Raw genomic sequence first — 72089 nt, 5'->3', positions numbered from 1 at the left:
GTTAACCCCTGGGGAGGAGGGAAGGGGGGCAAACATTAGGCTCAATGGTAACTGAGTGTGTAATTAATGCTGCAATGTGTCCAGTCCCCAGGACCTTCTCAACCTAAGGACCCTTTCTCAGACATTGGAAGAGCAGGAGAGGTCAGCAGGAGGAGAGGGGGGCATCCGGGGCCCCCTTATGCCACTGCATCTGTCCAGAGAGGGGATATCGTCTCCAACTGGGCCTCAGGCGAATGACCCTTGTCAGGCATGAAGTGATGGTAGACGAGAGATTGGTCTCGGATGACGGACGTGTGGAAGGAGCGGACATTTCAAAGTCTCATGATTCTCATTTAATTTAACTAATGACTGGTAGAAAATTATTGTCTGGCTTGACCATAGAAATTAATGGCTTCATTTAACTGTAAATATAACATGGAGGATGTCTTCATAAATGTGTACACATGAAGAATTTTTCTTCTCAGAATATTTTGAAATTTAAAAATGCCAAAACAGCTGAACCGCCACAAAAAAGAAAGATTTCCAACCATCTGTCATCTATAGTTACTTCTTCCTATTCAGAGTCATAGGTAAAAGAAAGATTTATTTTAGTAAAACTTAAACCAATTAACCCAAATGAACCAATGGGTGGTGGTCCTGTTGCATTACAAGGCTCGGGTTTTTCCTCAGAGCATCGGAGATAGAAAATATGAAAAACAGGGCAACTTTAGAGGGTATATAAGAATAGACACAGATCTTCAAGTACTCATTTTTAAATGTTTATGTTATCAGAGTAATAAAACAAAGAAAATACCAAAAAAAAGCTCAGCGAGTAAAGTCTACGAAGGTTGGTCCAAATTGTGGCGATCCAGTAAAACGTATAAAAAAAGTTCACCGGGATCAGTTTGGAGTGGTGGTTTCAATATGTATAGTTGGAAACAGACTTGATCAATTTGAGCTGCATGAACAAAGGTCAAGGAGTTCACCAATTCTGAAAGAAAAAGTACAAAATGCAGCCACGGACTATATAAACTATACAGCATCTCTTCAAAACGTTTCAATAATTACAGCATACGTCATGCTATGGGACTGTAGCTGCCTCTGGACTGGACACTTTAAATAAAACAATATTAGCAAAGTCTGTCACTAACGTAACAAGTGACACAAGGTAATTGTAAAAAATGAAAGGATGTATTGTTTTAAACTGGCAAGCTTGAATCCCAGATCTCACTAAAAACCTGGAGAGAGAAGCGTTGTCACAGCTAAAAGGATGCCGACAAATCCTGAAGAGCTTAAACGCACCAGTGCAACAGGTCAGACGTGACCAGAGCTGCAAGCAGCGGCTCTATGTGACTTGAGGAAAGTTGTGAGGTAGTCATCGTGGCAACAGGTTCACCAGCCAGACTTAATAGAAGGGTGCCAATAAATGTGTGTAAGTACAGTTTAGGTATTATTTGGTTTTGTGTGCCAGTAAGGGCGTCCGATGTTAAAATAAAACTAGTATGTGGAACACGGTGATCCAATTTGAAGACTCCCAAACGGGAAAAAAGACAAAAAAGAAAATGAGGAAGACTCTTTCACACACAGTCTAAAAATGAGAATGTTGGTCGGTTATTGATTGTAAAATGCCCGTAGGACAGACCAGAGCATGTTTGCTTGTCTCCGTGTGGCCCTGTGATGGAATGGTGACCTATCTAGGCGTTACCCTGTCTCTCGCTTGACGACTGCCGGGATTGGCTCCAGCTCACTGTGACCTTGTACTGGAAAAAGTGGATGAAGCAGCCATCCATCTTCTTTTCCATCTTAGAAAATGGAAGGATCAGTGTTTCTCTCTTTTGCAAATTTGAGCCAATATTTCTGGCCAGAAGGTTAATTTATAATTTATGGGTTTAATGAATGTGTACTCTTTTCAGATTCAAACTGCCGTTTCATTATTTTAACCAGTGTTCACTGTAGTCTGCCGAAAATATTTTCTCAAATATTTCAGGAACAAGTATCATAAGTATAATCCATTCACAAAGCCAGTTCATTCAAACTCTGTAATGCCTTCACTCTGCCCCACTGCACAATATAAATGCATGGAGGCAGAGTGGCATAACTTTTGGATCCACTGCTGTTCCAGCGCTGCTCTGCTTGGGAGGTAGGAACAGCAGCACAACAGAGAGTAAACGAGTGCTGTGTGAAATGGCAGCCCAGACAGATGAGAGAGATGGCCCAAAGTCAGAATGCTGAACTGAAGCACCTAGCCAAGTGACAGGACTACGAAAGACACTGCAATAAATGAAGGGGAAAAAAATACCACCAGGTTTGCAACCACAATGGTTGGACTCTCACTACACAAAGGATAAAAAAATAACAGCAACGTCATTTATCATCTCTTATTAGATGAGAGGGTTGCTTAAATTGTGTCTGCATGACTTGAACTTTCAAGATATAGATACAAGTTCTGTTAAAGCGGGGACAGTTTGAGAAGGTAGGTGAGCTTAGGCATGCTAAAGTCAGCGTTTAGTGTGGGAGAAGCAGGTCACATTTTTCCAGTTGCATAAATGGACCAGTAGACAGAGAGCTACATATGGAAGCGTACGGATTGCTGGATTTTATATTCTATGTTGGTCAGTGGTAAATCCAGCTCACTCTGAGCTCAAATGTCATTGTGACTGATCTTAGACTGATGTTATTATTGCTAATATTTTATTTGGCATCATACAACAGATTCCTGAAAAACAGTGCATTTTTTGGCCAAATCCAAAAACATTCCCAGCCAGGCAGAAAAGTTTCAGAACGTCAAATGTGAGACATTTCCCAGCTGTATAAATAAACATGGAACATCATTTATAGAATTCCATTTGATCTGGGAAATGTTGTTGCTGGCTATGTCATTCCATGTTTGTTTCAGATGCTGGTAACTGGTGATTAAGTGCATTTTTGGCCCCCGACAAAGACCTGTCAGCCAGTAAACAATGGCATGATGGGTTGCATCGCAAGAGTATGGAATAAACAAATAACACGCTTTAGTAAGAGACTTGAGCTCCGGAGGAAGCTGGCATCGGCCTCAAGACCTAAAGTCAAACGGCCTCCTATGCTGTTCTCCCCAGCAGGAATCTTGATGACCAAAAGCCATCTAACCCTCTTGTCAATGGTGGTGAGAGTGGCTCCACCACATGTAAGCATTCCTGGGGCACCACGGCCTCACCACAAGCTCATATTTATCGTGTGTGGTTCAAACACCACAGAAGAGCCCACAGCAAACACATAGCTCAAGGAACACACACACTGTACACTGTCTGACCTTGCTCCGCTACGTCTGTCAAGCTCTCGTCCCGTGTAACATGGGGCGTGGCGTTATGCGCAATATTACCAACGTCAGCAGTCCAGCTCCCGTAAAACAACGTTACAGGAACATCTGGCAGCTGTGAAGTCACGATATGAGCGGCCTCCCATCAAGATCAACAAATTGTACCTTGCTTCAAGGGTGACCCGCGAGGCTGGCACATGGTAATTACTACTCTTCTAAGTCTTTTGTATTTTAATTAACCCAGAGTTAATGGAGTTTAATCACTAACACAGAAAAAGCCTTTTCTCTTTAAAATGCATGGAGTGTGTGTTATATGAGATATAACGACCGTCAGACAGGTTGTGTCTGACACACACAGACCATTAGCAGCCAGTAAGAAGTGCAGGGAGTCCTTCCCCTTGGCCCTTTGATTGTGGATGGTCTTAGTAGTTTTAGTGGTGCTCAGTTATTATCATCCTCCAAGCTAACATGCAGCAGTGCTTTTATGTCTTCCCTGAACTTTGGACCCAGCTGGATGTGTTTAGAACTGTTATAATGTAACAGAGGTTCAAAAGATTTCACTACCTTCCATTTGGCTCTCCTGCTGGCACTGTTGGGCCACTTTAATATGCTTCCACACAGGGTCTGGATCTCATCAAGGCCATATGAGGCAAAGGGAAAAGGTGGGTGGGTTGACAGAGAGACTGGCTTTACAGGGAGAATCAACATGATAAAGGACCGATCCATTAGCCGCAGTGGTGTTGAAGCATGACAGATACAAGTGGCTTGTGGGCTGATTAGCACAAGTCGATAGGGTTACTTTACATGAGAAATATTACGTTGCGATAATGGGAAGTAAATATCTGGCAACCCCTTGGTTTTGACTGATTCTAGTTGCTTACATCTGTTTTTAAGGTGTGAAATTTGACCACAGGAATATTGGGAATAGTTTGAGAGAAAAGCAATATCAAAAACCACACTTTCACAGTTTTAAGATACCTCAAAGCCCCCGGTTCAATTGCACCCAAGTGCCAGCCCAGGCATGACTACAGAGTATTTTCCTAGGCGATGGCGTCAATTTCCCCTTGCCTCTCTGGAGAGTGTGGTGGGACGCTATAAAACTTTACTGAGGGGAGTAGTGCGACATGGGAGTGTCTCACCTCCATTAAAGTCCTTGCCAGGGTCCTGTGGCATTTAAACTCTCATAAATAAATAATAGTGAGCTCCACAAACCCCTAACTTAGAGTTCCCCACTCTAAGGGGGAACAACAGAGGGGGCCATGAGGGGTAAAACAGAGATGGAGGGGTCAGCCCGAGACGTCCTGGTCAGACAACAAACGAGAATCATTAAAAAAATAACCAACTAAAATAAAGTCCGTGTAACCACTAATACCCACTGGGCCTTCGTTGCACAGGCCCAAAGCCACATCTCTGCTCCAGAGGAGAACAAGGCCACCAAAATAGCCATCACAACCAGGGTGTTTTTCTTATTCTTGTTAAGTCACCAGCATCTGGAAGACCTATGCTGCAAATGAAAGACGATCAGCGAAGGACCGGTCTTTTTAAATACTGTTTAAAACGTTTCTCAACAAAACAGGGATATTGAAATCGGTGTGAGCAGCTAATAAAATTAAATTTCCATGAGGTGGGACATTAACACACTATTTCTTGGTCTTGACAGCTTATGCATGCTGTTGAGAAAGTGATGAGTGTTTTGTGGAACACCTTGAATTAATCTCTCAGCTACGCTGGCATATTAAGTGGCATGAAGCTGCAGAACAGCCTGACATCACTGTAGCTAATACAATCAAAGCGCTGGCTATGAGCGAGCCCTTCAGCCGGCAGCGGAGGGGTTGGGCTATGTCAGCCTCCTGAGGTAATTCACACTGTGGGTCCTGCTTGCTCTGCATGAGGAGGATTTGCAGGGATTTTGGGTGGGCCTTTTGTCGCTATGTCCCTCTTGTGACTACATGGACAGTGCTGGTGAAGTGAGATTGATCTGCGGTCGGAGCCAAGCCCTGTGAGCACATTTCAAACTGAAGACAAACGGCGGCCGCCACAGCAGCAATTGGTCTGCACTGGTTACAAAGAAAGACAGAAAGTGAACTCCACCAGAGCTAGACCGTAGCGTGTTTACCCAGGTGTGTTTTGTGGCTCACCAGCTGCTGTGGAACAATATTGAGAGCTGACTGAAAGCTTCAATGTATGTACAAACCTTAGCAAAAACAGAGGGTCTTTTACAAAAAACAACTTGGTTTATAAAGACAGAGGTGCATCCTCAGAGGAACGCTATACTCTGCTGTGTGTTTACCTGTGTGTGTGTGTGTGTGTGTGTGTGTGTGTGTGTGTGTGTGTGTGTGTGTGTTCAGCCTAAAACAAATTCAATCTCATCACTTCACTGAGATATTTCAATGAACCCTATGACTAGTAAGTACAACGACTTGCAGTCATTGTCTGTTTTCTCAATCTTTCATTAACTTCAGCTTCATACAGTTTTGGTTGGCATTCATTCACATGTGGTCCTGGTTTGTCAATCTACTGTAGCTTCAGTATTTTAAAATCAACAGAAAGGTATGTTAGAAATGCCTCATAGAGCGATCCCACGCCAACCCTATGAACAAATTAGACCGATTCCCAAACAAGTATTGCACGCATACTTGCACAATCACACTTTAGAATGACGAAATAAAACAAAACGAGCTAAAAACTGAAGAAGATAGGAACTGAAAATGAGCACAGGTATAGCTTAAACAGTGAAGCGCCCTCATGTTACACAAAACAATGTACAAAACTGAAAGGGTTTTTGAATCAGCACACATCTGATGAGGTCATGGCATGTGCATGCAAAAGAAGCCGTTAACTAAAAACAAACTGGAGCGCAGACAGCTTATTCTGTTAAATATAATCTTTTCTGCATATATACTTTAATGTTAATAATCAGATGTTAAAATTCATTTTTTACCACCAGGAGAGCATCTGTTTGGTCACAGTTTCGTGTTTTAGCATGAAAAAGACTCCAAACATGTAATTAGAGCCATAGAAACCTTCAGTGACAAGAGGCACAAGTCCTGCAGCAGGTGCCACACACGGGGCTCAGACCTGCACATCACTCAGTCTAGGATTACGCGAAGAAACTGAACATGTTGCAGCTTAAATCTGCAGAAGAATGGAAGAATGTTCTTCAAAACAGGAATAACAGTTTTTACTGAAGCTGATGTCGTGCCACACACTGCATATGTGACAAACTGGCTTTTGTAATTCGTTTGGTCTTCTGAGGTGATGATCTTACTTGACATTTGAGAGGGTATTTCTCCTCTGGCGGGGGCTGTGGCGGTAATGACTGCCACATTACATCAACATGATGCCATGGCAACCGCTCAACTGATGACACATCCCAAAGAACAAGACTACGATGAGCTTCCCGTCAGTGGTTGTCATACGGCTCTCAGTGCTTGTAATTTCTCAGGCTTTGTTGCAAAAGACAACTACACAATAATTCAGTTTTAAAGTGGGCTGTGGGATCGCCAAATGGATCACAGACAATACATTATAGTTAATGCCTATTTTATTTGTCTCTTCCAAACGCGTATGTTAACATTTATATGTCAGCCTTATAGATTTCCTCTGACACCGTCTTCATATCATGTTCATCTATGTGTGGTGCAAAATAACAGAAAACAGGCACAAAAAGAGACCCAGAAGATCTCAAATGTATTTGGCAAAGCAAAGTTTCGACACATCACTTCATCAGAGAGGGAGAAGCATCCACGCCAGGAGTCAGTATGCATGATTCAGAGGCGAGCGTGTGGAGAAGCAGAATATTTCTGTCTTTCAAAGCTCTACATCGTGATTTAGATTTTTTTTTTTTTTACAAAAGGATTGACATTGAATTTAAAAGTTTGACTTTGTTTTCCCAAATGGCAGTCCGTCTCCTTATCAGTTGCTCAGACCTTGGGTAAAATTTGAAACAATACATCAGAGGGCAAGTTAAAAAAAAAACAACAAACGCCTGACACTAGTTAGCCAGACTCAAGCAGGATGATTACTCCCTGTATGGTGCATTTTAAATTACCTGCATCTACCACACAGTCTGTGAAGGATTAAAATTAAGCATACAAAATCCTGTGCTTCAGTTTTCTTTGTTTACAGATCTGCAGCGCTGTAGTTGTGGTAAACAGAATCAGCCTGAAAGAGAGTTTATTCAAGGTTTTGTTCCATTCCCAGAAGAATCATGCAAAAAGAAGATTATTCTATTTACTTGACCGCATTAATCATCCCTGAGCCCCTGTTGGACCTGTTCTTATGGAAACTATCTGTTCATCAGCGTTTTGCTTCCCTCTTGAGCTAGACCACCGTACAGTGTTTACTATTGTCAGAGCAAAACTGTCCCTCAGTCTGCCGAGTTGTTGAATGGTTACCCTAACTTTTTCAGAAGTGTGTAAAAATCCAAAAAAGCAAACCCATACTTTCCTCCTGTTGCCGTTTCTTTTTTATTGGATATTATCCTGGATTATCAGGTGTGGGTGGGCTTGGCTTTTTTTCAGCCTATTAGCCTCAAGCCACGGGCTGCAATCTTGCCAGTTGAAAAAGCCAAAGCCAGCCAAGACAAGGTGGTGGTCTAGATTTCCAGAAATCAAAGCAGATTGTTGTAAATCATGATCATCACTTCCTTTCTGCATCCAAAAAAAGCAATTTGGAGGTGGCAGAAGATCATTCTAGCAGATGCCGGTGAAATGGAGTGTGTTTGGCTTTACCTATCCATCTGGAACACATTATACAACACATTGTACAGTACACACTGTCATGGCAACAACATGGCCACACAACCACAGCTACATCAAAGTCTTAAAGTTTGGACATCAGGTACATTCTGGATTATTTTTATTCATAAATGTAGGAAGGTACAGTGCAGAACTAAGACTGCTGAGTCTTTTTCTCAATGGTTGTAGTCCTCAGACTCCCTGCTGGATGCTGTTAGGAAGAAGGAGCTCTACAGTTAATTAAGGGGCAGTGACTTGGCCCCATGAGGGCAAGGTTGGCCCACCAGTGAGCTCACTTCCCCTCGTCTTCACACTCACATGCACGGCCGCTCTCCAGCTATGAGTCAGCTCGTGGAGAGCAAGAGCACAAGAGGGAGAGCAAGAAACAGGAAGTCATTTTACCCGCATCGGGCCCATCTCCAATCTTGTCGCTTGCCAACTCCGAGTTGTGTGATCACAGGCAAAACTGATTAAAACAAAACAACTTAGCCCAGTGGCCCCATACCCCTCACCCTCAACGCAGAAACAGTACACAAGCAGCCCCCTGAACACACACACAACTCCGGAGAAACAGGATGCTTGCAGGCTTCCCAACGTGATCTTTTTAGACTCTAATGGCACACTGATGAAACACAGGTGCCTCCTGAGAGTTGCGGCACTTACGCTGAATAGACATAAGATGACTCAGTACCCGCTTTCCTGGTTTAATGATTTAATGATTATTATGTCTTTAGGTATTTCCTCATGCTCATGCTTTGTTACTGCTTGGGAGCTTCAGACTGGATTTTTTAGAGACAAAGTTGAAAGACTTGATAATAAATTGATGAGAAAGCAGGCCTCTGTGGCAGCCATGTAAACATGCCTCTGACATTTAAGGGATTTTCCCTGAGACATCGGATGCAGGTGCTCGGCTTAGATCAAAGCGGCCAAGTAAAACCTACTGGGTTTGAGAACTTCATGAAAGCTGATTTATTTAGCCATCCCACAGTAAAAAATGCCCTGTATTTTGGCTGAGAACCTTCAGCTAATGATGCTGTATTCCTACGGAGCCTTTTAACAGGGTGATGCATTTTCTTTTACTGTAATGGGAGAAAAAAAAACCCTTTGGAAATCCACTTTTTAACCGTGTTTTCCTATTTTTATTGGCTAACAGAATGCAAACCCAGTTTCACACTATTTGGAACAAACACATTGCTGCATTTTCATTCACTGCACATCGTGACACACACATCTGTATTAGAGAATACCGTTGTAATAAGAGTGCATCAGTGTAACGCAGGACCCCTCCGTGCCATGTGCTCAAAGCTGGGGAATGTTTCACTTAGTTAAGTAAAAGGAATGTACTCAACGAACACATAAATACCACACACTTCTTTTTTAATAAGTCTCCAGTGGCCGAGCCACACCAGTGACAGTTGTTTTTATTATGGTATTACAGCTAACACCGGAGACCAAAGGAACTGGGTCAGAAATGGACCGGTTCCAAAGCCCAGTGAACATTTGCTGTTCACTCATCAAAACCACCAAACATGCGAGACCAACCCAGGGCACCGGACCAGTAAGGGTGAGGAAACCGTTTCGGCAAACAAATAAGGCTTTCACTGTAGGGCCTCGTAATCGCCATGGCAACTGTGTGTTTTACTGTGCAAATCAAACATAATAAAATACACTTATGTGGGCTAATACAGAACACAAGTGTTCTGCAGCAGACCAGAGTGCAACAGGGCCGGACAAAGAAAGGGCAAGAGAAGTGACAAGTACAGTTGGTGTTTTCTTAGAAAGTCAGCGTGACATCACAAGCGATGAAAATTCTTAATATAACCCACACCGTCACATAAATGAAACAGATAAACTGTAAAAGCAAAATTTAGAAAAGAAATCATCCCCGTGTGTGGATGTCAAATTTGATTAAACATGAGCACATTGTGCTTTCGGTGAGTTTCGGTTGAGTCATTGCTGAAAGTTTGTGTTGTGAAAACATAAAACTTATTTGAAAGCATTCGACCAAAGTTGCATGAGTAACTGCAAATGCATTTCATAGGAAATGTGACTAGATATTGACATGATGAAATCACATTCAATCCTCTCCCAGGGATGATATGCCAGACATGACTCTTTTAGGCAGAACGTGACATGCAATCATTTTCAGACCTGTGAATACATGCTCGATTTCCCACTGAATCACTGGATTTACCGTCTTAATGCTTTATACACATCGTCATGGCAGAACGAGCTGGAGTAGGTTCAAGGCTTCACTGTAGGCACTGTGCGGCTCAGTTGATTAATTTAAGGATAATGGGATGTAATGAACATCCCATAACTCTTAAAAGTTAAAGAGTTGCTCATTATCCCCCATAGTTCTATTCGGTTTCCGTCCATTTTTTTTCTTCATTGTGTTATCTATAGCCCCCCCCCCCCATATTAAAAAAAAAATTAAGAGTAATGTGATTTATCCACTTGGATTGTTTTTGCCAACTATTTGAAGTTGACTTTTTTTTGTGCAAAGTTCTTGTATGAACATCTGTCAAAGGGGCCATAAATTATATTTACTCGGTGCTGGAGCAGCTCTTCCTCCTCAAGGCTGCCAGGAAGAGATAAATGCCTTATAAACTGGGATCCCTGAAAAATGGCATGTGCAAGCAAAATTATGAACAAACACATTTGGCATGCACCAAAAAAAACACCTTTCTCAACTGTGTGATACATGGCTGACACCATTTAAGCACTTTTCTTTTCTTTTAATATTGATAATGTGTTGTAATACTGTATTTAAGCTGGACAGAGACTACACTCTTCTTCAACAAGGCTTGCTTGTATCCTCGGCGACGATAGAGTGAGGTCAAGAACACACGAATTACAGACCTCAACACTGCAAACATAAATGAAATCTGTCCGTGTGGATGACATGTACCGAGTCATTACAGAGTTCAGGGATCAGAGCTCTGGCTTTGTTACCTTGTCATGATGTTTTAAGGTTGAAATCCTCGGGACTGTGAGTGGTGTCTTTTGATGAAGCCTCCTCAGCTCAAACACCATCCAGCCCCATATCATGTCAGCATACCACATCTAATGGTCACCCCAGGGATGAGCGGATTTTCTGCATGGTTTGTCTCCAATGCAGGCTCCTGTAACCGCTGTATCGCTGTTGAGTGAATGTTTCACAGATATCATCATCGGGAGTTGACAGAGGTTGAAGCAGAGCTTGTACAACAACACAAACTGCTTTACATGAAAGGCTTACCAGAGTTGAAATGAAGTCAGGAGTAATAAGGAGACACCAAACAACAAGCAGCATTGCAGATACTACTAAGTACAAGGAATGTACTTCTTGTATTAACATGCACAATTCAAACACTAAAAAGAAATATTGGAGATACTGTATGAAGGCAGGGGAGCGGGCTGCAGTGACAGAGAACCTTCAGCCACATGGATCACATGTAAAATCATGCAGCCTGAAGATAATGTTGATATACAAGATTAACAGAGCAAACAGACTGGTGGATGGTACATTTATACAAAATGCTATAAACCCCTGGAACAGATTACTGAAGATGTTCTACATGATAGCAATAGAGGGAGGATTTGAACGTTTTTAGATCATGTCCCCTGCATAGTCCGGAAGACATTTCACAAATAGAAAGACCTTATTTAGGTGGTGGTGTCCAGAGTTGCACAGCCCCTGAAATGCAGGATTGATTGCTGCCTGGCAATCTAAGTATGTGTAAGAAGATCTGTGTAATTAGAGCAAACCGCTCATTTTTTATCTGCTCTTTTGTCTATTTTTTCTCAGCACATTCCAGTCGAACTTGAAAGTTGGATTTTTCTAAGTCGCCAGATGGGAAGTTTTTCTTTTTTTAAACAATTCCTGAAGTCAAATATCCACAACAGAAAGTCAAAAGAACTTCTCGATTCCTGACCTCAGATTTCAACATTGCTGTCCAGAGTTTATTCTGGTGAATATATCTGCATGGCATAACAAAATAACGTATTGTTATCAATGTGTTTTGCTCATAATAGCTAACCTGATCTAAGAGCAAACTTGTACCTTCTTGCATTCCTGTCATGGTCTTCGGGTTTGAATTTTAAGCTTATTTGTGTATAATTATTCTGTTATTCTTATGTGCTCCCATTTTGTCTTTAACTTCAGTTCCTGTCTTATTTTGAAAATGTCTTCCCCTGGTGTGTGATTTCCTTTGTCGGTCTGCTCTTACCTAATTGTTAACCTCTATTTCTGGTTAGTGCTTGACATTACTCAGTTATTCTTTAACCCTCCTTGCTCATCCTTCTGTTGGCCGGCTTTCCGTCCCAGTTTTCCTTCCCTTGTTTCTCAGTCAGCTATCTGAGCTCATTTATGGTCACCTCGTCTGTGTCCTTCAGTTTTACATATTTCCTGGAATTTAATGGATTCTTTTTTGTTGGTTTTTTTCATTGTTTACTTGTTGTGTTTTGAATGACTCACTTTTGGTTGGTTTGAATTTTCCTGTGTTTGCTTTATGGCCTCTATTTTGTGTTTTGTTTTGTTCATCTTCTTGTTTTTCATTAGATCAATCTTGATTTATTTTATTTTATACTCTTTTATGTTATTCTGTTCCTCATTCACTTTTATCCCTGGTTTATTTGATCTCTTGTGGGCAAATTTTTTTTGTAATTCTTTTTTTTATTGATTTTCTTATTACAAACAGTATCATAAAGCATATTAGACATTGTGGGCGATGTTTGATTACTCCTACCTCAACAAGCAAGGTGTTTTTCTCTTTTAAGATGTCATCTACATGAGCTATGTGGTACAAAAATGGCTCACCACTGTGCTGAGGTGAGCACAGTGCAAGGATATATGCATTGCACCTGCGCCCCGGTCTGAAGGAAAAAAGTTCAACTTTGGTGCAACACCTTGATGTTGGCTGGACAGCTTGTGCTTTTTATTATTTTACTTCTTTTCTTATCATCTTATTCATAATTGTATTCAATCGTATTTGTTATTTACTGTCTAATTATGTCTTGCTGCTTTTAATGTCAATGTAAAGCACTTTGAATTACCTTGTGTTGAATTGTGCTATATAAATAAACTTGCCTTGCCTTGCCTTGCCTTGCCTTTATGTGTTTGGGCCAAAGGTGATGTCCAATTTTCCTGAGCTGTGCAATACAAAAATCATAGACAAAAGAGTTAAGATGTATTTAAAACCGGGTAGAAACATTTTTATTTGATTCTAACTTTTATTGTAAAATGTTGGTTTCAAATTATGCACAGTTTTGGGAGACGGACTGCTCTCGACTCCTGAGCCTGAGGAACACCTGAAGAGGATCGGTGTACAGCTGCAACTCCTGGACAAGCCTGAGCTCTGCCACCTCCTGTCTGTGTTTAAGAATATCATGGACCCACATCCTGCAGCTTAGCAAATGGTGTCCTACATGGATGTAAACTGTGTTTCAGCGGCCTTGTTTCCTCCGTCGTACTCAAATCACTGCAGTCGGCTAAGAACATATGGTCCTATCTGAAAGGCCCCCTACTCACCTGCCTTCTGTCTTTGGCTCAAACTGGTTTCTTCAACATGACAATGAAGATTTTCACCTGGTTTCCTCCCACAGACCAAAGACTTGCTTGTAAAACTGATTGCTGATTTTTAAATTGGCCATCGGAGTGTGTTAGTGTGTACGGTCATGCAGCCCTGTAATGGACTGGTGACCTATCCAGGGTGTACTCTGCCGTTTGTCAGGCTCCAGCAGACCAGCAGTGACCCTGAACAGGATTGAAACATCCATAGAAAATTAACCAGTGAATGAATGTTTCTGCCCAACATACACACATGGAAACCTGTATTTAATCCACGTGTGTGTTATGTGTGCCTTCATAGCAATATCACCATGTCGTATTGTGTGTAAACACCACCCAAATCCCCCCAAAGTTTAGATCGTGTGGCGGAGGAAAAAAAACATTTTTTTTTTTTTTTTTTACAATTTCTTTCTGATTTAAGAACATATCCAGTCAGTTAAAAATGATTCGGTTTCTAATGGATTGCAAAAATTATGTTTTGTAAACAGATTACTGTAATTGAATTACGTTAGTTACCCAACCTTGACAATGACAATAAAGGGGATTTTATTGCTTGAATGACCAGGGGCCTCAGATGGGATATGATAATATAAACGACCGCTCAGAGTTGGTTCTAAGTCGTGAAACACAGACTTGTGGATACAAAGTCCAAGTCTAACAGCCTAAGAGACTAAGCCGGGCCAATTTGTAGTATAGCTGTCGCCGCTGAGAGACAGCAGCCAGCTGTGGTGTTCTATTGCTTATCTGGAGGTAATGAGAGGTAACATGGGCGTAATGTGCAGATATTTATGTCCACATCCAAAAAGTCTCTTGACTCTGTAAAATAAATGTTTTGAAAACTCGTCCATCTTTTTTTCTTTTAAACAGAAACTCCCCCCTCTTCTTCTTTTATTTCTCATTAAACTCGTGAAGAAGAAAACATGTTTGGTGTGAGCGCAGGGGCCCCCCTGACTCAGTTGTGGGAAGGGAGCTGTAATGGTTAATGGAGGGAGGTCTCACACGGGGAGAGAAGACACCCACGTACAACACACACATAGATCAGAGAGAGGCACCGTTTTCGGGTGATGTTCGGTGTGGTGGATGAACAGAACACGTCTACAGACAGCTCCTGATGGGACGGGTGAGAGACAGAGAGAGACAGAGTGAGAGAGGAATAGCCCAAGGAGACACGGTGCTCGTCTGGCCCGTTTCCCGGCCTCCCGTGTTGGGTCATGAAAAGGATCTGGTCGTTTACACCCTGGTGAAAAAAGCCACCATAGCCACAGCCGCACCTGGATGTTATTTGGGCTAATGGACTTGGGGCTTACTCAATAATAATGAACTCGGGGGGGGCTTGTCGCTTTGTTTCATGCGCCACCTTACTCCAAAAATGCGCTTCCTTTGTCTTGTAAAACATTTCCCTTATTTTTTACTTTCCTACCTGCTCTCCCTCCCTGTCCTTATCTCTCCCCACCTTCTCCTCGTGTGTTTATTTTATTTTACAGAGAGCTATGTTATGACAAAGCCTTCACTCCCCGGATGTATGCAGTTAGTCCTTGTGTCATGCCCTTATGAGGTATGAGGGCCTTCACAGACCTGCCGGCCCCACCCAGCCTGCCCTTCCCAAGAAGTGGGGGCCGGGAGGAGGGGCCGCCGGTTGGAAAAGCGTGACTCCTGCCTGTACCCTGTCCTGTCCTGCCTCGTGTTGATGGACGCTTAACACACTCACACTACACCATAAACAGATAGAGGAGAGCTTCATTCACCAGACAAGATCCAGTTTTTATTCTATTTAGGTCTTCTGGACATTTGAAAATGCTGAGAAAAGACTTCCTGTCTCTGTCTATTTTCCTGTCTTGCCTGCATCTACCTCATTCATATGAGCTTTAGAGAGTTTTGGGATTGTTTACCATTCATCACAAAAGCCCACAGGCCTAAAACCTGTGGCTGAAGTCATGTAAAGCTGGACAGAGCCACAAAATACTTCATCATATACAAGAGTCATTTATTGTGTGCTGGCTCTGTAGTGCTTTCTATTACAGAGTTTCTCTCTCACTGTCTATTTTATTCTCCTTGACAAACACTCCTCTTTGTTTGCCATAAAATTCCCTCATTTGTCATGTCATATAATAATCCCAGGCCAACACACAAAGATAAGAAACAAAGGGGGGGACCAGACGGGAGAGTTAAGGAGAAATAATGATGTAATAAATCCTTAAACATTGTGCGGAACACATGTGATTCCTGAGTCTTCTTCACTTTACGCCACACAACTGATCAAAAACAAAAGAAACCAAAAACATAACACATGAAATGGGGGTTTACATGAAAAATAATCTCAGTATGATAAAACTTGTCAAATATGTTTCCATTTCTCTCCTCTTTTCTCTTTTCAAGCAGCTTCAATGTGAAGAAAGTATTAAGCAAAATGTTACATTTCACCATTTTTCCATTCTTTAATTTTCACCACAAAGCCTGACATGTTTTAAGAGGTGCAACTTAATATTGCCTGAACTCCAGGACCTACCACAAAGATCTCTGGGTAAATGGGCGGGAAGGAAGTGCACAGACAGGAGGACGGGCGTGGATGGAAAACTGCGCAGCAACTTGGCTGCAGCACACACTTAAGTAACAACACATGGCAGTGGAGGAATTCCACATTCAGGAACAATCTACATGAGTGAGGATGGGAAAGACTGTCCAGGCACCAGTAGCTGGCCGGTTCCGAATGGGAAGCTGATAAGACTCTGCCATACCTAATTCCTTTCCATGTCCTCATCCTGGGTAGGCATCACAATGGGCACGATTCATGGGGGTAATTCCGCCAGCTACTGACTTGGCTCCTGTCTGCATTTGGGAAGAATGTGACCTCACAATATGTCTCTTTCAGGCCCATCCCTGTCTGACTTCGACCAGCCTCTTCTTGAAGCCCTCTTCTGTTAAAGATTGGAGAGTGAGGACAAGGGAAAGGCAGAAACGCAAGGAAGAGAGGCTTATTTGAGGGGAAAAATCTTGCAAACAAACTCCACCTTCCTTATCCTCTCTACTCCTTCATCACTCTCTCCCTGCCAGTCTAGCAATTAAATAACGTGGAGTGGGGAGGGGAATTGAAAGCAGTAAATGTCGAAAATTGATCACCGTGAAAACCACAGAGATATGCCGTGATTACATAAAGGAAACTGTAGGTGTGATGCCATTTGGTAACCACAGGAACTAATGAGAGTCTAGCCAAAATGATGATCAGAGCAAGAGCATGTGATGTAACAGTATTATGTAACGTGAGACGTCTAGCATTCTCTATCTATCACCTGAACCAAATGCAATCATTGTGAGTAATTATTGAGTTGTATTAGGTCATTTGAATCCTGGTTATTCCTGGTTACATTCCATCTGTCAAAGGAACAAAATGATTTGTCTTAATCTGCAGTCACTGCTGAAATGTAAATGATCTTGTGGAGCCGCTCATGCAAAATTAAGCTCACTATGGATGGAACATAGAAGTGGATAATCGAAATCATTGCCAAGAGTTTGGGAAGAGACGTGCTCTACATGCCTAGAAACCATAAGGATATAGTACAGATCAGAACATTTAGGGTTAACCAAGTTTATGTTAAATGAATCACAAAGTAGCCTATGAGCTTGCCTTTAATTTTCTATCAAGGCTTTGAAAGGGAGAGTCTGATTCCAGCAGAAATAAATACAGATGTGCTCAGAGTCTGTCACATCACAGAAAAAACGTGTTGTTAATTATTCACCAAAGATACATGACTGAAACGATCTACTAATATAAAGAAAATAAGTAGCGCTCTTTGCTTTGAGATGGCACTCTGCATAACACGCTCTTAACAAATCCTGGACAAAATCATTAAACCTTTCAAACCTAAACCTTAAGTTGGACCTTCAGTCCAAGAAACAATCTGATATTTTGAGTTTGTGTGCAGCCCTCAAACACCAGCAGAGCCATGCTGCACATTCTCTCTTAAAAACATTTATACATTCCCTCCTCCCAATGTGATTCCTATGCAAATTAACCAAACAAAACCAAGTACTGGAAATGTTGGCATCCACGCAGGATGAAATTATGTGATTAAGACCGATGATAGCAAGGAACTGTAAGTTAATAACACATTAGATGGCATGGTTGGCTAGTTTGAGGCTAATGCATCAAAGCAGGCCTATTCGCAACATTGCAATGTTATAGTTGTCTTAAATTTCTATTCCACTGCATCATTAAGAACCCCAAACATGTATAAAAAATTGTTTTAAAAAACTGTTTAATAGTTCCAACTCCATAAATCAGAACAATAAGCTTCCCACTCTTTTCAGGAAACTAATATCCAACAACTGGATTTCCATGAAAACCTTTTTAATTTGTTTTGCTTTGACTTTAGAGAGGTCATATTGTGTTTTTCAGTGAGTCACTCTCTCCCGGTCAGTTATTAGCTTTTTTTCACATCATATAAACAGCCACAGTTCTCCTTTGGTCCTTCCAAACAGAGGCAGCCCAGTGCTGGGATAGTGCATGCTTAAGCACAGCGGGACAGCGTCACGGAAACAGCTCAGTGTCAACAGCGTTGGTGTGAAGAGTAGTACGTTCCGCCCTGTCGGTTAGCCGTTACACCGGCTCTGTGATGATCTGAGAAGAATATAACCTGAACATCACCTTTAACCCACTCTGTGGTCAAAGAATGCTGATGTGCAATGAAGATGCGTTAATCCCACCTTGAACTGGATGAAATTATCTATAGTGCGTTGGCAGCGTATCACCAAAAATCTGACAATCACCAACGATCACCTGCCGTTGCCTATAACTGTGCTGCCAGTTCAAGTTCCTCTAAGCAGAGGTCGCAGTTTCAGCATCAACATTACTTTAATGCCAAAAACATCGGGGACACTGCCAGAAGTCTCCTAGCTTTGACCGTGGACGTGTACGGAGCCTGTGAAGGATCATGCAATATATTTTTTTAATGTTGACAGAATCGAGCGCACGTTTTATTAACTCGTTCGTGCGATTTAATAAAACGTGGGCACATTTAATTAACTCGTGTGCATGTTTTATCAACTCGTGTGCACGTTCTGTTAACTCGTGTGCACGTTCTATTAACTCGTGTGCACGTTTAATTAAATTGTGCGCACGAGTTAATATAACATGAACACGATTTAATCAATTTAATGTGTGGTTAGAGAGCAGGTAGGGGCGGGGTAAGCACGGGAGTTGTGAGTGTGCGCATGCGTGTGGCGGTTGGTCGGAGCTCGTTGGGAGGAGCGTCAGTTGAGCGGCTTCCTTGAGCCTTGAAGTTGGCCCAAAATAAAATCAATGATGAGACCTAGATCATCATAATTCCGACGAGATTACTTGCTCTAAGCATTCTTTTTAAAGTGGCTAGACTGATCACTATACCATGTTGGGTGGCTAGAGTTGCCAGCATTTCTTTTTGCGCCATGCCTAACCCATGGTAAATTCTTAGGAGATCCATGTTTAAAGGATCTTAATGCCCTTATGGCTGATAAGGGATGCATTACAGCACGATTGAATATAACGTGCGCACGTTTATTACATTTTGATCAAGGGTAAGTAAATCGTACTCATGATTTTATGATATATTGTGCGCACAATTTTCCAAAATGTGCGCACGCTTTGTTAATCGTACCCACGCTTTAATAAATTGTGCTCACGATGACACATAACGTGCTCTCGATTAACTTTAACGTGGCCACGAAGTTACTTTATTTTCTTCACTTGAGCTCTCACAGGCTCCGTAGACGTGAAAGTGAACGCATAGAATATCTATCATCACCCACACCCTCATCATCACCCTCACCCTTTGATGGAGAGGATGCAGGTTCCAAAGCCTCTCGGGGCATTTGGCATCTGTGGCCCCCACCTCGTCTCAGCCAACGGAGTCATGCATGCCAAGCAACCAAACTGCAGCGCAGGGGAGCTGCACTTTGGACTAGCAGCGCTCGTGGTTAAAAATCCCCTCACAAATTGAAAACGGTAGATGGTCTCCCCCTTCACCATTTTGATCTGCTGACTAATCAGAAAAAAACTGGTTTTTTCATTCGAATAAACCTATAAAGGGCTCAAATAAATGCCTTCAAACAGAGGGAACAGGTTCTGCAATATATACACATACATTTTTGGAACATTACATCTAAGCTTTTCGTTGTATAGTCTCAAAATGAAATGATGGGGTATTTAAACATTTGGAAGTGCACATGAACAAGTCAAAAAAGTACTACTATCAAGTTTTTTACTGAGTCCTCCATAAGGATAAAGGGTTAAATTGCAAAATGCATCTTAAACAGGGGAAATGTTATCCTTTGTAGGGATGTATGTTTCACCAAAGGCATATCAATACATCAATCTGTCTCTTAAGATGTAGATCCCAGAAATATGTTGTTTTACCTGCTTAATTAAAGAGAAAACAGTGCCACAGTGTTTCAATAAATCTTTTTTTATTTTGTATTTCATCACCGCATTTAACCACATTTAACTTTGCCACAGGGCAAAATGACCTTATACACTCACGCTATTATAAGAATGAACATAGTATACACTGTATGCACGATGTGGTACAAGTAACAGCATGCGCCTCATATGTAGCAAGAACACCAACACCTACACAACTGTGAGCCAGGATAGTTTAGTCATGTCATCCTCTTTGACCTCTTGCTCCAGTCTGCTTCACAGGAGGAGAAATTATGGTGTGATGTCACTTCTGGCATGCTCACAGTGTCTGAAAACTATTCATGCGATTCCCCAAAGAACAAGAGGCAGACACTATTTCAGAATAAGACAAGAGTCTATCTGCTCGCCACAGTTAAAGCTGGTATTTGTTAGGGTGAACCAATGTTACTGTCTGCTGCCTGCAGATCAAAACAGTCCAGGACAGATCGTTCCGCTCCACAAAACTTTCTCAGTATGAGCTTTGCCACTCACAAGCCATCCCTGTCACTCTCCCTGGTGGTGCTGTACTGCTGCACCAGTACCACTCTGGAAGCAGCCTGGCGACATCGCTTTAAAACCACAGAGTGGGGTTTATCATTATGGAGTTTCGTCAGGCCATCAATCCTCATAGTCTCCCACTGTGAGCAGTGCTGACAACGTCTTGTATTGTACTTAAAAGGCTTGGCTCTCCTGTGTCAGGCCTGTGATGAATTGATTGCTCAAAGAAACCTATGGAGAAAGTTTTGAGATCCTGATCCACCCTTGCTGTGTGTCATTGTGCATTAACAGTGAACAAGAGGATTCCTCAACCCTGACTCATGTGCTGCTCTGGCAAGCCTTTCAGATAAAATTTAGCAGAAACAGTCAACTGGAAATGTAAATTGCGAGCCCTTTTAGAAAGTTTGATATTTTCTCCAAAGTTCGAGGGAAAAACAAAAGCCAGAGGAATTCGGGGGAAATAATGTGCCAGCAGTTGAAAGAAAGAGACTGCTGGAGGACCAATAAAAACATTTGGGTAATTTATCAAACGCGTTCATTTTCTGCTTTGTATCACCAAGAGAAGCTTTGGAGAATGCTCATCCAAGTCTGCTCCTTAGTCATGTTTCTTCCAACTATTTCCCCCCACACACACAGGAATTTTAGTCTTAATCAAATACACCAAAGTTTGCACATAAATTATGGTGGTGGTGTACAATATCCTTAGAGACCATTCATATATGTATACATACATACATACATTCATACATACATACATACAACCAACCTTTCAGCAGATTCTGCTAAAAGGTTCCTTTTCTATTATTGATAACCATCTCCTTGCATTCAAATCTAGATCAGACCCCACTGATATCTCACTTATTGTATCACATTCAGCAATTTTATTCTAGCTGACAGGTTTGCTGAACTGCACGTAGTATTCATTTTTCACTCATGGGAAAGTACACTCATCATGTGGGTTAACACTCGGCTAAATCCATTCAGTTTTTCTATTTTGGTGTAACGTCTAGACATAAAAACATTTTACTATGAACCAAAAGCCACAGCTGGTTTCTGCAAAGCTGGACCAGACTTGGATCCACCAGAAAACACTGCATGAGATGTTGGGGCAGAGCAAGTGTCTGTGATCGATTTCCTGCCAAACACCTTGCAGGGTGTGCGTATCTTCACACCAGAGGCACAATCTAGCTGGTGAAGTCATGTGTTTACTTCCTTTAATATCTTTTCACTGGGGAAAAGACTGTCTACAGTCATAAAATGTTTATATTAGTCTTTTATGAGATGTTCCTTGTATACATGATTGTTTGCAGGATAATAATGAAAAAAAAAGGCCAGCGAAGTGCAAATTACAGGGTTTGTGGGGGTGCTGACCACTTATTTTCCACACTCCAAGTCACAACATCTGTAAACAAAGTAAATGTGTACAACCATCAACACACCCAAATGTGTGACCACAAATGATGTCATTCCAGGGTAATGAACATTTGGAAGTGAGGATCAGTCAGCGCAGTCAATTAAAAAGGAGGCTTTCTTTTTCTATAAAACGTATTTTGGAAAAAATACGAATATTTTGAATGAAAAATGTTATTGTCAAAACACCTTTAAAAAAATAAATGCAATTTCGAGATGTACATAGTATTTCCATATCATCTATATTTATGGACCTTGTTTGTGACTACAGTAGAGTAAGAATTATAATCAGTCCTGATCTAAAGTACATGATCAAAAACTAATCCTTACATAATGATGTTAAAACTTGAGAGTTTTTTTTTTATTATTTCTTTTCAAGTTATGAGTCATCAGTGTGATGATAACCTACTTTCCTTTTTTGGTTTCTTCAGCTTTTTGCCTCTGCTTGGAAAAAAAACAAAAACATTTCAGCAAGATCAGCCATAAAAATGACTGCAAAAGTCTCAGGCAACCATTTTTCTGTTGATTTATCAAAGCTTCAGTGACACCCATGTTTTTGTTTTTCTCAGTATTTCCAACATACAAACAGGAAACACAGGAGCCCATTTTTCTTTCCAAATTAATATAATTGCAAACATCTGTATGGAACAGTCTCCTTAAAAAGAGTTAAATCTGTGCTTGGTTCACCAAAAAATACTGACTTTTGCTTGTGGAGTCTTTTTTTTGTGAACATTGTGTCACACATATTATTACTTTATCTTTATCATTACATGAATATAACCAAGAGATGCCACCAATAGACATGGGATTACTAATTTTTTTTCTGGACAAGCTTTTTAAGATTAAATATGGAAATTATACATTACTTAAATTGATATATAATAAGTTTTAGATTTCTATTGACAAAAGTGAAATAATTGACAGTTGCATTATCTAAAAATGTCCCCAACAACACAAGGAGACATATTATGGCAGGAAGATCTTAAAATTAATACAATTCTGCCTTTAGTGTTTCACATTTACAATAGATCAAATGTCAACCTAAAGATGGCCTTGAGATGAAGACTCAACAAATCGAAATGTAATTTTAATTCAAGTTTAAAAGCAACCCATCGAATAGTCTTTGAATTTTTCAGATGTAATATTTAAATATTTTAAGTAAATTGTCAATATTAGACATAGTGGTTGTGTCACAGAGGACATTTTCACCGTCCATTAAGAATATTTTCTTTCTCTACAATTCTATACAGATGCAGAAGACACTCTTAGGGAATTCATTCATTTGATAAAAAAGAGCAAAAACACAAAGGACAAAAGGAAAGGTAAAGGTAACCGAGAGCTCTATTATAGGTCATTTCCACCAGCACCCACTTGGCTGGGCTCCACCTGGTTATACTCTGTTTTAAGGGTTTTCCACTAGTGCTGGTTATTACCTCCTTTCATCATATTGTCTTGGCTGGAGTGCTCACCGAGCTGAGTCGGGCTGAAAATGCAACGTCACCAGGCTGCAGGCTACTGATTGGCCAGAGTCTATGATGAGTCTTGAGAGCAACTCCTTCACCCTCACCATATTTAAAACCTGGAAAAGGCGACTGCGATATTAACTTCACAACTAAACTTCGGTAAAGTGAAAAATGGCAAGCAAGCAGTGGTGCCTCGTTGTGTTCAGAAGGAGCTCGTTGATGTTTGTGGCCGCCTTGCCATGAAGGCCCCACCCACACTGAGGTGTAATGGAAAACGACGGAGACTGAGGTGAGTAGAGTCGAAGCGAGTAGATTCCGAAACTGAATAATAAAAAAGGTGCTTTAGTCTCATGACTGTCAAATTTTTATAGATAATGTTGTTACTGTGAATTGTTTTGGTCATTATGATTGTCATGAAAAATATAGATAAGTGGACCAAAGTTGGACAGTTTAGTTCTCAACAACTGATTCCAAAATATTGCTTAAAGGAGCTTGAGGCCGGATTGTGGCAAGATTTATGAAAAAAATCCGTATACATTTTAAGTTTTCTAGTAATAATGTCAGATGAAGCGTTCCAAACCCAAAAGAATGAGCCCTCTAGCGTATCTCTCCTTTGCCTTGAACAGGCTGTGTGCTGCAAAATGTGCTGCAATTTGGTCCCGAATTTCCCGCGCTGGGCTGCGGATGTGACGTCACATGACGCTGCATGCACGTTCTCCCCGTTCTCCCGTGCCGGTGTCGGTGCTTTTTTTTCCCACCTGCTTTTTTTTATCGGAGGTCTCCCGTACGTGATGACGTTCCGTCTTGTGATTGGCTTTTGACCGTTTGCGTGAAAAGACCAGGAACAGAGTGACTACAGCAGCCGAGAGAGAGAGAGAAGTCATTGAAAGAAGGTCGTGTTGTGAACAGCAGTTATATGTTTCTTCTCCCTTTTACCTCCACTATGATCTGCTGCTTCTGACTTTACAGAAGTGTATGTCTCTATATGTTCTCATTGTTGAATCTGTAAATGTCTAAGCAAAATAGTCATAATACATTATATAAATATAATTTAAAAAATGTAACGTCAACTAAGCGCTCACTGATTAATCCGCAATTGCCAAAAAAGACATTTTGAATGTGAAGACATGGTGAAAAACTACCTTCCTAGCTTAACATGGCAAAAAAAATACCATCGCAGGGAAAAAATGCACACTTCCGGGGAAAATATTTCAGCCCGATACAATCTGGTACTCACACCGGCTTCACTGTTGGCTGCAGTACCCCCAACGGCCGTCGTGGTGAAGGGCGGCGCTAGAGAGTCTCATTTCTTAAAAGGAGCCTCATGCTCCTTTAAATTGCTCTCAGATGTCAAGACTTTCTAAATTGAGTTTGGGCTGTTCAGATTATATGAATACCTGAGTTGTAACAGAGTCTTGAAGTCATTTCACTGTTCATCTTATTGATCACTCTCACATTAACCCACTGAAATTTTGAGAGGCACGATCTTAAGCTTCGATATGTGAAATGACAAACATGTTACATTTCTAATGTATTCTCATGTTTAAAACAATCCATATAAGTCATTATTCCCTATTACAAAGTCTGAGTGAAGCCCAGTGACTGTATGGTGTTTTTAGCACCCTGTTGCTTCCACAGGTGACCTATGTTTTTGTTTTTGTCCTGAACTATGTTTCATTTCCGTCATTAATTGGTTTGACCACGTTCATTGTCCAAACCAAGGACTTGAAATTAATCAAATCTTTAGCAGGTTGACTGCTGTTCTGCATTTAAACACTAAACATGTGCTGAACTTTGAAAGATTCCTTCCCCCCCAGCAGAGCAAGTTCTACTTTATCTTAATCTTGAGGAAACATATTGGCGTGAGTAACTTTGTTCAGCATGATTGTAGGTGAAAGTCCTGTCGAGATAAAGAAAAAAATATTCTAAATTGAGCAAAGCTCTGATACTGTGACTGGGAACAAAACACACAAAGAGTAAGCAGGAAGAAAGGACCTCCATTAGCGTCCACTGTATCCAGTGATGATTGATATGATAGCAAGCCCATTCAAACTGCAAATTTTACACATGATTGAGGCTCTATTGGATGTAATGAAATGGCCTTCCTGGATATTGCACTTGAGTGACTGTGTGACCACCAGCACAATAGCTGCTATTATGGTTTGGGCCTTCAACCTATTTTTCATTGTGCCAGGTCCACTGTGTTATTATTGCAGAACTCAGGGTGAACCTGCGGCTTTGGTTACTTGCTGTTACGGATGTGACTGTTCTCTCCAGCGGGAGCAATTCGTAGAGTGTTAATTGACCACTGCAATCACTCAGCAAATTTATGGAACGTCTGAAGGGTCACAGGAGACTTTCAGAGCAGGCTGTCCAGGGAGCAAGCCTGGGCTCTGAGCTGCAGTTGGGGAATTTCAGCTCTTTTTAAGTATACTACAGGTCCATAAACTCCGTCTTCCAAAACTGACCACAGATGAAATGTGTATGATACTAGAAATACTACTTAAATGGGCCATAGATTCATAAAAACGAATCTTATGGGTGTCTTTAGTAGATAATTTTATAGTGATGGTTATATTTAAATAACACAGTTGAAAATGTAATGCCACAATTTCAGAATGTATTATCTCGAAATACAGCCATGACCTAGTTTGTGTTCATTTGTTTCCACTAATACAGATGTGTATCATTCATTGGAGGAGGAATTGCAGCACAGACAGACGGGGCGTGGCCACTGGAGTCCATCTGGCCAACTATAATCAGCTTTAGACAGCAGGGTTACATAGATGAATGCTACATGGTGCATATGCATAAACAGAGCTCTCCTGGTTAGCGACAGCTAACTGATGTCAACCGTTGCATTGTAAAGATCCAAAGTGCAAATATTAATGTGAGTGATGAGGCAATGATCGTGTTGCTATTCACTATTTATTTTCCAGTGCAGTGTGTCAGTGTGTCAGAGTATTAGTTCTAACAAATGTGCATGTGGCCCTGCATCTGGACTCTCTTAATACGGTTTAATCCCTTTTTGTCAGTCGGCCAGGCTTTTTCCTCGCGCCAACACATATATGGTCTATCATTTGTCTTCAAACAGAGAAAAGAAGCGTCCAACAGTATCTTCATCATATTTCATATTATTCTGGTTACTTGAACACCTCTGGAATAATGCCGTTCGCAAACTTTTTTGTATTCAAGGTAAGAGTCATCATTCTGTTTCAAATGAACATTTATCGTCACAGCTTAAATTTATTACCAGTGTGCATGTGCCAAGTATTTTGATGGGTAGTGCAGGTCTGTACTGTATGTATATATATATATATATATATATATATATATATATATATATATATATATATATATATATATATATATATATAAATATATATAAATATATATAAACATTCACTAATTGCAACTTTGACTAAATTATCTTAACAAAAAAGCATTTGTTTTAAATTTGGCTGAATGTATGTATAAAATTACTGTTCATAACATCTCTGAACTTAGTGCCATTAGCTTTTTTAGCTTTTTTTTTCTTTTCTTTGTCACTTTGGAAAAGCTGTGCAGATGAAGTTGCTACATTGTTAACGGCGAGGACAAGTTTTAAGCGACTGACCTGAAATATATTGAAACATAATGTGCCAGAGCACAAAAATATCAATGTTTTTGTCTGTTTCAATGCCTTGTCAGAAAAAGAGACACATATTGATAGATATATGAAAGAGTCAGGATACTGTCCACATTATACTGAATTAAAAAGCCTAAAAAATTCTTCATAGAAGAAAGAAACTGGGAAATTCTTTCTACAATTGCCATGAAGCATTTGGGAGTAATTGCCTTTGAGATGCCAAAAAAACGTAACAGTGATTATATGATAAGCTTTTGAAGCAATGTGCAGCTCTCTTTTCTTGAAAGTTGCCCAGGCATGATGATTTATGAGAGGTTTGAGTCTGTGTTTGGCTGCATGGAGCCTGCATGGTACATGGAGTCTTAATGCCATGCTTATTTACACAGAAATGCAGTACTAATGGGTTTGTGTTACATTGCTAAATCAAGTTGAGCTGTGAAGTGGCTCCCAGCAAACCTTTATGATCCATTAACCAGGAATGGTTTTGCCAGCACATCTGTGCCAGCTGGCAGTAACTGACAAGCCTGTATCATAAGCAGTTTCTGCCAACGATAGCTTTCTTGAGGTTTACCGAGGGTCTCCCTGCTCTCCCGAGCTGATTACATACATGTTGTTTTCTCATTAGCAAAGGCTCCTCGTGGCTCTGTCTTCTGGAAATGTGTGATGGAATGAAGGTAAACATAGTGTGGATGAAATGTTAGACTTGATGTCTTCAGACAGCTCTGGAAGAGAGACAAGTCTGTGGAGTGGTTTGAGTTTGGGTGGAGACGGCAGCCTTTACAGTAGAACTGTAGACAAATATGCACAGACCCCACCCATAGGCCAGCGATCAGCTCCTCTGTCATCACTGTCTTTATCATGCAGACGCAGATTGATTTCCAAGGATCAGATTCCTTGGGATTTATATTGCAAAAGAAAGCCCCACTTTTTCAAACATTTAGAAACATGAAAGGTCTCTGTTGCACTATCTGACTTTTATTGTCTTATTCATAAAAGCTGGCTGTTCTCTGCAGTTTATGCACACAAAGTTTTGATTTTTCCCAAAGCTGCCTTTCGACTGTTGCCAGTGCAATACTTATTTCTGAAAACACCTAATCAAATATGATTTTTTTCCTTTTGAACTACACAGTCAAGGCTGTCATTGATGTCTGCATGCAAAGCTTTTCTTCTGACTTGTGTTTAAGCATATTCTGGATGACTAATTGTCTCGTGCTTCACGGCTCCCATTTAATGAATAAGTCAATCTAAGGCAAGAAAAAAGTCAACAGATACGCAAGTAGGGTTAATATGAAGTCTGAGTAATGTATGGGATTTAATTTACAATGTAAATGATAATCAGTTGGATTAGAAGCATTAGTGAATCATACTGTACCTAATTTATTATTCTGAAATCCTTTCTTCCTCTCCTGAAGTCCCTATGATTTACCTAAACACCCATGGATTTCCGAGCATTTATCTTTATACTTTGCTGTCTGATGGATGATAAGGGCTTTCTGTGATGACTGTAATCAGAGTTATAAGAAGCGCTGCTATGAACGCTGGTAAACCTACACGCACAACCCTGCATTAGAAAAACTGGGATAATATGGAAACGAAAACAACATCTTTTTATTTTTTTAATTCAAATGAAGAAAGAATGAATACAAGATATTTAATATTTTGTCTTGTTTTTGCCATTTTATTTGTTAATATCTTTTCAGTCTTGAAAATCTGGTTAGCAACAAGTAAAGACTTTACCACTCAGTAATCCTTCACAGCACTTAAAAGATACCCTTGCATTGAGGATACCAAGTGATAAATACCATCCACTTGAGGGGGAGAAAAATGTACATACATCTCTTTCAATCTTAAATTGTGGAATAGCTTGCCAGATAATCTGAAACAAAGTAAAAACATCATACAGTTCAAAAATAGTTTAAAACACATCATGATTAGTAAATACCAACAAGATTAAAGGATAAGACGCAAGAGAGAGAATTATGGAATTATGCACGTAATAATTACTGATCTTTTTGTCCTTGTTTTAATCAGGACTATTTACTATTTATTTTTCCTTTTTTTTCTTTTCTTACTGGTTCTTTGTTGTTACATATATTTTTCTTTCGTGTTTGCTTCTTTTTTGGGTGGAAATGCTAGAAAGCATTTGTTATAGAAAGTTTAAATAATAATAATGTGAAGGTTAAAGGGTAGGCATTTATAAGCTCAGAGCTTCAGCCTATTCCTTTTCGATCCAAATGATTACACAACATGTTATGAATGAGTGTACCATACTGAGCATGTGATCGAAATAAATAAATAAATAAAAAAAAATCTTTGTTCGAGGAACATTGCAACATATCAATTATATTTTCCCCCTCATCTTGTAACCAAGATATCTTCTATTTATTTGTGCTCTTCAGCCTTTTTGTAAAATCCAAATCAACCGTTGACATTACCTATTTGAAATAAAATGATTAAACTGCTGCTCTTCCAGCCTTTTTCTTGGAACAAGCTTTTATTTAAAAAATCTGATGCAGGGGATACAAGGGAGGAATGGATATGAACTAATTAATATCAAAAAGGAAAGGAAAGGAAACTGATGACACATACATACAGTAGACTTTAGGTTCCTTCGGCCTGCAGTGAAATAAAGTCCTATTGAGTGTAAGGACATTTTCCCTACTGTCCCACCATATTCCCCTTTTGTGCCTTTATCTATCAAGTAAACGGTGGCATCGAGGTTGTGGCTCGGCGGATAAATGAGATAGGCCAATCAGTAGGCTCTCCTCCTCTATAATAAGTACTTTCACTGGGTCAGATAGCATGAGTTTATCATGAGCAAAGGAGGAGCAGGGGGTTGTGGTTGGCATGGGCAATAGAGGGAAAGAGACTAACAACAATGCTTCAAAGTCTCTTTGTATTTTGGTAAGTATTTGATCCATTGTCCCTGCTGGTCTTCAGAGACCACCACCAACATGGCATCATCTTACTCAGGTTGACAGGGTTTTGTATAGCTAAGATTCCCTGAAAGATTAGGGTCAGGTGAATCCCAGGGTTAAGAGAGAGTGGGAGGAACAGGGATCTCATCATTGTTTTAGGTTTGCTTCTATGAGAACAGGAGACCGTTAGATAAGGAAGCAGTTGTTTAAAAGATTTAGAGTGAGCTTTATCTTCACTGAAAGTTGTAATTATGCACATTGTTTTGTTAGAGGATCAAAAATATACAAGAAAAAAAAAGCAAAATAAGCACATAACTGTCTCTTTATCTGTTTGGGATTATAAATCCTTCTTAGAGGATGATCACAATGTTTTTTTCCCCTCACCAGACTTCCTACTAGTGCAAGAACAGCTCGCCTTTATCCCTCACTCAGTTGCAAAAAATTAATGGGTGGAATATCTTGAAAAATATGCAAATAAAAGCCAAAGAGGGAAACATCTGAGGCACACCACAACGAATGGGAATTGGGAGGATTCTAATTCAACAATGACATGATTTATTGTCAGATTGTGAGTAATGAAACATTTAGTGTGTCAGTCCAGAAGGCTTGGCTTCCTGGAAAATGTAGCATTTGGTCAAAGTTCTGTTAACTTATTTACCTCAATCTGTTCTGCACTGACACTTTGGAAAACACTCAAGACCTTGTAATATAATATGGCTTTTATCATTTTTTCATTAATACCATTTGTTATAATATGCTTGGATGCTGAAAAGGCAGTAAAGATAAGTGATCAATCACCACAGAATGCAATAAAAGTTCATTACAGGCCAGAAGCAAGTTATCGGATCTTGACAACTATACTAAACTATGTGACTGTTGGTAAAACCTTTGTCTAGTCTCATATATTCAAAATGAAAAGACTTCCTAGAAAACCTCCTTGCGTCAGCATGTGCAGCTCTCTGAGTTCAGAACACAGGCTTTTCGCCTGCTCATGAATGGATGGGACAGAGATGTTATCTGGCCTTGGGGAGGATGTTTGCGGAGTGGGAGTGGAAGGGCTGTGCAGCCTCAGTGTGCTAATGCAGCTAACGGCCAGGAAAGCAGAGTGTTGACTCTGCAGATTTAAGCCAGCTACTGATGGCTACGGGGCTAAATACTGACCCCATGGACTAATAAAGAAAATCACCTCAGGCACGAGCCGCAGGGGTCAGAGGTAACCGCATGGCTGGGAAAAACAAGGCCACGGCTTTCGATCACTATTCTGCCTAATTGAAATGACAGTTGAAGACCAGCGAGGGTAACAGTGTTTATTTACGTCTTTGTTACACAGTGAGCAAGCACAAAGATATGCCTGTCCCTGCCAGGGATGACATCGCTCCTGTATGCTGTCTGGCTCTGGGATCTCTGCACCAGTACAATAAGGACTTCCTGTCTGCCATCAGATTCCCCAGCATTCCACCCAGGCCCTGGATGAGGCGAGGGGGCTGCTGGGGACATGGTTTAATGAGAGAGTGTGGTTCCTAATCAGACTGACAACATTAACCTGTTCCCTTCTTTTGACCTCGACGCTGACCCTCAGTCTGAGCCGCTGTTTATTAGAGAACTGCAACAGGCTTCACTTTGCTGGAGTTGAACAGCATGCTTTTCCTGTGCTAAGCCCGACTGTCAAGACCCATTGTGTCTGTGATTGCCCCACCCTTAGTCTTACTGCAAAATTGTTGCTGTACAGCTAATAAGTGTGTCCAAAAAAAAAAAAAAAAAGTGTGGGGGGCACTAACTTAATGCTCTTATAGCTCCTAATGAAATGAAAGCATATGGTTAATACAACCATACAACCAGTGGATTAACTTCAAAAAAAAAAAAGGATAGAACAGTAAATAGCGATAAATTAAAAATACGCATTTAATACATCCAAATAGGGCTGTTCGATTAATCGATTTTAAATCGTAATCGCGATTATGTAATTAGAACGATGTTAAAACGTGAAAATCGTAAAATCGATTTTTCACTTTTGTTTTTTTTTTTTTTTTTTTTTTAACCTTGTCTGCACACATATTAATGATTGATACCATATTAATGATTGATGGAAATACCTCTCAATACCTGCGACAAGTGCCCCATCGGAGAGGCTCTTTAGTGTAGGAGGGGCGTTGTAACATGCCACTGGGCATCTCTCAAGCCAGATGCGGTAGACCGGCTCGTGTTCCTTGCAAAAAACTTGCAAATGTGAATAGCAAATGTAACGACTGACATTACACACCTCTACCTCCTTCATGGGTTGCATTATTATTTAGCATGCAAAGACCCAGTTTAGTTTAATTAGAAAATGTCTTGTTTTATTTAATTGGAAATATAACTTACTGTATGTTTGCTTGCTGTTTGCTTACTGCTGATTTGCTGATTTTTTTTTTCAGAGATAAAACTTTATATTTTATTATATTTTTTAAAACTTTTTTTCAACTTATTTTACAGAGTTTTGCACTTTATTCATTCATTTTTGGTTTAATAAGAGCAAAGTTTGCACTTAAAGCCCAATGGGGCACATGTTCAATAAAAAAACAGCATATTTGAAATAATTTCTTTGCCTTTTGTCAATTCACAAAATAATCGTAATCGTAATCGAAAATCGGATTTTGAGAGAAAGAAATCGAGATTTTATTTTTGGGCAAAATCGAACAGCCCTACATCCAAATAAGTTCAAATGAATACGTAAAAATTAAGTGCATTCTCTCTGCTGATGGAAACACAGATGCTGCTGTTTGAAGACATGGAGGAGGACAGTAAATTCTCTTGTTTCACTGAGGTCAAGGTGAGAAAGCAACCCTGAGCAACTCAAGTACTAAAACAGCCTACTGCTGCCCGGTATGACGACATATTCAGCATTAATGGCCTCCTGAGAGGGAGACCAGCACAGGAGGAAAAGAACACAAATACTCTCCTCTAACATCCCAGCCGTATGGAGGACAGGCCGGATTATACATGCGGCAGCACAATACAAGCATGTGCTGCAAGGGATTACACCGTCATTTTAGGTCTACACTAAATTTATCGTTTAAATTCAAACACACTCAGTCCCAGTGAGCAAACCATGTTTGAGTAACCCGCGGTGCATCCCTGGCCTCACTGCTCAAACATGCCTATCTGTTTGTGCTGAGTATAAGTTAAAAAATTAATAAATCATCAGACAAAGCCTTCCAGTGCAAAAAAGACAGCATTTCTACAAATAGGACACTGCAATTTCCGAAGAGCAAAAGTACTTTGTGTCATGGAAATTCTCATCATGGCAACTGGATGAATCAGCTCATGGTCATTAAAAAAGTCCATTCAGAGCAGGAAATGAGCAACTATTGTGCTGCCGTTTTCTAATTTAGCTGCTGAGAAGGTTCAGGTTTCTGTCGTCATTTCAGTCCGAGAAATTAAAGGATCACTGTCTTGCTTTCTCAGTCACTGGCAGTGGGCACGAACGTTGATGCTTGTCACTGGTGACTAATAAGTGCACAACATTAGACCCCTGGTTTCCACATTTCTGCTCATAATTTTCAAGCCATTTGCAGGTGCCGCACCGCAAACACAGCCCCTCTAGAAAGAAGCCTAATAGTCATATAAATCTAGTCAAAATTGTCTTATCTTAAGCAAAAACATTTTTGCCAATGGGGTAAGAACATTTTTTCTTGACTAGCACTCATTCTAAAAGAAAACTAAAAAGTTTTGATGGTCAATTTAGGACCAGTGTTAAGGTTTAAAAATAAATCAAGCAAAAGCAGTGTCCATAAAGGACAAAGTCTTTGAAAAGCATCCCACTTTGTCAAAAGAATATATGAAAGAAATCACTGAGTGAACTGCTTAAAAAAAATCTTGAAATATTGAAAGAGATTTGCACAGTAAATGTGGATACTGCTGTAATTCAGCCTTCTGCTTGTCCATATGCGTACCCGTCAACACGGCATATGGCAGTGTAGACAACACCAAATATATCCAATAATGAGTGATAATCCACCCTGGCTGTAAACAAAGATTGTTTATACTTCAGACGCTGTATATTATTGTTAGCCTCATGTTGAAGAGCTACACCTTTACAGCACTGAGACACAGGAGGTTTTAGGATTTCTCCCTGGTCTCAGTTGTTTTATTCAAGGCTATTTTCAAAAAGTAAACACATTTTGTTCTCATTTCACCACAGTATGAATCAAATTAGGTGTTCAATGTATTCCCTCTGAAGACTCAGTTTTTTTAGAAAAACAAATTGCTGTAATTGAAAAAATTGGCTTGATTGACTGCTATGAGCTGAAAGGGGAATATTTTAATTGTGTAAAGAAAGAAATTTCTCTGCTGAGAAATGCAACCAAAGGGAACTTTTAGACTCATCCTCCATGCCTTTCTTTTTGTAGGTTTTTCCTTTTATCTTGATATTTGTCTGCTAAATTAAAAATGATCATAGACAAATCTGACTAGTATTAACATTTTATTAGATTTAGATTAGATTCTTCCTTACCAATTGATATTTGGCTTTTCTTAAACTGTAGTTTAAAAAGAAAAAAACATCTTCAGTGGAGAAAGTGAAATATTAATCATGTTTCCATAACAAAAGCCCACTTTTTCCTACATAAATAAAACAGAAAAAGTCAAGCCGACAAAGCAAATGTTTTATGAAAAGGGGACGGTATTAAAGCGAGCAACATAAAATATTCCCATGGCTTGGGCTTCTCAAAGTGAGGGGTTGCCAGCTTCTCCTGGTGCTGCCACTTCACGGAAACTTCACGAGCTCATGGTAAACTTGAGGCAAAGAAATGATGTCCACAGACAGTTCTGATCGCTGGGAGGGTTTCTGCTATTGTTGCCATCTGCTCAATACTTCCCACTTCAAAGAAGCAAACTGAATCTGAAATAACTTTTCCCTCTTAGTTTACGAGTGAGGGTCATTTGTGTCACTTTATAGAGCTATTTCCACCAATTGTCCCCTGCAACATCTGCTCATAACCCTCCGGATAAATATGGATCATCAAATCATCTGCCACGCTTAATTAAACCCTACATCACTGCCTTTCTGGGAGGCTTCAAAGAGCGCCATACCCAAAGGGGGTCATGCAGATAAGACGTCAGTGGTTTTGCTTTGCACAAAAGAGGATGCTTAAAAGCTGGTTTGGTGAAAATAGGTCAGTGTGGGCAGCTGTAGGTAATGTGTCCCTAGCCGGGCTTGTGGTCCAGCATGCTTCTCCCCATATTTAACACCCTTTGTGCCATCCTCTCGGCACTAATCTGTCTTTTCACTGATTGTTAAAATTAATTTGCAGTGATGTCTATGAGGGCCCGAGCATTGTTAAGAAAGCTCAAAGCAGCTACTACTGAGCAAGTTACCAATGGTGGGGCCTTTGTCCTCAGTCTGCCCCTTTCTAAATACCCATGACAGCAGCTTTGAAATGCCAGCATGATGAAGCTCAGATGCTCTGGCTGCAGAGATCACTCTTACCACACTTGTAGGGCTGTACCAAAAACCATCTCTCGACAAACACAAACTCAGAATAGATTCGAAAATCAGTCCAGCGTGACTTGCTTATTCATGTCTCACGATTATCCCCGTTAGCTCCGAAATTGCAGATAAACCTAATATTTATTTTCCTTTATTTCCTCAAAGTTATCTAAACAGTAGAAGCACCAAAAGACATCAGTGGAAAGAGATAACCATATCACTTCAGAGTGTTTGGCATCAACACAAAATGATGTTCCCATGGGAAAATCACAGACACAACTATTTGTGTTGAGCTCTCCAGTGGTGCTCATAATGGCATTAATTGTGTGCAGGGAAAGTTGGAGAGCAGGCTAGCCACAGAGCGCTCCAGAGAAAGCCGCATCTTATAAAGGTCTCTGAGAGCTTGCTGCCGTCTGCAGCGTTGAAGGGAGTCAGAGCTGTTGTTTCCCGAATTGTCTGCCTATCTAGCGTCTTTAATGCCTCTCCCTCTTTTATCTGTCTTTATTTAATCGGCTCCTTTGTGTTTATGTCTGATCTCTTGTCTCTCACATAAACTCTCTCGTTGGCTTTCCCCCCAACCATTAAAAGAAAAAGGGGGGAGTTAATGACACAAACATTTCTGGCATCTGCAGTGGAGTGTGGATCCCTTGTCCCTGTCATCCACACTTTCACTCTACATTAACAGACAAACCGAGAAACTTGAGGGAGACATGTTGCACTCAAAGACAGACTTAAACATAGAGCACACAAGTTAAAGTGTGAGCTGGGTAGCTGTGGGTGGATGTAGTGGGAGAGCTCCTATCATCAAATTAAACTTCCATCACTTTCAAAGACATACTCAGATTCCAGAAAGCCAATCAGCCAATCTAAGACAAATGATTTTGTTGAGCTTTCCTGCCACACTGGGCGTGGGAACAGAACAGATTCTCGGAAATACAGCGCCAGTAAATTATTTCCCTTCTGCTTCAAAGACCTGAACGACAACAAAAAAAGGTTTGTGTTTATGCGCATTGTTGTCTTTGAGTCCATCAGTCTCAGCTGGTGTCTAGAGCGCATGTATTAATAACGTTGAAGACGTGGTCAGGTCTTCTCACGTGCGACAGATTGAGAAACAAAACCAAAGACGGATGCCAACTCTTAAGTGGGCGTTTAAACCAGGATTACGATTTTCTCGAGGCAGCATTTTGATCAAAGCCGTTTAGAAAACCTTTCCTTTCCTTTTCCCCCCCACACACCCCCTTCCCCCTCCCAGAGCACACAATCCAACCCCCAAATCATGTCTGCCTTGCTGCTGCTAATCATTGGTGGTCTCCTGACTGCCAAGAGTAATTGATTAGGGAGAGGGGGACTGGTTGTTGAGGGGAGGGAATGGAGGGGAAAGTTCAGCACAGAAGTTCTGAAGGTCACTGCCCTTTTCTTCTCCCCTCTGAACTCTTTTTCTCATGCTATTAGGTATCAAGCATGGGGGAAACTGCAAATATTTGGCACACTTTCCAGGAGGTTTTGGTGGTGGCAAGCACTAACAGGAAGGTCCGTGTAAGCAAAATGGAGGCGTCTAGCTTGAGGGAAACGATGATGGTGAAAAAGCTTGATTCATAGCGTGTTGATGTACGAAGTCAACATCTTTGGTGTAAGATGCTCATTTTTGGAGACCCCCATGCTGCTTGGATGCCACCACATTTGTTTGGTCCCTGGTAGCAGTTAAATATACTTAAGAATATAAAGAGTGGAGAAGATTTTTTTTTTTTTTTTTTTTGTGAAGTAGTTACTCCCTCCGTCTCTCCTGATTTTACAGGAAGAGGTGACATTCCTTTCCTCTGGAAAGTGACTCACGCTGCTGTCTTGTTTAGTAAATGCAATTACAGACTGGTAAAAGCATTCCGCTCCTCTGTGGATTAAGATCCTTTTTTTAAGGGTGTGTGTGTGTTTGCCTGTGTGAGTTCCCTGTATTACCAAACAGGGTAATGTTCACCACAGAACTCACCGCTGGACTATGGATGCAGAGTCCTGATGCATAGGGAAATATAACTGCAGCAGGAAATGTTGGTCATGTTTCACAGTGCTGCAGCTGAGCAAGAGGTGAGGGCGTCTGAAGGAAGGAGCCTTCCCAGAGCAGAGGGCTTGTGTTGACATTGGCCGCGCAGCCGTCTCTGCACTGTCCAGAGTTTACCACTCTCTGCTTGTGAGACCATTGAAAACACAATCAGAGCATGCTCAGATACTCACAGACCTGTCTGGACATGTAGACTAACTCAGAGAGTGTGCAGTGAGGTCCAGCGATGTAAGTGTGCCAGTGCATGGAGAAAGTCAAACAAAACCAAGAGGCCAAGTTAAAGACAAATAATTAGAATTGTGTAAAATGCATATATTGGGACGTGAGACTTTGAGTGTGAATAGTGGGTTTCAATGTTTGTCTCGGTTAACTCTTCTACTCATTGCCTCAGGCTGGAGCAGCTGTGAAACATTCATCTTTGTCTGCTCTGTCACTTGCCCTGTCTCTCAACATGTATCATAAGGGACTCATTTTTCATAAATCTGCAAATAAAGCCACAATCTTTGCCTGATTTCAAACATAACCCCTACAAAGGAGATGGAACATTAATTTTACATATACTTTTCCTTCCCCCTACTGCTTGTGTATATCTTCAAACATGTACAAAGGATTATGACAAAACTTGATATTCTTGCAAATGCCAGATCAAGATATCATGGAAGCCAGAATCACTAGGTTGTGAATGAAAAACACTTGTGTGGTTTAACTTTATCCAGACGTGCGAATACCAGTGGAGGTCCTTATAAGAAGTGGAGGGCTCTGTTTTATGTCCTGTCAGTGTGGTGTGTTTGCTCTGTACTGCCCCCCTTTGTTGGTGTTGAAGTATTGATAAGGATTATATCACAGACCCCCAGTTTCAAATTCCTCCTGAACAGAAATGCATGTTTTCATACTTCATTATTGTCACCACTAATCCCAAAATATTGTTTTTACACATAGGACTGGTTTTGTCCGCCAACTTTAAATGTTGTGCAACTCTGAGCGTACATTTGGACCCTCTAGCGTCTGAGCTATCTGAGATAAACCAAACTTTCTTCAACCTGAACACCATTCTTTTGTAATTTTTCACAGGGGTTGTGAAGTGTCAACTTGTCTCCCATAAAAATCTCCTTGAGATGCTTTATTTTGTGCAACAAAGACTCCCTGGAACTTAATAACCTGAAAAACTCACGGTGTTTAGGAAAATATAATTAACAACTCTGGCTTACATCTGCTTCCACTAAATGAAATTATACTACTTCATGCCAGCTGTTTAGCCTATAAGTTATGAATACTTAATGTGTCTGAGGTTGGCTTTTATTTGGGGGGAAAATATTAAAACCCCAATAAAGCCAACCTTTCTAGTAGAGTTTTAATTTAAACATAAAGCTGAGATTTCCATTTGAATGTGGGCACCACTGTGCACTGGCACTTCATTTTATGACAGGTGGAACATATGCAGATTAACTCAAAAGGGACATGTTGGGAAAAAGAAAGGAGCTTTTCTGTGCTTGACAGCATGTATTTGGGCATCTGAAGTAAGTACCAGCTCAAAACTCCAACATAACACAAAATGGTTAAATCCCCGTGGACCCGCTTGGAAAGCTTCAGGTTTTTCAGGGTTCTGGTAAAATTATTCAGCCTCCTTAGGTTTTTGTCCATGCTGAATGTGAAATCATGCTACACTTGCTGTATCTCAGAAGTGGGAAGTCGGAGCGACGTTGCTTTATCTTTTTATTTTGCTTTTAAAGGCAAATTCTCATCAGCACTTATAAAAAAAGCAACTTCTTTCAGCTTTTCCCTTTTCGGGATTATCAATATACATTTTTGAGTAGGAAATCCAACTTTTCTTTTGATTTTTCCAGCTTTATCTTAGAAATGATGAGTAACTATTTTGTGTCAAATATGCATCAATAAGCACATAAGAGTACAAAAACATCAACAATAACAAACGCCCTGGAGAAGGGACGTGTAGGAGTTGAAGCCCTCAAAGCTAGATGTTATAAATGGAGGTGTGGAGACATGATTGAAAAGGAAGCTGTTATATCTCTGTGGCATCCCAGGATACTGTGTCACCTTTTGGGGAAAAAATAAAAGGGCAAATATATCTTCTTTAAAGCCTTAGGAGTTGCAAAATAAACATTTTGACTTTTGAAAAGTGGTATCAAATTTCCCGAAACCTGAAAAAGAGAAAACAGTGATGCTTTCATTTTTATGAATGTAGAACTGAAAGAAACTGAGGCAGGGTGTGGCAGAGTTAAAAAAAAGAAGCTGCAGTTTACTTTCACTCAAAAGAAAGGCAGAAATGTGAGAGAGGTGGCTGCTGGGTGAAATATAATTATTTTTAACGCTGCTGTCACTTCATGAGCATGAGAGAAAAGTATGTATATCATCTTTTCAAATAGGCCTTCAGTGTGGGTGGTGTTCAATGGGTTCAAGTTGATGTTGGATGATTCATCTCATAACACAGAGCAGGACCGGGCCTGTGGAATGAGGGAAATGTCATCTGATGCTATACGGGTTGTGTGAGCCATGCATCCGCCAGCCCATATTCTAGCAAGTCCCCTACAGATGACCCTCATAGAAATTAAATATGGACTTGTGTTAATGCAACCACATGTCCTGGCCCATGCACGGTCTTGCATGGACACCGATGTACACACACACACAATCATAGAAATGCATCTCGGCTATTATTTTAAGAAACTTCTCTTTCCATTATCATCTGTAAGTTGATCAGGGTACAGCTGTCTTGTTAGTCTTTTGAAACCAGAGTGCATCTATAATGATGCTGCTTACCATATCAAAGCATGTTGAGGCGAGCATTCATTTCAAGTGTCCACCGGAGCACATGAAGAGGTCCAATTTTTTTTCTTTTTTTCATTTTCTCCTCACCAACACACAATACAACTGGCCAGACTGTGTGCAGTTGCTGTCGTGACAATCATATCCACATGTTCTCCCAAACAAGTGGATGGTGGTTTATCACCCTTTCAATGTGCAGAGGTTTGTCTGATTATATTGAGTATTTTCTATTATACCATAGTGTGTGTGTGCAGCTGGAGGGCCACTGCGATGGCAAATGCAAAAGCAGGGAAACGGTGGAGAAAGGACGCTAATCGTTTCACACGCAGGCTGTTTTGCTGCTCGTGTTTGCACAGTGAGACCGACCGCGTGCAGGACCAAGAAGAGAAGATTAACGAGGGAGCTCTGCATCCACACCTGAATGAAGTCAGATCACGTGAGGGAGAAACCATCCAAATCACTGTGGAGGATCTGGGGATAGTTAACACCAACTTCAGCCTGCTGGATGAGGAGCCACCGGCCCAGAGGAGCAACATGGCTCGCTCAGCCAGCTCTGCTTCCGCCTACAGAAGGAATCTAAAAAGGAAAGGCCTGAAGCCTCTTTTTTCGCTCCCTATTCAAGTAGTAACCATTTCCAGAGAAGGAGAGGACGATGAGCAAGAGGAAGATCATTTGCTTTTTGAGTGTGGCACTGATAGCTCACCTGCCTCTGATGGCCTCCTGACACCACCTATCATCAATCTGATCCCACCCACTCCCTCTGATGTTGTAGATGACGACCAGTTCTTTGACAACAGTTCAGAGGAAAATGAGGCCCATACATCTGGCAGCGATGGAGGCTTCACTGCTGGAGACCAGGAGACCTACGTGGAAAAAACGGGGTGTGTGGAATCAAAGGAGTTAACAGAGGGATCCATACTGACTGACAGCCTGATCAGCGCTGACAGTGAAGCAGAGCCTGAGGAACACAATCGCGATGAGCTTGGAGAACAAAGACAGACTGTGCTGGTTAAAAAAGGGAATACAGATGAAATAAAAGCCAAGTTTTTATGGAGTGCCTTTCAGGTGACTCCTCTCCATGAATATCCAAAGAAAAGTGAGTTTGACTTTATATTTAAATACCGACTTTGACGCACTACAGTTGTAGGTCTCTGCTGTCTAATCATGATGTCGCTAGAGAGTAAATCGAAATATTTTATCCTTGTTCGATGACATGGTCGATTTCTGGGGCCGATTGGACTGTCGGTTAACAGTTGTGTACCTGAGCCGCTCTTCAGCATGATACTATTTAAACTCCAACATTTTAAGTTTAACCTGCAGCTGTGCTTGAAGGTCAGCATGATTCAGTGTCACAAGAAGCTCGGCTTCAGCTAATTCAGTTAAACTGTCCAAAAACTGAAGTTGGCACAAAGCTGAAGCTCACTTTGGTTCATTGCTTCAACTTGACAGCTGTCCTTTTATAAACTGCAGAACTGAAAGCTGAAAATAAAAAAGCCATCTTGAGGGTCGGTAAACCACTACGATTTTGAGATTTGCCCATTGGGAACAGTACAGCCTACATAAAATTAACAGTTTTTAAACATTTGTATTTTAATAAGAATTTCTGACTGTATGGGCCTCAATGAGGGTAAATATTAACATAAATAGTGGGTATGGTGATATACTGTAGATGTCTCCTTTTGTTAAAGGTAGGGTAAGCAATTCCTTGCAATTCCTTGCAATTCCGAACCCAAAACACTTTTTTATCATATTCTGTGAATATCTCCTCACAAACTGCTAGCTGCTCTTCTGGTGAGTACAGGGTAAATAAAATCTGGTCCTCATACACCCCCTTGGCCCCTTTAACTGAAAAGAAATAGACCCAAAAACCCATAACAAACATTGCTTTAGCCAATCGTGTACAGGGGAGGGCTTTGCACTGGTGCCGTTGGCGTTGCTTCGGATATATACATTAATCATGGGGTGTGTTTTCTTAAGGAGCGCTGGAGGGAGAGGGTTGTGAGATGCAGAGAGGGCTAGTGTTAAACATCAACAGTTGAAACAACACAAAAGCACCAAGTCTGCATTGTAATGTTACTTTTAGTGTGAACAAATACACCATTTGCAAGTGCGGATATAGTCACCATGAAGTTTGCACAAAAAGCAGATTTCACAAATTCTGTTTGCAGCTGCAATCCAGGCCGAGTTTTAATACTAACAATACGAACAGAATGAAAAACACGACAATGACTGTTTTGTGTAGCATTACTGCTTTTCATTCAAGCACAAACTGCTTTGTTTCTGTTTTTGTCCAGGCAGACAACAGTACCACTCAGCAGGTTGTTTTTTTCTTTTAAGACATTGGTCACAAAATTTTAGTTGGTCATGCTGACCACTGTCATCCTGATTTCAGCCCCTTACATAGCAGATTTTTTTCTTTTTACCTGCAGGGAAAATCATTTTTTATCTGTGCTTCGGTTGTTGAAATGCAGTACAACTTCAAATCAGAGAACTGAACTGAATCAGAACCAGCAGAAACAGTGTCTTATAAAAGGAAGACTAAGCTGAGACACACACACACACACACACACACACACACACACACACACACACACACACACACACACACACACACACACACACACACACACACACACACACACACACACACACACACACACACACACACACACACACACACACACGGGGGACAGGATATATCTGCCAAACTGTTGTACTGTTTCGTCTGTTTAATTTCAAATATATCATTATTTATAGTTTCAAACGTCTTCTTGTTTTGGTTCTGTTTTCTATCACAGGAGGATTCAACGCTGGAATAAGTCTTTTATCATTTACTGAGCACAACCTGGGTGAGTTTTATTGTCCTATTTGTCTTTAAAGCCTTCCATTTCTGTTCAGGAAGAGTTTCGTTTGAAAGGTAAATGCCACCAGCTGATGATGGCTCCATCCAGCTGTTGAGCTCCTCTTCGTTTTGATCTTAGTTCCCCATGGAGCTGAAATTGCACTCATTATGTGGCAGGGCTACAGTACCTTGAACGCCTCCTGTGGGAGTTGCAGGAGTTCCCCTTTGTTGCAAACCCTTTTTAGCTATTGTGTGTGTTCTCCCCATTTGTGGCTGGTCAGGTTGTTCCCAGGTTTTGGGTTCCTGTGACTCAGCATGCTGTCCTCCCTCGGTCTTCTCTCAAAGAGCCTCCTTTCCTTTCAAACCAGAGCGGGACAATAATACTGGAATCGATAAGGATCGCTTTTGCCTATCCATTACACAAATGTGCTGAAAAGTCCTTATTCCAAAGCTTTGCTTTGTCATTAACTAGGGGTGTAACAATATATCGTGCCACGAAATTTCGCGATACAAAAACACCACGAAACGTGTCATGGAGGTGACAAGGTGTATCGCGATATTGGGTTATTAATATTAATCTATTGTGTTGACTAGAAACGCGCATCCGACCACGCGTGGCGACCGCGCCTCGACCCGCGGACCAAAATCCTACTACGCTCAGAAGAAAGTAGTACCTTTTTGCGGTCCCGATCACGGGACTCTTGGGGGGGGTTTGAGCTCTGAACTTTTAAGTCTGGTGTAGAGTTAAGCCTTACCTTATTAAATTAAACCTTTTTTCGGGTCGTGAGTAGGATAAACACGGGAAAACTTCTTCCGAGTTGGAGTGTACTTTAATGTCCGCTCAACAGTGTAGGATTTTAGAACATCAACACAGCACAGCATCTAAAACCAACTAATCACTACAGATAAACTGACTAGTGTAATTATAGTCCCTGATTTACATCAGAATATAAAGAATATATTTATAAAATAATGAACCCTGAATTACCAAAATAACCTTCTTAACAAAAATAAATCTCCTCTTACACTTATAAGGTGAGCATAAATCAATCTTTTTTATGATGTAAAATTGTATGAAATTATTTACTTTTATTTATTTATTTAATTTTAGTTGTTACATTTCTGGAAAAAAAAAATCATACATGAGAGAAACTATTCAGTTTGTGGCAAAATATTTTTATTTGTATGAAACTGAAGATGCATAATGCAAACCTGACATTTACTTTTAGTTCAGTTTGTGGAAAATGGTTGGCCTGGCTTTCTCTTTAAAACTTAAACAGTTATAAAGCATTACAAACTGTAACAATAGGGCAAATGCACAGCATTGTTTTGTATTTTGTGTCTTTCAAATAAAATACAATTTTTTCCAGTCATATGTTTCTCATTCAAGGTTGTTAAAAAAATACTGCTATAATATCGTATCGTTATCGTGACCTCAATATCGTGTATCGTACCGTATCGCGAGATTAGTGTATCGTTACACCCCTATCATTAACTTTGTGCGTGTGTGTGTGTGAGGCTGGTCGGCGAATTGTGTCACGCATCAAACCTTGGATGCTCGGTGTGTCGATCTACGCTAATCAGTCATGGGTGAGATGGTTCGACCAGGCTTTGCCCTGACTGCACTAACTTGGAATGAAGAATGGGAATGATGTCCATGTCTGGTGTTTTCACCGTTTAAGGCAACTTTCAGCCGTGTTTCTCCGCCGGCCTTAAATGTTCTGTCCTTTGTTTTGATTTAGCTGTTTTTTTTATTATTTATTTACTTTTGGAGGAACTGGCTGTGGCAGGGGAGGCATAAGACTGCCCTCCATGACCGTTCTCAGACACATCTGAATGTTGTGCCCTTCCTACCATGCCTGCCTTGTGAAAAGAAGCCATGAAGCAAGTCCTTCAGTGATTTTCTGAGGATTTCAAAGACACTCTGTTATGTCTGAGGTCACCTAGAGGAGAGCCAAGACTCATCATTTTTCTAAGGCCGAGTCAAGACAGTTGTTTTGCATAGAGAGTGTTCTTACTTTGCTTAGCTGTAGGCCAGACTTTATGATCCTCTGCAGAGTGACTCACAGACCAGCCAGGTGATGAAGAGACTGCTAGCCCTCAGCTCCCCCTTCTTGCACTCCACTGCCTCTCCAGGACCCAGACAGGATTCCTCTGCTGACACAGATAAACTAATTACACTGTATTATCTGATTTTGACTCTATCTGACCTCAGTCCATGTCGAACCAGCTTTGCAGAATCAGGTCCTTGACGTGACAAATATGCATTAGGTTAATTTTAGGTTGATATAAACCATTTGACAAAAGATGGATGTTTTTCCACCGGTAGAGTGCTGATGCTTCAGCCTCTAAAGCTATATACGTTAAATTGGTAACAATCACATCACTTTCACTGCAATGTAAGGCATTAAAAAGCCACATGAGAGCTGGCTAGATGTCATACGCTGAGCCTCATTTGTCACACTTGTTATGATTGCAGAAAATAAAGATATTTGCTCACTGATCGAGTGATATTTTGAAATATAAAAATATGTGCTTTCTGTGGGAAAGAGCTTGGACTTGTGGAGAAGCATGTCATCAACCAAACAAACTTTACTGTGTTTGACTTGTTTCCCAGCAACTCCGTGAAGCTGAGTCCAGTATCAGCACCAGCTAATGTGCTGCAAACTGACTTGGTGACTGCAAAGAGAGGCAAAACAGGCCTCAAACTCTCTGAACACGCTGACTCGATGTCGATGTTAAAGGGATAAATTGCTCCATTTGCTGATTTACTTTGTGTGTTGCTATGCAGATGACCCGAGCAACCGAGATCTGAGCTGTTCTGACACGCTGAAGACTGAGCTCTGTCTGCTTTCTCACAAGACCATGATGGATCCATTAACTCACCCAAAGGTATACATAACACTCCATGTCTTCATACTTGCTTCTTCATGCCAAATCTATGGATAACAAGGCCTTGCATCCGTAGAACGTTAGCACATTTTCGTGTAAGAATTGTGTTTCATGTTAATTTTTTTTTGTTATTATGCAGCTCTGTATAACATTTAATACAGTCTAGAATATGTACATACTCTAAACTGATTAGAGAGGACTGTTTATTTCGGTTTAATGTTAACTGAAAATTGTATTATATCACAGCGACCAATAACTCGCTCCTGCAGTTTCGGAGACGCCACGTCTACGAGTGCCACTTTAGATGTTTTGACACAGACTGCAGACCGATGCCAGGAAGGAAAGAGGTTGCCTCTGCAGCGACGCATAACTGTTGGTGAGACAAGTGATGAAACAAAACACTTGTCCATGTACAGCACTGTATATTACACCACTGCGGAGACTGGTGAATGCTTTAAACGCTACCTTAAGAGTGTTTGTTTTGTTTTCTGCTTTCCACACAGCTTCATATATGCCTCATTCTACGGATCAGAATGGAAACTTCCCTGACAAGGTATTATAAACTATCAAAGCGAGGCCTTCAGGGTGGCATCAGCCCGCAGCCCAGAGCTGCTGCAATTACTGAATATTCTCTGTTTATATTTCCCAACTCCCTTGATCTGTCAAAGCAATGACTCTGCAAATAGTCCCAGGATTTTATTCTTTGTGTCCAAGATTTGCCAAGCAAGATTGCTTGTAACCTTAGCAATGTGTGTGTTTGCTGAAACACAACACACATACAAAAATACAAGAAGAAAAAAAAATGAAGGGAGAATTGAGTTCCTGCTTCCTGTATTTAATATCACTGTGTTAGGTTCACCAGTGAAAGTAAAAATAAAGTTTAATTTACCTGTACAAAGACACACGTGCTTATTTTCTGTCATCTACCTAAACATGTCCAGCACAGCCAGCCCAGACGTGCATGTTTTCAGAAAGGAAGTGACACAGACAATGACAAATCTGGGATTCAACCATGTTTTGTCTTGAAGTCTTGCCACAAACTAAAATAGTTTTAGCATGCTAGTTAAGTGGGAATGATCTTTTCTTGGCCTTCTTTGCCATTTCCAACCATTGCTTGTTTTTTTTTTTTCTTTTCTTCTTTTTTATAGGAAAACAAATTAAATTCACAGACATTACAAAAAAGATAATGTATTAAATCCACAATTTTTTCAAAAACTTTTAGTTCAGGCTTATCTGTTTTTTTAATGAGACTATATATAAAGAAACAACAACCTACACTGTAATATAAAACCGTTAGGGCTGTATTAAGGAGATACTTTGGGTAACTATTTTTATGTATGAAATTAAGATGTTGGAAATCATTCTCAGCCTCTCTCTCGTTCCAGGATGTAGACAGGCAAGCGGTGAAATCTCTCAGCGAGTTGAACACAGAAGGAGTCTGCCAGTGGTTTACCAGCATTGGACTAGAAAAATGTCTGCCTTTCATCAAAGGTAGAGCATAATTTTCTGACCGTCTCATCATTCATCTATGTGGCTGCAAAGCAAAATCAAGCATTGCTAATTTAATTTACCTATAAGGCACTTCAAATGAATAGATATTTACTGAATGCTATTAAGTTAAAAATGAGGTCATCGTGAGTTTATAAATTATGTTAAAGCTGCAACCTTTCAAGCCGGCAATATAAGATCGGATTTGAACCTGTCCTGGTTAAGATATTAGGCGCCATCATGTTTTCCTTTTGATCCGTCACACACACAGAAACCAAAGCATGCACAGTTAGGCTTTAAAAAGTATTACAGTTGAAACTGTTGAAAACAATAAGTTATCTTTTACTCGTCAAATCTATTGCTTCCAGATGTTCTGCAGTCTGCCCGAAAATGTCACTACTCAATATAAAATAACTATATTTCAAAAATGGAATGCATCATCAATTCAAAGACACATGATCTGCTCTTGGGGAAACCAGAGCTTTTCAGGATTGTCAGATCCTTTTCAAGCGCTTGAATCATGAAGAAGTAGATCTCTCAGTAAAATTACAATTACCTCCTTCTGTTTCAGAGGCAAAACTATGCGGAGCGGACATAGCTTCTGTGGACGCAAACACGCTGGACACTCTCCATATCATCACGTTGGAAGACAGGGAGCTTTTACTGTCAGCCATTTACAATGAGCTCCACCCTCCCAGCACCATCACCCAGACACTCGACTCTTTGCTCGGTTCGCTTTAAGTTTATTACGTAACACATAACAGTAAAGGCAGATCATTTGCAAATGAAGTCTGTAAATGCTTACTAATGCTTCCTTTCTCCGTCTAGAGTCCGTAGGGCCCAATAATGTGGAGACATTCACAGCAACATTGTTGTCAATGACAAAGTCCAAGTCCTCTCCTCACGTGAGCTGCTTGAGCCGGCGCTCCCTCAAACTCAGGTATAGGTCATTAAATGTATATACCCGAAACCAACAATCATAATAAATAATATTCAATGAAATTTAAAAAGAATAAACAAAATAAACACGTTTTTTGATATATTCCACAATAGAAACTCCAACCAAAACCTCACGACACAGAGGACTCCTCAGATGATAGAAATTACTATCAATGGTGAGTGACTGAATATTTGAAATACAGCTTCTGTTACACAGAAAAGCTACGCGAGTTAACAGTAGATTCGAGCAGTCAGTGTACATATATACTCATTTATGGTCACTTATCAGCCCATTATGCATTTCCTACTATAGTGTGTCATTTTCTCTTCCAGCATGACTAGCATGCAGCAACTTGAACTATGATTCAACTTGTGTTGTTTCAAATTTTATATTGCAGCATTGGAGCAGATTGTTCATCTCAGAACCCCAAAGGAAACAACAGTGGGGAAAATTATGGACTCCTGTGTTAAAATGTTGGGAACAACTGACGATAAGAGCCTATTCACTCTGAAAGAAAAGCAAGGTGCCCAATAAATATGCACATTTTCTTATAAATTTTCTTCACATTTTCTTATGTAGTCTTTGCACATGTAATATATACATTGTATACGTCCAGTAAATTATTCATGTTTTATTTGAAGATTCCCCAGAGGAGCTCTCTCCGGATGAACAGATAGGGACTATTTTGACAGGAACACCAGAAAACCGGCAGCTGGAGCTGCACCTCTGTAAAATGGTACGCTTCTTTGACACAGTGTTCGTAGACAGCTGCCCTGCATACAAGATACAAAAAGAGCATCAAGAATACTAAATGTATTATTTGGATGTTCCTATATGTTTTAACATTGTAGGATAAACCAATAAGTTCTCCTTCTCAAAGAAGTCCAGAAGACCAGCGCTCCATCGAAAATGGTAACATCAACAAAAATATCCAGGTGAACCACCCAACTAAAGAAGAGAGGATCAGGGAACTGAACCAACAGGTGGAATCGCTACAGAGTGTCGTCCTTCAGGTCGATATCTGTATTCAAAAATGTATAATAGGCCACAAATGTGTGCATCAACTAAAAGAACCCCGTTGTCATCAGTGAGAATTGTTAAAATGTTGATGTCTTTGACACAAAAAGGTCCAGGAGCTCCATCACAACCTGGTAGCATTTTGTTCCGAGTTAAAGAACATGGATGCAGATGTGAATTTGGACAGGCTTGGTTCTGCTGAGCTGAAACAGAGGCTGGAGATGGTAAACAGGCGACTGAACGACAAGAAGCAAAGCCTGCAGACCCTCAGAGACAACATTAACAACTCCACTGCTCACAAGAAGAAGTAGGTGAACTGTCTTTGTTAATTAGCAGCAGAGCATAACACAGTTTTCCAAGTCCCATTTGCACTCAGTTTGGTGCTCTGCCCCCTTAAAGCACTGTACACATTAAAAGCAATGATTTCGGAGCAAAGAAAGTATTTAGGTTCACTGATTAGACAAAACATCAAACCACATAGCTTTTTATTTAAGTTGCTGAAGTCATCTCAGTTTCACAGATATCTTTCCTGAACGTTTACAGTGTTTTCAATAGTTTCTAATGCTTTCGTGCACATAATACAGGACAAGAGACAGATGACCTGCAGCTGACAGCAGATGTGACAGCAGTTTGCTGATCATAATACTGTTTAATACTGACTGACAACAATCAGCAAACTGTCTGCAACAGTGTAATCTCCCTTCGGAGGATGACTGGGGCATTACTGAATAGAATAGAATAGAATAGAATGGAATGGAAAGGAATGGGATATAATTATATTGAATTTAATTAAACTGAATGCCAAAACAGCAAGACACCAGCAATGACCTTAGTGAAGGAGACTTTATTGCGCATCAGCTTTTGAGAGAAATTATTATGCCATTTTTAAACACTTTGGAGCCAATCATTCTACAGTCATAAACATCAAGCACAAGTGGAAAAGATTAAAGAACAGCTAACAATCTTCCTAGGAGTGCACTCCGGATTTCTAAAATGCTAAGGGAAATCAAAAATAAATAAAAAAAATCTGAAAAATTATATTTCAGACACAAGGGGCTTTAATCAGCTGCTGAAAGTTAAAATTCATGGCAGGAAAATTTGAAAAAGACTGAAGCATGGCTTGTTCCGAAGGGTTGTCGGGAGAAAGCCTCATGTCTCCTAAAAGGACATGGCACCTTAAAAGACATAAAGTATTAGAAATAAATGTATTTGGTTTTGTACTTGATAGTTTTATTTATTTCATTCCTTTCTGTGGAGCCCTTTGCCGTATTGTAAAAAAAGTGTTGCACAAACACTGCCTTAATTTAATTTTATTGTACTACTTTAAACCATTAGGGAATAAACACGGGACATACTTCTCCAAACATTTATGTGGTGAAATTTCCATAAAACATTAACCATAGTGGGAAAAAGTTCTCCACGTAACCAAGAATGATTCAATCTATGCATATATGTCTGTGGCGTTCTTTGAAATCTGGTTTCTGGCCATTCAGACAGTTGGAGGTTCGACTCTTGGAAAAGATGAAGCTGAACTGCTCAGTGTTCAAGGAGGAAATTTCCATTGTGCATCTCAACCGACAGGTGGCTCAGGTCCAAGATGCTTTGAAAGAAAGCTACATTAAGGTACCGCTGATAAAAGTAGCCCACTTCATTGATTAGCTGCACTAAAGCTGGATTTAACTAGCACTTTGAAGGCCTGGAACTGAGTCAGTGGAGTCTAATCAACGGCATGTGAAACCCAGTTACACCAAAATGTGGGAAAACTGTATGGTCTGAGACAGAGAATGTTTTGATTTCCAAAAATACACACTGAGAAACTGATATTTGCACCAAACACAGCCCCAGATAGCGAGAGAGGCATGTTTGGTATGGAATAATAACATCATAATTTTAGTGAAGAAACAACAGTCAGCTTTTGGACTTTTAGAGACTGGTATCATGACAAATGCTGCTCTCTCAGTCTGGCTTCACCATATCAAAGCCACTTGCATAACTGCCCTTTTTTTCCCAGATAATCACAGACCGTAAGGTTAAATTAATCTGTGGTAAATATGAAGGTATAATTCTTTACTTAGCCATCCAACCCATAATTGAACGAGTACGCTTTAAGTAAGCTTTTAGGGAAAATACTGTCAACGCTTGTTATTATGATTTAACAAAGCTATACTTAGTCAGCTCTCTTTTGTTAAACTGGACAGTTATCCTTGTTGTGAGAACAAGTGTACAGGGGTTTTGGATGAACATGCACTTTTTTTTTTCTTCTAAAATTATGTTTAGCGTGACATTTGAGAGCCTGTGACCATACCACTAATGGAATGTGTGTGCAACAAAAGCCAGTGGGAGAGTGCAACGGAGAAATGGGCCAGCGTGTGTAAAAGTATCTCTATCTATCCCCAAAAGAGCCCAATTCTTTTTTAATGTGGGTCTTTTATCTTGTCGGAGAAGCCCTAACGAGGTGCCATGAAAGGACACACGCGGCTTTGACTTTGAAGGGTGCCCCGTGTCACATTGCCACCCCGAGGCCACGCTTTTTTAGGTGCCGAGTTTGTGGGAAAAGCAGCAGCGCTAATGTTTATCATATGACCTAATCAGAGTTAACACACAGGTCAGAGCTGAGGAGCAGGCTGGGAACTGATAGAGCTGCTGTTCAAATAAGGAACAGACCGCCCTGTGTTTGGTCTCGTAGGCCTCCCTGCATTACAGACAATAAGGAAATATTTCATCATCGGCAGTCTAATCTCCAGGATCTATTGCAACTGGAGGGCATCAATAAAGCAGCTGAGAGGGAAGGGGAAAGGAAAACAGACGCACAGACCGAAGGGAGGGGGGAAGGACAGCAAATGGGGGAAATGACTTTAAATCAGCAGTTTGACTCGGATGATTCATAACCTTCTGTCGAACTATTAAAGAGGGGAAATGGGGACAATTGTTGTTTCACCTCTTTAGCTTCAGATTCAGAGGAAGCGGCCACCTCTTTGCAACGCCATACATGGGTTTAGACAATGATACTCATGTTCATGTTCATATAGCAACTGTCATGTCTGCAGCCTGCAGTTGGTTGATATGGTCGTATTGTCTCCCATGTTTCTGTCCTCCCTTATCTTCCTCACAACATCTCTGCTGTCAAAGATCTCTGTTGTTGCAAGAGCCAGACCCTCCTCACTCAGCAGGACAGCTCTGAATCCTCTCACACCCATCACGGCAACTGAAATGCAATCCCTTTTATTCAGTATCTATGTTGGCTGGCCCGTCAGAGAGACATTTCCCGCACATGAAAAAAACAAACTCTCATAGTCCATGTTTATTAAATTCTAAGGTGAAATCCAATTAAGTCTGTGGAATATTTTACCTCTTTTTTTATTACTTACAAAAGTGAAAGTCAATTTCCCCTTTGAACAATCCTTTTTGATTGCGAGTGGCAGCCTTTGAATAAACTTCAGTCAGCTAATTCCCTTTGTTTGGTGTGGATATGTGATAATTGCTCTGCGTCTGGCCCAGGTAGGCTAGGATTTGATCAGATCTTGTGGATAAACAAGTAGAAATGAAGAGAAAATTCCTGGGGATTTTGGCGTGCGTCCAAAATTGAGCAAGCTAGAAGAGAAAGCGGTGAGTATTTGAGTCTGTTCCTCAAGGGGCTTTGGCTGTGTTTCCGTTGATATATCCTGTCTGGCCCATTTTTTGTGAACAGAGAGAAGCCTTAGCTTTGACCCCTGACCCCTGCAAGGCGGCAGCTATTGCTGCAAGGCATTCACACGCCATGTGGGGGGAGAGGGGAGTATGCCAAGAGAGGCTGGATAAGGAAACATTGGAATTCATTGGTCAGACTCACAAGTTATTTCGGATCCCTGCAAGCTACTGGTAGTGTGATCTCGTCTAAAGCTAATCGTTATATCTTGGTGGTTGCGTGGCTTCTAGTCGAACTTTATCTTAAGGGGATTTCCATGTAACTGTAGTGGTCTAGGCAATTTTGAAGGAAATGATAACTGGGTTTGTTTCATGATTAAGTGGCACGGAAACTAATCTGATGAGCAGCTTATCAACAAGAATGGTCTGAGAAAAACAAAATAAAAAATAAATCTGGGATTCAAATCCACATGACGTTCTAGCCGTTCTAGCAGATTCATAATATATATTTTGTTGGTAAGATTTTATGAAATAGATCAGAAAGCATGAAAAGGAAAAGTTCTATTCATTAGCAATCGTTTGCATTAAAATCTGGAGCATTGGTTCAGGTGCTTGTGTCCTTGAGTATTTGAATGTGCATGTGAGTGTTTGTCTTCTTTCAGGAGGAAGCTCCAAAAGAGACTCCAGTTATTGGCAGCCTGAGCCAGCTGGTGTCGCCGCGGTCTCCAGCCATGCTGATGGTGGTTCAGGAGAACCAAAGTCCTGACGGTCATTATGGCTTCACATGTCATCACAGAGATGGCGGTGGACTGGTGGTGGTCACGGCGGACAATTCTCAGCTCCATGTGCATGACAGGTAACATGAGACCTCTTATGGCGCTTTTGCATTAGTATCACCTTAGCTCGGTTCTACCCGTTTTGCGCTTTCGCACTAGGGCTGAGACGGGTAAAGCTGCTCCAAGTCGATACTTTTTTCTGTAACCATTTCAGTGAGGTTCTGAAAGCGGGCTGAGCAGGGACTATTTCTGACGTCACCACCCTCCTCGCCACCGATTGGTCAGGGGGCGGGGCCGTCACCACCCTCCACGCCTCTGATTGGTCGGGGGCGGGGCCGTCAAACGTTTGAATCAGGAAGCGGGAGTCAGAGCCAGAGCGACTCGCGGCTCGCGGCGATTTTATTATAAAGCGCAAAACGTCTGTTTGGTGATCCAACTCTGAGGTGCAGATGTTCATAAACCTGGTGGCTGACAAGAGAATTAAAAAAGCGATGTAGACGGGCTGTTTTACTCTCAGCCGCTCGCGGCTCCAGCTGATTTCTCATCAGCGCCGACATGAACAAAGCGGTTGCGCAATCGAGTACGTCACAGCAGCTTCACCACAACCTGCCCACTTCTCACCTGGCAGTGCGAAAACACAAGTGTGGAGCCGTGTAAAGCAGCGCCGAGCCGAGTCGGGCCAAGTAAGTCCTAGTGCGAAAGTGCCATTACAGAAGTATCTCAGACCAAATGGCTAATGCAAGTATATTGAACTAATAACTCTAAAATACCCCCCGCCCTCCCAAAAACAGAAAAGAAAACAAACAAACAATAAAAGGCTGTTGATGATGATCTTTTTATTCACATTAATTGACATCCATGTGCTACTGCTAAGCTGTATGTGTGTACAAACTACTTCACACATCAATTTTAAAGGATTGATATCAATAAAAATGGCTAGCAACAGCTGATCTGACATTTCCGACTTTGCTACTGAAACAAGATCAGCACAGGTGTGATGTCATTCCCAATTCCTGCTTTGAGCTTTTAAGGTAAATCAGACACATCTGTGCTCAGCTGCCCGCAGTCAGTGAGAGATCAGCCGTCCAATACTCATCTTTCCTTTTCATGATTGCTCTACTTTTGTCAATATGGTAACTTTGGAAAGAGATAACGGCCCCAAAGCAACAGGATCTTGTCTTATGTGAGTGGAGATGAGCTTGAAAAGAAGAAGATAATATATGATCAAACGATGATTTATCACAGGAAATACACCTGGACCCACAGGTGTGTAAAATTCAGCAGTCAAACGTATTTAATCACACACTGAGGTGTTTAGATCACTCTTAGAAGCAATCCCGAACCACAAAAGTCTTTCAACTTCTGTGTGAGTTCATATAAATATGTTTTCGAAAAATATGTATTTAAAAAAGAAAAAAAAATCAGTTTAGTTTTCTTGGTTGTCTATAGGCACAAGTTATTATCATAATTATAATCATAATCATAACCAGGTTTATTGGCCAAGTCAGGTCAAACAAGACAGGGAATTTGACTCGGTTATTTTCGCTCACTATAAAGTAAATAGACATTAAATAGACATTATGGAATTTTGTTAATGAATTCTTTATAAATGGGATGCTTTCAACAGTTAATGAATATCGATTCAGGAATGATTTGATATTTGTTGGCTGTGAAAGGTCTTTAAGGAGTTAAAACATAAAACATTTTGAAGATTAAATGTTTGTTTTTACGAGATTATTTCTGCACAGTCTGTGTGATGTGTTTGTGCCCTGTGTGTATTCGGCCTCACAGACTGGTGGAGGTGAACAGCGTTCCGGTGGTCAACTCAACACTCGAGGAGCTGACCAACCTCCTCCTGCAGGGACCTTGCGCTGAAATTGTTGTCCTTCGCCAACCCCCACCCACCCTGGGCACGTTGCCGTTCCTGCAGCACATGGTCAGTCCTGAACCTGTGCAAGCAGTCTGTCCAGAAAGGGATGTAGTAACCATGGAAACCCCTCCACAGCGCAAAGTGATGGCCATATGAATATAGGAAGAAGAGACATGAAGGGTGTCGTTGATAACCAAATGTTGTTCAAATGTTGTCTTCTGTTAGGTGGTTAGTTACCGATCCATGTGCATCTGATTAGTTAGGAAACCATGTAGTATGTCTAATTCTTTTTTTTTACATGCCATGTTTGTAATGTATCATCCAATATCTGCAGCATATTTACAGAACAATGGCAATGAAAAACAAACAACAAAGACAGCCCTCATTTCTTTGGACCCCTACCTGTCTTCCCCTACCTGGGAAGAGAATGGAAACTAAAATAAGGAAGCCCAGAGCCTGGAAGAGCTTTGCTACGCTGTTTATGCTATGAGCATTGTGGGTGCAACAATGTGAGACTGATGAGCGATCTACCTGTTTCACCTTTTTTTCTTTCTTTTCTTTTTTTTTTTTTTTTTTTAAATCGGAGATAAAACTGCCGTCTCAACAAGTCTGACGTAATGCGATGACACATCAAAAAGCTTTGTTTTTCCTGCTTGGTACTTTTCTCTCTACAGATTAGACACAAATGTGACCTTGAACAGTGTTAAAAGCCAAACATATACATAGAAAAGAGTCATGTTTCCCCTTTGTAGGTTGTAATGTAATCCATTGTGTTGTAGGAATAAACCCCCTTGGGCCCGGAAATGCCTCATTTATCATCCTTGTTCATTAAATGGCAGTGGATCATGCACGTCTGACAGAAAGGCAGCACAAACAGTACCAAAGGGTGACCCAGACCCCTGGGGTCCAAAGAGCCTGAGAGGAAAAGTGATGAGACCAGTTTTCCTTGTCACATGATGGAAAAGGTCACCAATATGTTTGTATCTTAATGATTTTGTAATCAAAGCTGAATGAGCTCCATAATCCTGACGGTGAGAGACACAGTATTGTGCGCTTGCCAAACAGAGCCACAGGGAGGAGTATGGCATTGGCAAGCTGCAGATTTGAGAGACTTAGTCACAGGCATGGGAAATTGAATACAACCACGCCACAACATGTTCATCTACCCCTTAACACAGATGAACCATAATGACATACCTCAGAGAGCGAAACAATACCGAGAGAAGCTATCCAAAACCACTAAACAGCGCAATAGCAGGGCGTAGACACGTACTGCTTCAGAGAGACGCTGAGATTAGAGGAAATTGTTGGCACAAAGAGGAAGAGAAGGAAAGAAATTAGCGACGAAGATCACGTTTGATGTCAAAATAACTACGTAGATGCAACTGAATGCTGGTCTAGTCTTCCCTTCAGTGCAGAGAGACATGGAGAAAATTCATAGCTCAGTAAAATAAAGCCACACAGAGACAAAAAAGGAGGAGAGAATGTGTCATGGCTTCCTTCATGGAAATAAATTAACACTGGAGAAAATGAGACAAAATCCTATAAACACTACTGCTGGCAGGAGTCGAAAGACAGCGTGGGATTCCCAGTGACCAACACAGCTCAGAACACACACTCAGACTTTGATGATCTAGCTTTTAACCATTGCATGTTGTCAGTCTTAAAAACAACCAAAAAAAGGTAAAAAAAAAAAAAAAAAGAAAAAGCAAATGAAGAGAAGCCCATGTGAGTGAGTATTTGAACTGACATGTTCCCTTTTCAGAGAAGCTGTTAATTCAAAAGGATGGACCAAATACTGAAGTGAGCACTAGTGTGGAACATCTGCGTTGAGTTTGACTGTACAGCAGCATCTTCCCATACTACCAGGGCGCCGTGGGTTGACCTGGCTCTGTACCTGACACGTAGTGGCACAGAGCAACGGAGGCAGCATCTGCTTTGGCTTAGCAGTCTCAGTAAAACTACATCCAGCACACACTGATAAGCTCCGAGGAGAGTCCAGTGCGGCTGGATATTTCTCCTTTTCGCCCTGTGAGCCACAGCTTCTCCCCCTCCTTCCCACCTCCTTCAACTCTCTAACCACCGCATGACATTTAAGGGTGCCTGGCATCCGTTTGAAGTGGGAGATGGGGCATTAGCTCTGGTTTCCTGCCCAAATCCCACACAAGCCAATAAAATGCACACAGGTCTGTAGTGAACCAAAGGAATTCCTGTTCACTAAACACTAAACAAACAAGATTGGCGTTTAGCCTTACATTATACTGTAAAGTACAAAGGAGTTCTTCGAAATGAAAAAATAAAAGAAATAAATAAATAGCCCTGTCTTTATAATAATCCCTTTCCTTTTTGTGATTGTATCTCTGCTCCATGAGACCTAATAACAGTTAATTACATAGCTCGCGAGATGTTAATTAGACAATAATTATTAATAAATTAAAAAATGTTTTTACAGTCAAATGTTCCCATACCTTTCTGCCGCACAGCATTATGTAGTTAATAGAGCGCTACAGCCTCTAGCCCCTTATATTTCAGTAATCACTCAGGATGAGTGAGGGCTGTGAAGGTCACTCTCAAATCCCCTGGGCTTTTGATTTCATTTTGCTGAGGTGGAAGTGGAACCTCTGCTTTTTCCTCTGGCAAATCTCACACTAAGTAGCTGCACTGGGTACTGCGGGGTCCCCAGAGATATTTATGAGTTGAGCCTCTCCTCGTCAACGCCGCACCGTTATCTGACCTTTGCACTTGGTGCGTCGTTGCCGCAGCCGCTGCCGTGTCGGTGAAGGTGGGGAAGCGCTGCCATCTCCTGGTGATTTCATAAACCGCACTCTCCTTCCCACGATTGTGTTAAATTGGTGCACGGAGGAAAATGCCTCTTGGGGTTGATTATGTAGGATTTTGATAAGCACTGATTATTCAGAGCCTGCAGGGAGTGGGGGGGGGGGTACATCTGTGTATGCTAAGATTTGGCCACATGTCCATGCAAGCAATCAGCCAACCGTTTGCTGTGAGATTATTGAGATTAGTGAAATCCGGTAATTACATTGTCCCCCCCCACCCCTCCACCCCCCCTTCCCCGTGACCCCAGAATGGCTGATATTTAAAAGCAAGATAGGCCCTTTTTCTGGTTATGTACTATTCAACACAGTGTGATGAGGAATAAAATAAAGGGAACGTAAATGATTGATGGCTATAATCATCCATCATTCATGACTTTAATGTGGGTTTAACTCTCTCAAATGAATGTGTATAGGGCAGGATCTAACATGAAGCTACTCTTCAAAGCTGCTGAGAGACATTTTAGCGCTCTTTGCGCTGCTCTATTAAAGGGATAATGAAAAGGCCATTAGTATTAAGTCGGAGGTGTGCTTTGGATGAGATAAATATGTTGAAGAAATCACTATGCACAGCCTCACAAGCAGGCAGGAACTGAGAAAGGTCAGCATAAGCTATTAGTAATTTTTCCATCCATTCCCTGAAATATAGAGAGCATAATGGCCATTGTCTCTGTCCAACAAAAGGTTTAATTAAAGCAAAATGAAAATGGTGGTAGGGAAAAATAAATCATTGTGGAATGCGGTGGAGTGAATCTAACGGCAGTAGCACTGCACAGGCTACCAAGGAGGAAAATTCATAACAGGAGGAAGAGAAAAAACCTGAGATGGATAATGCATCAGAAGAGTTTTAAGCCTCAAACTGAGCCATGGCTTTTTCTTTTCTTTTGGTAGCTGGTGGTGGGTTTACTTATATAATAAAAAAGAAATATCTTCCCACACTCTGAACAACAAATTGTTCATTTATAAACCTCCAGGCAGTTTCTGGCAGTGAGAACTCTTCTGGCATCACTTCTGTGCTGTGTGGGGTGGGTTTGTCAAAACAGGGAGGGAAGGGCAAGGAAAGAGAGAGTCCATGGCCCGGACGTGTGGTTATTTGTAAGAAATAATCTCACAGTTAAAGATGTAACTTTAATATTTAAATGAGAGTATTCATGTCTAAGTTATGACCTAATAGGGGCTCAAATTAAGTCGGATCTTTTTTATTTGTAACATACAAATTGGTCTTTGTCAATAGAAATGCATTCTCTCCCATGAACAACCGTGACTTACCTCAAGATGGCAGTAGAAGTCTCAGGATTTACTGTGTCAGCTGGAAGACACGCCGAACATCCTCTCTGAAAGCGTCTCAGTGAAACCCAGCACTTGCACAGAAAGATGCTTCACAAGCATCCCCGTTTGAAAGACTGCCAAGCAAATCCTTAGCTGGGGCTGATTATTTGCTCCTCGATGGTTTGGAAAGTAGGCCAAGGCACCACTGATTCTCATTTGCAATAAAAGGTTTGACACAAGCAACATAACGCTTCAAGTTGAAGAAACGACGAGAATAATAAATGAATGCAGGGCTTTCCATCTGACGCCGTGCTTATGGAAACTCAGAAGAGATGATTATGTCAAGTACAACATAAAGACGCTTCATCCTCTTGCTTAACTAATTCATTTCAATAAGACAGCCGGAGCAGCTGAGACTACACTAAATTCTGATTGTCTCCTTATTTGAGAGCAGACTGAGCTGCTGTCACATCAGTAACAGTAACAGTCGCTGGGACATTTCAGCAGAAGACGTTTATGATGAGATACTTAATACACGTGATGTATGAAAGGATTGCGAGAAACATATGTGATGTAGACACATATACAACTCTCTCCCCACGTGGTTGCTTCAAAATTATATTACAACACACCGTACACACACACACACACACACACACACACATACACACACACACACACACACACACACACACACACACACACACACACACACAGGCATAAAACAATAATATTTCAATTTGCTACACACTGTGTCACAAACACACAAAAATAAAGGCATGTATGCGGAGCGTTTGATGGCGACGTTGCAGGCCAGAGAAGATGAAAAAAAGCACACCGGGGGAATGATGAGAGGAAATGATGCGCATGATGAGTGCTGAATGGTTGACCAGGGGGACAGACCCTGTCAGACTGTCTGCTAAAAGGGTGGAAGACGCGTAGAGAAATGGCTGCAGAGAGGACGGGAGAGAGACCGAGCCCGAGAGAGCAGGAGAGAAGGGATGATCTGTGACTAAATTCTACTAGTCTGTAAAAACAAAGGTTTTCACCGTCTTGTGCTTCGTGATCAGTCATTTCTCTTATGACTGTGCTAAATCTGCGCCACACAGCCAAAGTCAGCTAATGGATAATTACTGACTGGAAGGTTTTGGACTTGGAGAAGCAGGCCAGCAGCATGTTTTATTCAGCTTGTTGCAGTTCTAATTCCTCCTTTGCATGTGTGTTTCTGCAGCACAGAACTGTCTCGGGCTCCCCTAGTACTGCATCGAGCGTCATTTTCTCTTCATGTCTTCGAGCTTTTCATCTGCGGAGCGGGCCCTCACACAGAAACAATGATGACCCAGTTCTGAGTTTGTCTCCGTCTTACAGCCAGTTTTCTTCTGTCCTAATCATAGTCCCTGAGCTGCAAGAGCTGCTCTGCTACCAAAACAAGGAGAGACGCGTGGAGAGATAAAGAGAGAGAGCCAAGGAGAGAAAAACACAGCAAGAGGGAGAGATGTGAAAGACTTAATCCAAGGAGGAAGAAAACAAAGGGTGACAAAATATATGGATGGATGATAGATATGTTTACAAATAACCTAGTCATAGAATGACATAGAAGGTTAAACCGTAATACCATCTCTGATTACCTCCCTGCGGAGGACACATCCGAAGGCAGGATTGATGCTATGACAGGCTGCAAAAGGGAAGTGGAGATGTGATGCACCGTCCTCCTTCATCTGCACAGATGTCTCTGGAGATACAGGAAATCAGGTCGTTCTGTTCTTCATCAGGTGACTATATACTTCTCAGCAGGACGGAGGAACCCTGTCGTGCCTATGTAATTTAAGATTCAGGGTCACCTACTTCAGATACACACTTACATAGCCAATAAGCACATCCAGCTGTTAACACGGATGATTTTTCTGTAAATTGAGTTCTTGGATGTAACATGAAAGGTTAGAATATTGCAGCGCAGAAACTTCTTTGAGATCATTGGATTTTCTTGGAAACATTTAACACAATTAATTAGTGGGGTTGCATCTAGATAATCTGCTTCGATTGGTAACATATACAGGATGTCATGACTAATTTTGTTGACACTTAACACGTTACCTCAGGTAATAGGGGTAAACTTTCAGTCCTTTAAAAGCCTTCTCTCAGTCAAAGAGCTGGCTGAAATGCACTGTTTGCAGTCCAAGCTTTACTTCTTAAACCCAACAACTAAATCCACATGAAACACATTTGTATATTGCCTGCTTAGTGGTTAGTTTGACACCTCTAAAACAAAGACCGAGCAGCTGCTGCTGTGAAATCCACCATTATTTTGATGAATTAGGTGAGTAAGCTTAAAGGAAAAGGAAACAAGAACAGAAAAAACTACTTTTCAGACATGGTGGCAACGAAAAGTGGTACAGTAATCTATAGCAGCGTCTCCCAACGTGGGGTCCGGGCCCCCCCTGGGGGGGCGCCAGAGATCTCTGGGGGGGGGCGCGAAACTTTATCTGCTTTTATATGCAGTTGTAAAAATGATATTTGCACATGTTAAATAAATAAAAAATCATAATAACACACCTAATGGAATACAGTAATCCAAGTCTGTATAAACCCACTTAGAAATATTTTGGTCATTTTTAAATACTAAGTTATTTATCAGGATAAAAACGTATTATTATATCATTATTCAACATTTAATCATACTACTGCTCAGACAGGTTGTTAAAGGAAAAATGTAACATTTTGCTCTCATATTAAAAGAGGCATTTTTCAGAAATATTTTTATGTCCTTGCAATTATTTTTTGTGTGTATTTTATACATTGGTGACACAAAATGAAGGTGAGAAAAACAAAGTCATATTAACTTTACTCTTTTGCTGTTAGTACGTACGGGTCGGGGGGCCCGGCTGGTCTTAGACACAAGTAGGGGGGGCTCCATGGAAAAAAGGTTGGGAACCACTGATCTATAGTAAAGAAAAATAATTGAAATTTGAACATTTAGGCATTAAAGCTGGCGGGTCAACAAAGCAAAAGGGTGAGCTGGCAAAATTAATAAAATATGGAGTTTTTTATAGATTAAACATATTATGTTCTTGTAATATGTTTCAGTAAGTCAGAGGAAAAAACATTTTTATTTTAATCATTGTCAGTGCTGTGGATGTTAGGTGTTGGTTTCAAAGTTACAGGAATGGTACTCCTTCTAAAGAATATAACCAAACCCCATTGAGACCTGTATTAGAATGCATCCTGGGAAATCTGATCACGATTGGCCAACGCCAATACAAGCTTGAAAACATCCTAAGCTGGATTGAGACCTGATCACTCAGAATGGTTTGAAGGTTGTCTGAGATACCTGTGTCCACACTATTCCTATTGTCAGAACATGAAAGCAACCTGGTATGAATTAAGTCAGCAACTGTCATTCACTCATTTGTTTTTATGCACAAATTATGCCATTAAAGCACTTTGTGATTTGATTTCTTCTGTGTGGTCCTGATGTGTGGCGTATATACCCTTTATAGAAAAAAATCTGGAGGGAAAAAAAAGAAAAAGAAAAAATATTTGTTCCTTAAAGGAGCATGAGGCAGGATTGAGGCAGGATTTATGAAAAAAATTAGTATACGTTTTAAAGCGACACTACGTAACTTTTCCACCTTAATATCATATTTCCAGAGTCATTGTGATGGTACATCAACTTCCAACAGGTTTAATGACACCTCTGTCATGATCTGAGGGGGTCTGTATCGCTTTCACTGGCACTATGTAACTTTGAGGAGCATGGTAGGAACCCTGCCACACTAAAAAACTACAAATTTTACGACTTTGACTGCTTTACGGTACATACGTCACTTCCCCCCCCTTCCCGATTCGTAGTTGAGACAAAAATGGGCGGGGCTTGGAGCGCAGAGGCTGAGCTCAGCGGAAGCTGGTGTTGAGCTAAACGAGGAGCTGGTATCATGGCCGAAGCAGCGAAAAAAACGAAGAAAATAAAAGTTTTAACGGAGCGGAGGAGGCGAAAAAAAGAAAGCGGGAGAGTAACAAGCTAAATGCCCGGTGGAGAATAAACATTGGCCCGGCGTTCTCTCGCTACAAGCCCTTGTAGCGCCGTCGTCTTGGACGAGATGGTTGAAGGATGTAAAGACGTTCATCACCTCCAGGTATGCACTTTTATCAACACCTATGTCAGTGTGTTTTACAAAAACAATTATCCTGAAACTACTACAGCTGGTGTAAGTGTTGCTACTGTATCAAATGTCAATATCTATGTAAACCTTTTGACTCTTCAGGTCTGTATACAGATACCTATACACTGATGGTAAAAGCAACACATTTGTAGATATAGTAAAATATAGCCGGAAAAATGAAATATATAGGCAAAGTATACACTTCCAGACGAAAAAAATACAATATAAACACCATATAAGCATATAAAATAAATCGATTTTGTTGGAATTATATTAAAATAATAACAAGAGTAGTAAAAGAAACCTTATATGGTGTTTATAATGTGTCGTTTTATCTTGTGAGTGTATAAATATATACATTTCTCTAATTTTTCTATAGCTATACATTACTTGCTTTTACTTTCTGCATAATTACAGTGACTTCAACAAAGAAAAAAATTCAAACTTGTGATCAACAAAATATGTTGAATGATTTATAGGTCAGTAATTATCAGAAAGACATAATGTTTTTTGTATCTTTATTCTCACACTCTGCAGGACTACATCAGATCTGGAAAACCTCCAGAATCACATCCTCATGCAGGGAAGCGGTTTCTCCTACACTCCAGCAGTGAATCGCACGCGGACTCTCCCAGCACGAAACATGGATGGACACAAGATGCTACTGCTACTATAGTCATTGTATTTATTTACAGTAACTTCTTACACTGTTTCATAGTTCAGTTTTTATTATCAGTTCATTATTTTTAGTTTATTTTTCTACTACTCTATTTACACTTGTTTACTTTATTCACAGTAATTTATCCTGTCATACAGTTGTTCATTACTGCTACTGTGATACAGATTACTTATTGTTTATAATAATGTATGGGATAACTGCTGTCACTATGCAAATAACAAAGTTCAAGAATTTTTCTATTTTCTGAAAGGTGTGTAAATAAAAGTCTGTCTTGTTTTGCACAAATGTCTTTATTTTAAACACACAAAAACAACTGTACAGGAAAAAATGGAAAAAAAAAAAAACAATATCAAAATATTTGCAGTAATCCTCATAAAGGTTCCATTCTACAGAAGACGGGGAGCCCTGAAACCACTGTACTGTCCCATTGGGTCTGGAAAGGTGTCTCTTATTTTCCAAACATCATGCTGCCAGAGCACAAACTGGCGATATGTATATATATGTATATATATGCATATATATATGATATATATGCTGCGTGTCGGTTCTGTCTTTGTGGGGGTTCAAACTCTGATGAGGTAGAGGTAGAGGTTTTCTCACGAACAGCAGATTCCTGATAAAACAAGAAACAGAATTGTTATGATACAAATGTAAATGTAGAATTCTATGATCAATAAGAATCAAAATTAGAATGTTTTCACATACTGGGGATTCGTCTTGGGTTTTGGTAATTCTAAAATTACTGACAATATCAACAACAGACAGAGAAATAATAGTGATCATAAAAATGTGTAATTCGCAATGAGGAAGCTTTATAAAATAATAATACAATTGAATAGAATTACAGCACTAGAGGAAATAATGCAATGCGAAGAAAATGTATAGAACATTTCTAGTATTTTTCCTGAGAACTGTAAAATTGTGCAGGGCTGATCTGCAAAATACAAGGAATGGGCATTCAGTTATTCACAGGTTATAAAGTATTTTTTTATTTTGTCAGTAAGTATGTTGGACTACTAATTTATGACAAAGTCCCTCTAAAAAACGTGACAGGAAAAAGGTGCAGAGCGTATGAGTTTGTAGGGCGCATTATCTCGCTGAAACAACTTAATAAAACCAATTTGAACTTAGTGTTTTTCAACATCGTCATATTATATTGTTTAGCCAAAAATAGATACATTACCTCTTCATTATCCATCCTGCAAACGACCGCTGAAAACAGAAAAGTCGTTTTGAAAGTCCGTCTTCTCTCATCAAAACAAATGCAGCGGCGGGGACGGGGGTTTTCCGGCAGTACGCGCTGGTGCTCATGGGAAATGGAGTGTTCTTTCTGGTAAAGCACTACCGATTTTTGTCCAAAGGAGGCGCCAAACTCAACAAAGCTGAAAGTTCCGTTGTGCTGCTTTAAGTTTTCTAGTAATAATGTCAGATGAAGCGTTCCAAACCAAAATGAATGAGCCCTCTAGTGTATCTCTCTGTTGCCTTGAACAGGCTGTGTGCTGCAAAATGTGCTGCAATTCGGACTCCAAATTTCCCGCGCTGGGCGGCGGATGTGACGTCACATGACGCTGCATGCACGTTCTCCCCGTTCTCCCGTGCCGGCTTCGCTGTTGGCTGCAGTACCCCCGACGGCCGTCGTGGCGAAGGGTGGCGCTAGAGAGTCTCATTTCTTAAAAGGAGCCTCAAGCTCCTTTAACTTTTTTCTTTTTTTTTCTTTTCCTGCATGTTACACCACTTTACGTCCAGCTGCTGCCTTTCACGATTAAACACAATGCATTTTGTGTTTGCAAAGAAAAACAATGCCTGTGTTTATTTGCACACAGAGCACAGTCAACAACAATTCAACATGATGATCATTCAGTATGGATTTAGATGCAGGATTTTAATGCCAGATGTGAACACCTTATGTTCAATGCTTTGAACTGTATGTTAAGACGAGGTCTGACATCAGCTGCTTTCTTTTCTAGGGTTGGACCGGAAGATTATCTCAACTCTTGATACTCCCTCTCGTTAGTAAGATAAAACAGTCTGGATATATTTAATGTAACTTTAAGACAGGAAGCAGAGGAAACATTTAGCTCTGATAGAAAGATCCACCAGGACCTCTTAAGCTCACTAATGTCGCTTACATTTTTTTGGCTCATTAATCTTTTTTTTGGTTCATTCCTGCTGCTATCCTAGAAGTTACTCCTACTTTTTGTTGTAATGATAAGTAATAGGAACAGCTATGAGCAATAACCCACTTGCCACTGTGTGCTATTACTACACAGGACAGTCTGCTTCTTCCTGCCTTCTTCATCTTTATAAAGCAAATAGTGGAGTCATCGATGTTTTCTTCTAATATAATGTTGACTTTTGCCATTGGAGGCCTAAAGTAGGGTTAGATTAATGACAGTAGTATTTACATTAGATATTTTCCATGATGACTGATGATTCCTGAAATGAACTAGAAACCGTTATCAGTGGAGAGCTCTCATACTGAAAAAATATACAGTACATGACTTTATCAGCGTAGATATTTGCACAATACGTTTCCTGAAAACATGAACATGTGATGTGCAGATCTTGGAAACGATCGCCGAAGCTGTCCAAGAAAAACAAGCAATAATATTCTGTGTCTGTGGCTCCGTGTTGCTGTCGCTCAGGCTTACTGTGATGCAAATGGACTGAAGAGTAAACAGCGGACAAATTGTGCATCCAGCATGAAACCCTCTCCTTCTCCCAGACACCCCTGTCACTGGGGCCAGTGCCAGATGGGGAGTGTGGGGAGGGATCTGACCTTGCCTTCTTCTCCATCTCTGGCATGATACCCAACAAAAATTAAAAAAATAATTGATATTATGTGCTAGAAATAAAAAAAACTTCATTGAATAAATGTTCCTCACACAGCAATTCTTTTGTTTAAATGTTACAAGCAGGAAGGTTAAAGTCAGTTTGAACTGTTCAGTGTCTCTCTGTATCCTGTGTGTCTTGGGGGAGGGGGAGGGGGGGGGGCGTTGTGAATCCTACAGAGTGAGCGGTCAAGGATGCCAAAGCTGGAGAGACACAGAGTTGGCACTGTACTGGCAACAAACTGATTTTGGGGGGAGGGTGGGGTTCCTTGCCTGGCAGAGTCTGTCTGTTGGAGTGGAGGGACCACGTCTCAATGACTTCTAAGCTGTCTGTATTATGCTAAGACATGTATCCTTGAGGGAGCATGGATTGTGGTTGAAAGTCACACAAGGACGGAGATTTAGCAGCGCTAATAAGGCGATACCAGCTGCAACTTCTGGATGACACGGAGCACCACGTCTTGCAGAAGTTAGTTTAAAAAGTTGTTTACTCCATTTGACATTGCTTCACTTTATGGACACTAAGTCCACCACTGAGCTTTCCCTGTTATTCATTGAAAATGTGAGTTAAAAAAAAAGTATGGGAATAAAAACGACATCTTTTACATGTATGGTTTACCAGGTTAATAAATACAGACACCAGTGTCGTGTCTGCGCTTGTGCTATCCCAGAGTTTAACTGCATGTATTTTGATTTCCTCCATGTGATATATATCTCTGACACAAAGAGATGAATCACGCGCTCAGCTCATTTCCTCCACCTTTACAGAAGGTGACCTTGCATGGAGCATAATTTACAGCTGAATGACATGTTTGCTGTTCAAACATCTACTGCGCTGCATCAACCGTGCTCGTGTTGTGAGACACCGCTTAGGCAGTCAGTAAAACTGAACAGCAGAATTCAGGATTTGGGGAATTATATCCATATGCCTTCCATCAACTAGGTTTACACAGATTTAATTTTTTTTCTTCATATGGTGAGTCTTCAAACAGTTATGGCAGGTACGGGTGGATAAGCAAACCACAGATGACATTTTGATGCCTTCAATAGCCCCCAACTTATCTTCCAGTAAATTGTGAGCTCAGCCACTGCGAAACCGACGGACTTAATGTGGAGCCACTGCTGAAAGAGTATGTTCCCTGTTGATATGTCTCTTTTGATTACATCCACAATATTCATAATATACAGGGTAAGTGTAAGAGTAAGTATGACAAAAATGCAGCCACTAATGAGACACCCTTGACTCCTCTTGTGGTCTAAATCACTGACAGTATCGGCTGCACTTCTTGGTGCTGTCCCCATGCTCCACCAACCAGCAGCTGAAGATGTGAAATATTGATTTGCATGTCCACCCATATCACCATGCCTTGGGTTTGCTGTCAGGTTCATTTAGAAGAAGCCTCTTTAATGGCCCTTTGATGCCAATCTTGTGGCAGTTGCAAGATCAGAGGTGCAGAAGGAGGGGGAAGAAGTCCCTGGGGGTAGAAAACAAATGCAAACAAGATGGAGAAAAAAAACAACAACAACAAAAACAAACCACAATGCTGTGTAGAGATTCTTATAATCCAGATATCCGTTTGAGATCAGCAGAGTGAGACGTAAGTATTATATTTAGGGCATAAACCTGCAGTTATTCATGCAAAGGGAATGTTTCTTGGTGCATCAAATGAGATTGTACATCGTATTTCCCAATTAGTCATTTCAACATGGATACACTCTTCTGCTTCATATGAACTGCCAACAGCTTTGCCAGAACTAAGAAAAACACAAACACAAGCTGAGAAATGCACCATCTGATGCGCACTGGCACATACACACTGAGGGTAAGAAATGCAGCTTCATGAGTTGCCTCTGAGGCAGGATGGGCTTTGCAAAAAGGATGAGGTACAAGAATATTTTCTGTCATCACTCAGCGAGGGTCAGTGTTACATCCCTGGGTTAGTGGTCTATGAACCAGCCTAATGCTGAAAACTAATGCCAAATAGAGACCAGGTGAGAGATAACAAAGTGACCTTTTCACGTACAGGAGGTAAATGACAAACAATTTAGCAGCGCTAATAAGGCCACTGACAATGTTAATGCCTTGATACAAACCCTTTTAGTCCCAACTCCTCGGTTTCATTTCTCTTAACAAGCATGACGACTTGCAGCTCAGCTTAAAGGAGCTTGAGGCCGGATTGTGGCAGGATTTATGAAAAAAATCCGTATACGTTTTAAGTTTTCTAGTAATAATGTCAGATGAAGCGTTCCAAACCCAAAAGAATGATCCCTCTAGTGTATCTCTGCTTTGCCTTGAACAGGCTGTGTGCTGCAAAATGTGCTGCAATTCGGTCCCGAATTTCCCGCGCTGGGCGGCGGATGTGACGTCACATGACGCTGCATGCACGTTCTCCCCGTTCTCCCGTGCCGGCTTCGCTGTTGGCTGCAGTACCCCCAACGGCCGTCGTGGTGAAGGGTGGCGCTAGAGAGTCTCATTTCTTAAAAGGAGCCTCAAGCTCCTTTAAGCAACCTGGCTGAAGAACGCGTCACACAAATCAGCGGGTGATAGCTGACGGTGTCTGTTTTCCATTTTTTTTTCTCCCAGTGAATTTTGAGGGTGCTTCAGTCAGACGGTGACAGTTCATCGTGAAGCAAGAGAAACCAGTGGCCTTTATTCTCACCGCTATGGTTCCTGACACTGTCTGAATGGCAGACTGTAAGAAAAATCCATTGAGACAACAGGGGGAGGCAGACAGGATGGGAATATAGGAGCAAAGATGAGAGGCAGAAAAAAGAAGATAGACAGGCAAGGGTCTCAGGGAAAGTATGGTGGATAAAAGGGCTGCATCACCTTCAATACAAAAAGGACTCCAAAATCCATCTTGTGTCAATTTCAGGGCTCTTGGAAAATATACCATCACACAAGTCAGAACATTCCCTGTGCCATTCTGAAGTGTGGAGATAGTGGTGAATCACAACACACACTTGAACCAGGAGAGGCCAATTCAAACACAGCCCATGCTGGGATGGATATTGCGGGTGGGATTGTGGGATAGGCTGATTATGGGGTGAATCAGGGGAGAGGAGGTGAGTGTATGAGTAAGACGGGATCGGGCTCCTCATTGTTCTCTCAGTGTGAAATTCAAACTCTTTATTGGTATAATATCATTAGCTCATCCTGTGGCCCACTTCAGAAGATTTGCATCATCCTCTTTAAACCCCTTTTTATTTATTTATTTGCGTGGAAAATATAGGTCATGCATTCATACAGACCATACATTTTTAATAGCTTTGCAGCTTTAACTCAAATGTCTGCAAGCGGTCCCTGTGAGTCAATCTGCCACAGAAGCAGAGGATGAATTAGACACAAACAACACACATGGTGCAGAGCAGTGCAGGGTGTCTCTTCAAAAGCCTGGAGTCCTTAGAAATACCCCTGTTAATTCATCTGTGGTGTCACAAAAAGACTGAGTGTATCCGCTATGATATTCAAAGTGAAGAGAGGACATAAAACGGTGCTTGTGACTACGGATGATTAATAAACTCAACACTGTGATTCAACATTGTTTTTTATATCAAGTCAACTTGAGTGATCATTCCAATGCCACACATTACCAAGAAATATAAAATATTCAGGGTATTCAGGATATTGCTATGCAATAACCTATAAACATTGCAGTATTTAATATCTCAGACAAAAGATTCAGTTAAAGGAATAATTTTCTGATGCAGCCACAAATGATTTTAGTTTATATAGTTTATCACCATCGTTGTTCTTGTTCGATTTCTTGGAGGCCCCGAGGCTATAACTGGTCTTCTACCTCCAGTAGCATGTTCACGCATTTCCAAGCTTCTATCACTGAAGATAAATAAAGATACTCTACATTTTCAAAGCAGCACATTGGAATTTTTACCATTTTTAGCTCAGCACCTCTCCCTGTAAGGGAGGTGGTTAAGTCACTTTTACAACACTCCAACACTGTCAGTCTCTCATTTTCTTGTTTTCTCATTGCTTTCTCACCTTTAGCCACACATGATGTCCACTGTAGGCTCTGTGAGCTCATTTCATACTGCTAATGTGAAACACTGCGCTATAAATCAACACGCAGTTGTCTCTTGACACGACCAGAAGTTACGTCAGGGGGATTGCTGACAGCAGGAATGAGGCACTGCAGGAGCAAGGTGAAATGTCCTAAAAACAATCAATTATACCGTCAAATGAAACTGAAAGTATTTTAACGTGAAAAAACTGTAATGCTTTTATCACGATGATGACACGAGTTTTACACGTATGCTCTGTCTAATGAGCCGCATGAATCTGAGAAGCTCAAAGCAAATGTTGTGTAGAGGAAATGCTATCTTTGCAAGGAACTCTGTGGTTAATTGAAATCTCTATAGGTGACGGAGGCTCACAAGAGTCTTGCTTATATAGCCTACCTCAACTTTAACATGGAGTTAGTGGTATGAAAGGTTTGAATCTTGTCCTAACAAGGTGGTTTTACTGTCAGAGCAACATTTAATGGCATTTTGCTAGAAAGAAAAAAGAGAATTCAGAAAACCAATCAATTTATTTTTTTTATGTCTGTTTATACTGTATATGTTCAAAGAAATGTGACCCTCTATTTGAGAATAAGGGATGCTGTCTTTGCTTTTAGATAAGGTTTCTTCTGAGG

At 40.8% G+C, this 72089-nt stretch overlaps 1 protein-coding gene across 1 annotated transcript; it reads left to right on the top strand.

Moving 5' to 3' along the window:
• The first annotated feature begins 26192 nt into the window (after window positions 1–26192).
• Window positions 26193–56454, top strand: LOC133463526 (uncharacterized). The gene is made up of 16 exons (XM_061745102.1): window positions 26193–26560; window positions 43014–43064; window positions 45849–45949; window positions 46196–46325; window positions 46453–46502; window positions 47335–47440; window positions 48009–48167; window positions 48266–48377; window positions 48491–48552; window positions 48775–48900; window positions 49019–49113; window positions 49229–49390; window positions 49505–49701; window positions 50888–51017; window positions 53681–53874; window positions 55586–56454. The coding sequence occupies exons 1-16, from the start codon at window positions 26434–26436 to the stop codon at window positions 55818–55820; spliced, it is 2037 nt and encodes a 678-aa protein (XP_061601086.1). The 5' UTR covers window positions 26193–26433; the 3' UTR covers window positions 55821–56454.
• The last annotated feature ends 15635 nt before the right edge of the window (window positions 56455–72089 follow it).

Source organism: Cololabis saira, chromosome 17, assembly GCF_033807715.1.
Source record: "Cololabis saira isolate AMF1-May2022 chromosome 17, fColSai1.1, whole genome shotgun sequence".
Lineage (NCBI taxonomy): Eukaryota > Metazoa > Chordata > Actinopteri > Beloniformes > Belonidae > Cololabis > Cololabis saira.
The sequence above is the reverse complement of the archived record's forward strand: the minus strand, read 5'-3'. Positions and strand labels throughout refer to the sequence as shown.

Bases quoted from the DNA above. Each gene is read 5' to 3' on its own strand.
- LOC133463526 (XM_061745102.1), top strand. From the start codon at position 26,434: ATGGTCTATCATTTGTCTTCAAACAGAGAAAAGAAGCGTCCAACAGTA. The intron at 48,378-48,490 runs GTATAGGTCATT...ATTCCACAATAG, and splicing joins CGGCGCTCCCTCAAACTCAG to AAACTCCAACCAAAACCTCA. The intron at 49,702-50,887 runs GTAGGTGAACTG...CTGGCCATTCAG, and splicing joins TCCACTGCTCACAAGAAGAA to ACAGTTGGAGGTTCGACTCT.